At 38.3% G+C, this 72089-nt stretch overlaps 1 protein-coding gene across 2 annotated transcripts; it reads left to right on the top strand.

Moving 5' to 3' along the window:
• Positions 1 to 18109: 18109 nt before the first annotated feature.
• Positions 18110 to 45211, top strand: FAM199X (family with sequence similarity 199, X-linked). 2 transcript variants are annotated; one of them, XM_032846171.1, is made up of 6 exons: positions 18110 to 18608; positions 27686 to 27905; positions 37512 to 37661; positions 37909 to 38070; positions 40938 to 41075; positions 42505 to 45211. In XM_032846171.1, the coding sequence occupies exons 1-6, from the start codon at positions 18412 to 18414 to the stop codon at positions 42673 to 42675; spliced, it is 1038 nt and encodes a 345-aa protein (XP_032702062.1). In that variant the 5' UTR covers positions 18110 to 18411; the 3' UTR covers positions 42676 to 45211. The 2 variants fall into 2 exon arrangements, with proteins under 2 accessions (XP_032702062.1, XP_032702061.1); XM_032846170.1 differs by having other exon boundaries at positions 40938 to 41204.
• Positions 45212 to 72089: the final 26878 nt, after the last annotated feature.

Raw genomic sequence — 72089 nt, 5'->3', positions numbered from 1 at the left:
AGATTATCCCAGATTAAAAGAATAAAACTCCTATACATGTCACTGGAAACAATATTGTGTTTTCATCTGACATCATACAATGAGATAGAGAAGAGCAAGTGTCCCTTACTAAGTACTATTACCAAGGAAGACTGAAGAGTTAACAGTCTTCACAGACAGTTTCAACATCAACGCCATCAAACTGTCTTACCTAAATACCACAGAGTCTACTGAGGCAAACCTTCATATAACTACAGTTAAGTTGAAATTATTACTATTATTATTATTATTATTATTATTGTATTTTATGTATTTATTTGAAAGAGTGTGTAGAGAGAGAATGAGCAGGGGGAGGGGCAGAGGGAGAGGTAGATTCCTTGCTGAGCAGGGATCCCGATGCAGGGCTCAATCCCGGGACCCTGGGATCATGACCTGAGCCAAAGGCAAATGCTTAATCAACTGAGCCCCCAAAATGATTTTTATAAATAACACATGACTGACTGAAAATGATTAGTGGGATTTGCTCAAAGGATTGTTACCATAAGCAACCATAATATTAAATTTTGTTATTCATCGAGTAGTTTGCTAGTGTTAATATTATTCCTTTTTTCCTTAGGGGAAAAACCCATACACACTTTGTTAATTTTAGTCAAAATTTACAGCTAAATAAGTAGTTCAATATCCTTTTTAAAATTTTTTTAAATTTATTTTTTAAATTAACATATAATGTATTATTAGCCCCAGGGGTACAGGTCTGTGGATAGCCAGGTTTACACACTTCACAGCACTCACCATAGCACATACCCACCCCAATGTCCATAACCCCACCACCCTTTCCCTCCCCCCCCCCAGGCAACCCTGTTTGTTTTGTGAGATTAAGAGTCTCCTATAGTTTGTCTCCCTCCCAATCCCATCTTACTTAGTTTATTCTTTTCCTACCCCCAAACCCCCCATGTTGCATCTCCACTTCCTCATATCAGGGAGATCATATGATAGTTGTCTTTCTCTGGTTGACTTATTTTGCTAAACGTAATACCCTCTAGTTCCAGCCACATCGTCGCAAATGGCAAGATTTCATTTCTTTTGATGGCTGCATAGTATTCCTATATATATATATATAGGCCCCTTCAGATCACTACATTTGTATCTTTAGGGTAAATACCCAGTAGTGCAAGTAGTTCAATATCTTATTTAAAGGGATGCCTAGGTGGCTCAGTTGGTTAAGCATCTGCCTTCTACTCAGGTCATCATCCCAGGTGGGATCGAGTCCCACAATGGGCTCCCTGCTCAGTGGGGAGCCTGCTTCTCCCTCTGGCTGCCCCTTCCCCTGTTTGTGCTGTCTCCCTCTGACAAACAAACAAACAAACAAACAAATAAAACTTTGAAAAAAAGATCTTATTTTAAAGGAAGGTGCAAATTATCTGCGGAAGTTTCTTTTAGCATACTAGATAACTTCTCATTCCCTGCTTCCTTCTGTCCACTTCTGTCCACTCCAGGGTCTCTGGGACCAAGGAGCCCAGCAGCAGCAGCAAAACTAAATGCTTTGTCACCATCCTGTGTTCCCTCTACCAACTACCTTCTTTGTTCCGTTTACTCCATCCCTTTTGTTTTAACCAAATTTTCTACCTCTGATTGGATTACTATTGCTTTGTGATCAACCAATCCAAAACAGTGGCATTAAAACAATCATTTTATTCTGCTCTCTGATTCTGTGGTTCAGGAACTCAGAGTATGGCAGGGATAGCTTGATTCTGTTCCATGATGTTCGGGGCCTCAGAGGGAGACTCAATGGCTGGGAGCTTTAATCATCTAGGGGTATCATTATTCACAGGTCTCCTGGTGAATGTTGGCTATTAGGTGGAACCTCAGCTGGGACTGCTGACTGGAGGACCTATAGGTAGCTGCAACATGGACCTGGACTTCCTTAAAGTATGGCAGCCTCAGGGTAGTCAGACTTCTTACAATGCAGCTCAGGACTCTACAGGTCATTGTCCTTTCAAATAAGGCAGAAGCTGCACTGCCTCTTATGGCCTCGCCTCAGAAGTCATAGGTCTCATTTCTCCCTATTCTATTGGTCAGTATGATCAAGTCTGTCAGATTCAAAGGAGAGGGTACATCAACCATAATTCTCAATGGGAGGGTGGCAAGAACACATTGTAGAAGAATGTGAAATGGGAGATACTGTTGTGGTCATCTTTGAAAAATTCTTCTACATTCTCCCATCTATTTCCCTTGTTTTGTTTGTTTAAGGAAAAACAACCTCAGGAGACTACTATCACTGTGGCTTTAAATTCTACTAGAGGGTAACCAGATCCTTTCATTCACACCTACATCCACTACCTAATCTCTCCTCTTCAGCACATCTAACCATTTGTCTGCTATATCTTGCTCCTGGTAGAAAGGGAATTTGGTTCCCTACAGGCTGCTGGACCAAGCACTGCTCACTCTGAGGAGAAAAGCAGCCATTGACATACAGCTGCTGGCCTAGCCCTCACAGCCAGGTCTTGGTGTTCTTGGTGCCAGACAATTTCATGGGTCATCAATAGCAGAGAAGGCTACTATGTCATCACTGTGACCAAGACAAAAGCAAGACCACTGAATAATCAGGTCTGAAAAGAGGCAGAACATGAAATTTGACCAAACCACAAAATGACCAAACATCCTTCTATCCTGGCTAATGGCCGCCACTACTACCAGTTAGCCTCCTTCTAGTCTATCCTCCCTCTAGGTAAGACTAACAAAGATGCCTAATTATAGTGTTACCCCTATATTCTGCAACTTCCTAACAGAATCCAATCCAGAGCAAAGTCTCACTGCTTTAAAGCCTCCCGCAAAATTACCTAACACAAGTCCAAAACCTATAATAATAAATCCTTCCTAACAGCCTCTGAGACACCCTTCAAGTTCCCAATGATGGGCACTCTCCCTTGATGCAGTGAGTAATCAATCTGACTTGTTCAACCACAGGTATGTTCTTGGTAGTCTTTAGCTAGAGGACACTGACAACTCCTCTGAAGAGCTTGAAAATAAAGAACATATTTCTGGCAAGGTCACTTCTGATCTGCTGAACTCTAGCTTTCAGTCAGACTTTGGATTTGGCTCTTTTACAATGCAGTTTTGGAAGACATTGATATGCATTCTTCAGACCTCCAAAGGCTATTAAAATGACTCCATAGTTAAAAATTATAAGAGATTAAGTCATCCAGGTTTCCTCATAACCTTATCAAGTGCAGAAAAGCAAGCAAAGCTGCTCTGTCCCCATGATAGTCACAGGACCTAAGGACAACCTGGCTGCAGGCACACAGGTGCTTAAGTCTCGGCTTCTGCTGTGGGTAAAGCTAAGCAGGTATGCACCTGCTAACTGGATTTTCAGTTTCAGATACAGATCCTAGAATATATTTCTGCCTACTTCTCCTCCTTCTAGTGAGTTATTCATTTTTCCCTAACTAATTTTATAGTTCTCACTCACTTTATGTAGGGACTTATCCTTAGAAAGGCAATTCCAAATGACCTCCATAGCCTTGTGGTTAAGTGCCTGACCTGAAACCCCACTCTAACCCAGGTTACAGACACTTACTGATTTAAAGTTGTTTAGAGAATCAGCAGCAGCAACCAGTAAATTTTAGTTGGAAGCAGTGCCGTCTGAATTTGAATTGCAGAGTAATCATTTGTTTATTACATGACCCAAATTCCCTTCCATCTGTCCACCCTCAGAGTTTGTAAGATATTGAGTGCTCAAGCAACAAAATTAAATCATCTCTACCTAGGAATCACTTAGGACACAGTGATGCATAGTTCAAACTAACATAGGTTTCCTTCTTTCCTTTTCTTTCTTTATCTTTCTTTCTTTCTTTCTTTCTTTCGAGAGGAGCACACGTGTGAGTGAGAGGCGAGAGGTAGAGGGAGAGGTAGAGAGAGAATCTTAAGCAGGCTCCATGCCCAATGCTGAGATCATGACCTGAGCCAAAATCAAGAATTGGATGTTTAACTGACTGAGCCACCCAGGTGCCCCTTCCTTTCATAGAAAATTATACTCTCTATAAGATTAGGTGATTAGGTAGAGATGAGAACTGGTGTGGAGAAGAGAAAGCAGTACACAAATATATTGAGTGAGAGTCTCACTGACCATCTGCAAAATTTGATTAATATTCAAGAGTCATGTGTCTGAGTGTTGAGGGGGCTCAGGACATGCTATTCCAAAATATGGCACCTTGGCATATTGAACACTTTAAGTTAAAGGATTTGGAAAAAAATAGCAGAAGCAGAAAGCTCATTTTAACCTCCTGTCTTCTGAAACAGGTCATTAAAACCCCATGTGAGAGGTGGCCTCTCTATAGCATGAACGAAAGAGTTATCTTTATCTTCAAAGACAAAGAGATGTTGAGAGAAATCCTAACAAACAGGACTTTGCTAAGTCTCCCCCAGTTTACTACACTTGCTTCATACTCATTATCATATTCCTCCATGACTGTCCATGCTTCATCAACCCTAGCATAAAATACTTAGGTCTGTTTCTTAGGATCTTCATTTCCTTACAAAGGCTCTTGCATCATGTAAAACTTAATGCTTTTGTATAATTCTCTCCTGTTGGTTTTTAACACTCAATCAGGAACCCTAAGAGGGTTGAGGAAAACTTTTTCCTCCCATACAGTGTCCTGCTGACTCCCTTGGGATGTGGATATGACAGATCCTTATATTCTGAAACATTCAGAGTACTGATCATCCTAGAATCTTGCTAGTCCCTACAAAGACTCATAATAGACTCAGGCCAGTGTGTTTGGACTTTTTTTTAAATGTTTTATGTGTGCATCTTTGATTTTGCAGTTTTGTTTCATAACTGGCTTGGGGAGAGATTTGGGATCCAAAATTGATAGGGGTTTAGAATGATTACTGTCATTCCTAAAAATGTGTCTTGGTCTTTTTTTTAAGACTTATGGGAGCGGTTTGGAGATTAGGTAGAAATGTGGACTGTTTCTCTCCATGAGACTAAGCCATTCCCTAAAGAAAGGTTTCAAATTAAGCTTTAGCACACTAAGATTTTTGGTTCCATCTGTGCTCTACAGTGAATAAACTGATTGTTTCTTCTGAGAATGGTGAGGTTTCACTAGGGAAAAAAAACTATTCACCACACCTCAATTCTAGCTCCTTATACTAATCTCTGTTGATTAGATTGTCACAATTTTTAACTTTTAAACTCAAACATAATTTACTACAAGAAATTGAGAAAACCTCAGGTTTTTTTTGGTGATGACACAAGTTGGGGTGTGAGTTCCATTATAAATACCTAGTTACCTGGATATAACTGAGCAAGGCATCTGAAATGAAAATAGCTGCTTTGTTTTTTAAACAATTTATGATACAAGGAAATCTGATACTTATTTGGGAAGAAAAGAACTGGTACAAACCTTGCTTTGTTTAGTTCTGGAAGATACATCTTTTTTCCTCCATTCGAAGCATACAAATGAACAACAAAAATAAATCCATTTCGTATCTACTGAGAATTAACTCAGACATGTCTAACCTTTGGTTGTGTGTCTGGTTTTCCCTAGAGATGTCCTTCACAGTTTAATGTCAGTTCTGTTTAGACCAGTAATTCTCCAAGTGTGGTCTCAGAACCAGTAGCATCAGCATCTCCTGGAATTTGTTAGAAATGTAAATTGGAAGGCCCAACCCAAGACGCACTGAATCAGAAACTCTGTGGGTAGGACCCAGCAATCTTTGTTTTAACAAGCCCTCCAGCTGATACGGATACCCAAGAAAGTTTGAGAACCACTGACTTCGATTTCTGCTACACTTTTGTTTCTCTGGTAAACAAAGCAGCAGGTTTAATGATTTGAAAGTCTTAAAACATAGCTTAGGATTCCAGATGGATGCACAATTCTGTGAACTGAATTTGCTGGAAAAATAAAGAACTGGCACAGAGATGTTTCAAATGCTTAGGGCAGACAGGCCTTGTGTCCTGCACTGTAGTTCTACCCAGAACTTGAAGGCTACATGTGCAAAGGTAGGCCTTGTTCTCAGGTAAGACTGACTCTCCAACAGGGGCCCTGGAAGTGCCATTGTGAAGGACAACTGCTCTCACCAAGAATGAACCAGTTTGGGCCTTACCTGCTCCTCAGTTCTCCACGTAGCTGCTGCTCCTGAATTAAACAGGCCTTGAAAATTTTATAGCTTGGCCCTACTTATAGTATCTTCAAAGTATATGTCAAATCACATCAAAGATTGTCCCAGATTGCACCCTCAGGTGAGTTTGGTGGCCCCATGTTTTCAAAAACACTTGATGTATATATCTGTCTTCTTATATTGTAATTGACTATCTCCAAATGTATATCGTAACTAGCAGGCTTTAAATGTCGAAAATAATGGCTAACTCCTTTTCTCATCCACAGCCTTTAGTACAGTCTATGTACTTGGTAATTTGTTAAGGGAATCAACCCATCAAAAGTAAAATCTGAAGCCAGGGATCCATTAATATCATTCCATAAAATCATCCCGTATAGGTACGACTCATAGATGCTGGTGCCCAGCTTTTACCCTCCATTTATTTATTCGCCGCCTCCCCCATCTCCAAGTAACCAGAATATTCACCCGTCTCAACAACAGCATACACACAACACATTACACTCCCCTATCCAACAAGGACGCAATCAAATCTCGCCGCTGGTCCGTCAGTCTGTCCATTCCCCTACTCTCCATTACTTCTCACTTCCGTTCCCCTCTCCCTGCGCGGCTGGAGGCAGGATGTGCCTACGCCTTCAGCCCAAAAGAAGTGCTCACAAACCTCCGCCTCATCCGCTCTCCAGGCAGCGGCCAAAGGCCCCTGCCTTGCCCCGGAGAGCAACTGCGGCGGCAGTGACTAGACCCCCCTTGCCGCAGCCTTCACTGAGAGTCGGACATAATAGAAAGGTACACAGAATATTTCCCAGGCACCCACGGGGCGACGTAAAACGGGTTCCCACAATCCTCTTCGCCTTCATTTTCCCCCATCCATACCACCCCCGCCCCCGCGCGCGCAAAAATGGCGGGGGGGGGGTTGAAAAGGAGGCATTAACCCTTTCGTGTCTGAGCTCATTGTCTCATCGTTGCCTTCTTGTGCGCGGATTGCTTTGTTGGGAGAGACAGGCAACTTCTCTGGTAAAAGAAATAGAAGACCAGAACTGCCCTTTTAGTCATAGTCATCTGTTGAACGTTTTCTCAATTTTCTTTTAAGTTGACCTGTTAAGTTTACCAATCATTTTTTTAAAGATTTTATTTATCCACTTGACACACACACAGACACAGACACACACACAGAAAGAGAGATCACAAGTAGGCAGAGAGGGAGGCAGAGAGAGAGAGAGAGAGAGAGGAGGAGGAGGAGGAGGAGGAAGCAGGCTCCCCACTGAGCAGAGAACCCAATGGGGGGCCAGAGATCATGACCTGAGCCAAAGGCAGAGGCTTAACCCAGGCGCCAATCATTTTTAAATATGAGCTTAATTTACTTGTTCACAACCTGAATAGTTCATAATAATGCCTTCAAGCTTCTGGACCAACCCAAACTCTAACTTTGCAGTTTATGATTTTTCACCTTGATTGCCCTTTCTATCCTATGTTCCCCATCTCCTTTTGGTTTGACTCTTTAACTGCTTACCTCAATGATTAAGAGCGGGCACTTTGTAAACCTGGCTTTCTGGGTTTGAATCTCCGCACTCTACCACTATACAATCGCGGAATCTTGGGCAAGTGATTTAAGCATGCATTCTTTGGCTTCGGCATCTGTAGAAATGATATAACAGTAGTACCTACCTCTAGAGCTGTAGTGAGAATTTTATAAGTTCACATGTGAGCAGCGCCTAGAATATTGCCAGGCACAGAGTTAAGCAGTATATTGAAATTGAAATGTTAATTATGGACTTTGAAGGTGAGGTCTTCTCAGCTAAGGCCTTCTAGCTAATTAAATACTGAATGATAATAATGTGGACACCTATGGACCAAGTACTGTATTAATTACTTTAAACCCATTTTGTTGGTTTTGTTTGTTTGTTTAATCCTCACAATTATTGGTGGTAGTTACAAATATTACCCTTCCCTTTCCTTCTCTTTGTTTTTCTAAAGCAGCTAAGAAAAATTCCGATCAGCGAGACAGTGGATAACTAACTTTCCCGTGGTCATAGAGTCAGTAACAAATAGAGCCAAGACTTAAACTCAGATAAACTCAAATATATCTTGGTCCCACTCAAATATCACTGAGAAAATGGCAATAAATTATTTTTGAGTGCTCTTTTTTCCCCTAAGAATTGCCTCAATATCTGTGTAGGTGAGGAAGTTTAGGTTCTCTTCAGAGTAGAAGGGCAGCAGGCAATAAAGCAAGGGTCTCTCTTGAAGGCTGGCAGCAAAGGAGATGTGCAAAATAGCAATAGTCATAACCAGCTCACTTGTTGTATCCACTGTGCTACACAGACCGCATTACTGCTTAAGACCACCAGAGATAAAGATGCAGGATCCCCACCTCACCTGACCATCCTGTAAAGCTTGGATATTTTCAAAGATTATGCTTGTTTTAGGACAGCACCAAGAGACTCTAATATACTATTCTGACTCCAGGCCAAGTGATTTCCACATTTGCAGTTCATAGAATCAGGTATTTCTACCTCAGCTCAAGAGCACAGGGAAATCTTCCTCCACTCCCAGATTAAAACAAAAAAGGAATTCCCTCCTTTCTTTCAGAGCCTATAGTACCCAGGGTCTTGTTATTCTTGCCTCACACCCACCTACTACTGCTTCCCAACTTATTCTCAGGCAGTTTATAATGGTTTTTCCAGCAGAAGGACTGGTGATGGTAAAGAGACTGGGGAAGGAGAAGGTAAATGCCAGATTTTGTTGAAGGTAAACCAAGTACTGCCTCGTTCCCACCCTCTACCACTTCTGTGGATCCCTGACCTTCTTCACTTCCTCTTGGCACTTCAGAACCCATTATTCTGGACACCCAGGAAACCTCTGGGCTTGAATTTTAGAAGAATCAACTTCTTGTCTTTTCCACCCATGATGCTCATAATAGCATACCTGACTGGGCTTGGTCTTCTAATTAAAGAGGCTAAATTTTAAAAGAAAAAGAAGAGAGATAGCAGGGGAAGGCATTTTACTTAATCTTCTTCATTATTTCTAGCTATCAAACTATTAGAAAATGTCAGCATAGGGGTAAAACTGCAAGAAGTTCAGTTCCAGAGGCTAGGAAAGATAGAAATCTTGGCCAAAATGTTGACAGAAGACAGACAAGCAGACAAGGGTGTGTCTAGGGCCAGTAGAAATAAAGGAAGCGGGGTGGGGGATGTCGGGGTGCATATCTCAGACACAGACAAGAGACCCTGCCTTTATAGTTCCTTTTACCTTAAATTCCATATCACCATTCCAGAGACTTCAGATGCATTAAATCCTAACTAACCCGGTGCTTTCACTGCTGGGCATCTTGCTCTGATCACTGAAGCCACCACCAGCTGTGACTGCTTAGCAAAGCGAATAGGTGAGGAGGGGAAGATATTCTTACACCCAGTGCTAGAAAGGAAGATGTGTTCCCAGCATCCCTAGTTGTTCTCATAACACCATCGTACATAGTTTAAGTGTGCAAGTTCAGCAATGCTTTCTGTAGTATGTTTCAGTTACATGTTTCTTAAGGGCTGATCTGGGGTCATAACACGCAAATGACAGTGTTTCTGTACTGTAGTCTTTGTACACTGCTGGTGACTAGTTCAGGCCACCTTTATAGGGCAGATGGACCCATCCCCGACAACTCTGGGTTTTAGCTGCTGACTCCAGCTGCTTCCTTCTCTAGAGAATTGCACTCTGCAAAATAAGAGCTTCAGTACTCTGCAACACCTCCTCTCCGTATACACCCCTGCAACCTGCAGTCAATGACTGAATGACGATGAGGGTACATAATGCCAGCCACTTTGCCTCAAAGTAAACCTATTCTGTGGGGCAAATACTACTCCAGTGTTCCTTATCGGATCAGGCTAAAGCTAGTCTCCATTTAGCTTAGTTGTTTTCCCCCTTACCCTGTCCTGCATCCTTCATTTCCCTTTACCTGAGAGCGCTTCCTCCATAAATGCACTTGCATAAGAACCACCTCCTCTCAGGCTGTGCTTCAAACAACACTACCTAAGAGTCCTTCTTATTTTAGGTTTATCAGAGGACTAAGTAAAGAAGGCCCTCTGTAGTCCTCCCTTTCTTCCCCCTTTGTTGGCATCCATCTCTGGGGAAGCCAGTGATGAGTTAAGACCCAGGGCCCCTCAAATCGAACTTGGACCCATGACCTACTTCAGATGAAAATGAGGCCCAGCCTATTTCTAACATATTTTTAAAAAATATTTTATTTATTTGAGAGAGAGAATGAGAGTGGGGAGAGGCAGAGGGAGAGGTATAAGCAGACTCCCCGCTGAGCAGGGAGCACCACACAGGGCTGGATCCAAGGACCAGGAGATCATGACCTGAGCTAAAATCAAGAGTTGTATGTTTAACCAACTGAGCCACCCAGGCGCCCCCGTAATATCTTTTGTCTTGCTGACGTGAACAGACTACATTCTATCAAATCAGAAATAAAGATACATTCGTTCATGCTTCATTGTAATTCTTTCTCACTACAGAATATTAAAAATTCTTATTATTATTAGAGCTATGTAGCATTTCTTAAAGATTTGGTTAGATTTTAATTTTCTTGTGATAGGTATTCTTGCTGTAATAGCGTGAATCTTAAATTTATTTATCAGCTGTTGACTGTTTTATTTCTGTTAACTATAAACTGTTATTGAAGATGGCCAAAGAATGAGCCCAGGTTTGGATACCTGATCAAGAAGTGCTGATTAATCTAGAAGTGTTAAAAAACAGACCAGATTACCAATTTTCAAATAATAAAAATATGTTTTAATTTTTTTATAATTTTTTAAGATTTTATTTATTTATTCGACAGACAGAGACCACAAGTAGGCAGAGAGGCAGGCAGAGAGAGAGAGGAAGGGAAGCAGGCGCCCTGCTGAGCAGAGAGCCCAATGCGGGGCTCGATCCCAGGACTCTGGGATCATGACCTGAGCCGAAGGCAATGGCTTTAACCCACTGAGCCACCCAGGCGCCCCAATATGTTTTAATTTAATAATTCTGCTATGATTCAGAAGACATACCAGGGTTATCATTATAAACCTCAAAATTGTAAAAGTGTACAGCTATTAGTTAAGAGTAATGTTCAGATTGAAAATGACCAGATTTTTAAAATTTACATATGCAGAAATGCAAATTCTATAACATGTAGCATCTCGTTCAGTTTTTTCCATATATATGTATATACATATACACATATGTATATATATATATGTATATACATATACATATATATGCGTGTATCCTATTATATATCCCTTGTATAGCCACCAATACCAATCTCATTTGACTAAATCCACTCTACTGGCTTACAACAAAAGTCTCAAGACAATAATTTTCACTGGGATTATCTTCTCAATTAACTTCCACCTAAATTAGGACCCAAATGTAACTGAAAACCTATTTCTGTGTACATTTGAATACATTCCTTTTGGTGTGACTTCTCATAATTGTTCCCTTTTTATTTATTTACATATCTATATATAATTATTTTAATTCTTTTTCATTTGTTATTTAACAAAATACATTGATCATCTCTTCCCTCTAAACATTTTAAATTATGGAGGTCTTTTAAATGGTTTCTTTTGATTTGCTAACTGAAATAAACATTCTCTATTTCATAAGAAGAAAATATGATTAATTTAAAATTTCTGCTGATCTGAGAAATGTTTGTTTTTTCTGAAAAGCACTTTCTGCATTAGTCAAATAAATCTCAATATTTATAGATCTTATATAATATTTTAGTTGTGTGCAAGATTTGCAATATAGCATAGGAAGGAGTGCTATTCTTACTTGCTTAAAACAGACATGTACCGAAGAGGAGATATGACTTTCCTAACTTATCTGTAACAGTGGTTAAGTGAAGGTTTGGTAAGAGCAATTGAAGAATGGAGAATTATCCACTCATTAAACTTTTAAAGTACTTGAACATTAAGATGGAAAGAATTATACAGGAGAAGATTATATCTTATTTCCTTTTCAAAAGTAAGAAGAAAATTATATGAGGGCAACTATGTAAATTTATTATAATCGTTCCCTTTGTTGGTATTTCTCAAAATATTTCTGACCATCAGCCCTTAGGGGTTTCCATGATTTTATATGATTAATATTACATCATCCATTTCTTTTTTAAAAAGATTTATTAATTTATTTGAGTGAGAGCAAGTGCTTGGGGGTTGGGAAGAAGGAGAGAATCTCAAGCAGACTCCTCACTGAGCGCAGAGCCTGATCTGGGGCTTAATCTCACAACCCTGAGATCATGACCTGAGCTGAAACCAAGAGTCAGATACTCAACCAACTGAGCCACCTAGGTGCCCCTCACATCATCCACTTTTAATCAAAAGTGTTTTCTAAATCTATGATCTGTCTTTCAAAATTAAGCAGTTTCACCACAGAAATGATACTGAATTTCATTGTCACACTGTTTTATCTAAAATGCCCACCTTGGGATGCCTGGGTGGCTTAGTCGGTTAAGCGTCCAACTCTTGATTTCAGCTCAGGTCGTGATCTCAGGTTCGTGGGATCAAGCCCCATGTCGGGCTCTGTGCTCAGCACAGATTCTACCTGAGATTCTCTCTCTCTCCCTCTCCCCTTCCCCCTGCTTGCAGACTCTCTCCCTCTGAATGAATAAATAAACAAATAAAATCTTTTTTTTTTTTAAGTAAAATGCCCATCTTTCATAGCCTAACAGATAGCTACTCATATTCTAAAAGCCCAGGCCAAAAGTTATTCCCTCTGGAAAGCCCTTCCCAATTTCCTTTCTCCCAGACAGAATTCATTCTTTCCTTAAATGTGCACTCATAGGTCTTTATAGATACAGACCTTGCATCCCAAGGTATTATACATTGCATCAGTTAGGAATTATGTTCGGCTGTCATTAAGAAACCCATGATTTTTCTATTTCATAAAAGAAATACAGAGGTAGGCAGTTCATTATTGTTATGGTGGTTGCTTTCATCTTTCTGCTCTATTTTCCAAGCTCAAGCTTTCCCTTCATAGCTTGAGGTTTCCTCAGTGTAACAAAATGGTTGATGAAGTTCCAGGCATCACATCCGTGTCCTAGGGAAGGATGAATAAGAAAGTAATACAAAATGGCCTCTTATGAGGCCTTAGCAGCCTCATAAGCACCATCTTTCTATCTCCCTCACCCCAGTGCATGCACACACACACACACACACACCCCCAAGGACAAAATTATGAATCTTTCCAGAAAGCCCCAACCAGCATCTTCAACCTCCATACTATTTGCCTATGTATAGTCACATGGGCACCCCTGTCTGAAAGGGAGGCTGAGAAATTACATTTTTCCCCATTTGAATACATAGCTACCCCCAACAAAACCAGGTTTTGTCACTTAGAATGAGGAGATAGGTTGTGTGATAGACAACTTGCAATCTCTGGCACATTTTCCCACTTTTTTTTTCTTTATCTGTATCTTTACCTAGATTGTAAAATCTTGGAAGGTTTAGAGTATGTCACATTCATTTTGTATTTCTAGAGCCTAGCACAGTACAAGACACTCAGTGGTTTACTGTTTATTTCCTTCACTACAATATGAAGGTTTATTCTGTGTAATCTGCCTGGATAGAGAAGAGTCCATGTTTTACCAGAATAATTTTTTGTGCTTTATGTAGACTTTATTATGTCCTCAATTATTTAAGAAAACAAATCTTTCTTATTTATTTAAGGGCCAAGATTCTTGACAATCACATTACCTTCCATATTTATCTTTAAATGTCTTATTGTTCCCTTCAAATGAATAGCCAAATATTGTTTCTTAGCACCAACTATCCTATTTTTTAAAAGATTACTTATTTATTTATTTGACAGACAGAGATCACAAGTAGGCAGAGAGGCAGGCAGAGAGAGAGGAAGGGAAGCAGGCTCCCTGCCAAGCAGAGAGCCCAATGTAGGGCTCAATCCTAGGACTCTGGGATCATGACCCAAGCCGAAGCCAGATACTTTACCAACTGAGCCACCTAGGCACCCCTCAAGGCCAGTGGTTCTAATTGAGGATGCACATCAGACTTAATGGAGTTCCATTAAAATACGGATTTTTGTACCTGTTCCAGACTTACTAAATCTCTTTATTTGATATTGTTCATATTCCATCAATATGTATTCTCCTGTATGTTTGGTATATTCATAGTATAGAATGTACATTATATCTCTATTATTATATGTTATATCTTAAGTTTTTTTCTTTTTTAAAAAATTTATTTATTTTAATGAGAGAGAGACAGAGGGAGAGGGAGAGAGAATCTGAAGCAGACTCCATGATGCATGTGGACCCCAGTTCAGGGGCTCAGTCCCACAACCCTGAGATTACAACCTGAGCTGAAACCAAGAATCAGATGCTTAACCAACTGTGCCACCCAAGAGCCTCAAGATTTTTCCTTTATTAAAGTTATTTTCATTAATTTTTTGTAAAGAGGTAATATTCACCATCTTTATTGAAAATAGGCTCAGCAAAAAAAAAAAAAGGAAAGAAAATAGGTTCAGTAATTATCCTTATAGATATTTCATCTAAAACTTTGGGAATTGGCTTTATTATTGGGATTGTCTCTGATATCAAATATTTGGGCCCATTGGTTTGTCCTGTAGGAAAAAGGATCAGCAGATAATTTAATTCAAGAAAGAAAAAGAAGTTAGGGGTCTCTGATTTGAGAACTGAAACCCTAACTACTTTAGAGGAATTCTGTATTTCTTTTTTCCTCTCCTCAGCCCTCTTGATTTCATGTTTTATAAGAGGTCCAGAAAGTGGAGCAAGTCCTACATGCTGTGGTTCAGAGCATAGCAAGCAGTTTAGACAATACCACTACAATGGCTGAATGGTAGTCCCTAATGATATTTCCACTTCTTCATCCCTGAAACATGTGACTATTACTTAATACATCAAAAGAGTGAATGTTACTATATATGGCAAACAAAAATGTGAATAAATTAAGGATTTTGAGAGAAGGACCTTATCCTGGATTATCTGGGTGGGCCCTAAGTCCAAAGACAAATGTCCTTATAAATCAGAGACTGGGTAATTGGGAGAACAACCTCATACCTGGCTTGACAGACTCTTTGGATTGGGACTGAGATCTATTCCCTTGGTTTAATATGGGCACTTGGCTCCTGGCTGAGAAGTGAATCCCAAGTGTGGTAAGTAATACACTCAAGCTTTGTTTTATCAGTAGGTTGTGTTGGTGATCTTTGGGGAGCTAATTTATACATATTTATATATATTTATACATTTATATATAAAATTTCATATATCTATATATATTTATACATTTTATACATTTATATATTTATATATATTTATATATTTATACATTATATATATAATTTCATATATATTTATACATTATATATATTTATACATTATATGTTATATATATTTATACATTTAATATATAAATATATATATTTATATATTTTATATATAAAATTTCATATATCTAGATGTAGATATAGATAGGTACAGATATGGATACATACACACACATATACATACATACACATCAATCACATGAAACAGTTTACAGGGGTATTAGAGCCTAGAAATAATATATTTCTTTTTTTTTTTTTAATCCAATAGTAACCCAAATGATAAAGACTGGTTGGCAGTTCTCAATCTTGTTCAGTCTCCACAACCCTTTCACAGTCCATCAGCTCTCTGGGAGGTAAATTATGTTTCTGAAGAAGGCAGGTCACCCCAGGGTTTCTTTCCAGCCCCAGACCCTCAGAGAAGGTAGGGAACTACTATATTCATGTTTTCAGAGAAATAGAAATTAGGAAAGATCTTGGTGGAGAATGAAGGGAGGGATGAGTTGGGTAAATGCATTCAAACTAGGTACACCCAAGAGACAAACCAAACAAATTAAAGTGGGGCAAGGAGGAAGGATGCACAACAGTCATCAACTCCTAGTGGCTAAGAGCTTGGTAAGATGTATTAGTACATCATTACCTTATATTTAAGTAAACGTTATACACACAGTGTACATACCCTGTTTATTGCTCTCAGTATCTAATTAGTGTTTCTCAATTGAGAAATATATTGGACGGACCTCTTCAAGGAAAAAACATTCTCTTAGACTCAAGCATTTATGGAAATTCTTTTCATAATATTTCTTAAATGTAAACAAACATAAAACTAAATAGAAACTCTGCTGTTCATAAAGCTCTTATACAAATTTAACGTCAAAGTAAATTTACAAATTGTGCACAAATTTAAAATGTTAATTTAATGTGGTACATGATGTTTGCTGAGAGAAAACTGCTCTTAGACAACTAAACAAACTACTGACTGGCCAGCATGTGTCCTTGGCTTTCCACATGCCTGTATGTGAGTCTTTTGAGGACCCTGCTACCCCATCAATTTCCTTTTTCCAAACTACCAATCTTCATCTGTATAGTAAGCCATGAAGTAGGAGGTACACCTAATTTATTTTCTTACTAGCTCATGACAAAGTAGTATTGGTGCCAGCTTGTCAAAAACATGTCCTAACTATGTGGCAGCTGTTAGTTACCATTGTCACCCAGATACTCCAGGATATGCTTAAAATTAAATGTAAAAGTAAAACATACTTGTAAAAAACTCACAGACTCTTAGTACCTACATTATTATGCAGCACTTGACTATTGTTAAAGGGGACTAAGCCACTGCCCATTCAGGCTCCCTGGGAATGGTGCATTGGGGACCAAAAGTCAAACCATCTACACCCTCACATCGATGATTTTTAAATTAAATGAAAGACAGGCACACTCAACAGTCAGGTAACCAAATAACTGAAGCAAAACCATATATACATTTTAAAGAAGGGGCTGAGTTGTTTTCATTATACGTTAAATTGTAGAACATGGCACAGGGATTAAGACTGTTTGGGGCTTCTGTGTGACGCCTCCCCATTTCTCCAGCCTCCTTTCTCCTTCCCTCCACCTGAGTCTTTTCACCTTTCTTCTTTTTTGCACCTAGTTTAGTTTTAGGTTTCCCTCAAAGTTCAATGTAATGAATTTTTCCATAAAGCTAAATATATTTAGTGTTTTTATTAAGAGACTATGCCCTTATTATTTTATATGAAAATGTGCTTCCTTTTATAAAGTAGTAGCAGTTTAAAAAAATGGCCTTCATTTGGCAAAATAAGAAATTGGGAATCTTGTATTTTCCTCCAAATATTAAAAAAAAAAATTTTACAATTCCAAGATCTGCAACCACTTGTCTGGAAAGCAGAGAAAAGAGAGACAGGAGGATAGAATGGTATGTGACACCTACTAAGCTGACTTAAGTTGAACAAGCTAAGCGCCATAATATTCTTTCTACTGAAGCAATGGCAGGAATATGTAAGACTCATCTGGGAGTCAGGGAAGGCTTCACAGAGGAGGTAACCTTAGATCTGGGGCTTTAAGGATTAGCAGGGGAGAACCGGCAGGGCATTCCAAGCAGAATGCATAATGGGAGCTAGAGCACAGAGCACAAAAGAGCACTACGTGTCCAGCAGCTCCGAATAGCTTGGTGGCTGTTATGTAGAATTCTCAGGGTTAGAAGATCAAGGGTGAAGCAGGGACTATCTTTTTTCTTACTTGGCCGATTTCCCCTACAGCTCATTGCACAGTGCTGGGCACACACGGCAGGGGCTCAATATAAATACTCACTGAATTGGGACAGGTGGTCGAGTATGCTGGGAACCAGGGCATCTGGATTCTTTCTCACGCACTCTCAGTGTGACCTTGGCCAAGTCCCTTTTTCTTAGGGCTGCCGCTTGCTGCTTATTAATCAGTCGTGGGTAAAAAAAAAACAGAGGTGGTTGGCCTGAAGCGCAGGGCCTTTCCAGCGCGAAGAACCCCAGATTCGACCTTTGGAGGGCGGGCGGGCGGCGGTTCAATTCCTCCTCCGCTCCAGCAGGGGGCACAGGGAGCGGCTTCCCACCGCCTTTCTTCTCCAAGCGGGCGCCGGCGGATTGCAGCAGTGGCGAGCGGCGAGCGCGGTGGGCGGGGCGGGCCGGGCGGCGGCGGCGGCGGCGCTGCGCTGCGCTGCGCTGACTGGGCTGGGCCGGGCAGCGGCCGCGACGGAGAGGGTTGCCGAGGCCACTGAGCTGCTAACGGGGTGGCCAGTCCGTTGCTGTGCCCTCTAGCAGCCTCTTAGCGCGGCCGGCATTCCCTGGGCGGCATCTGGCCGCGGCGCTCAGCCTGTTAGCAAGCTCCGGTGGGCACACCCCGGCTTGGCGGCGGCGGCGGACAGGTTAGAGTGGGGGAAGGGGCAGGCGCGGGAGCAGCCCTGGGCCACAGAGGGAGCCCAAAGCCAGGCCGTCTCCAGCCATGTCCGACGAGACGTCGGCCACCACTTCATACGAGAAGTTTCTAACCCCCGAGGAGCCCTTCCCGCTTCTGGGACCCCCTCGCGGAGTGGGCACCTGCCCGAGCGAGGAGCCAGGCTGCCTGGACATCAGCGACTTCGGCTGCCAGCTTTCCTCTTGTCATCGCACGGATCCACTCCACCGCTTCCACACCAACAGGTATGAACCGTCGCTGAGGGCAGGGGCGAAGTGCCCACACCCCTGCCTCAAAAGGGAGAACGCTGGGTCCCTCCCAAACCTGGCGCTCCGCCTCGGGTCTGCGCTTCCGTTCGTCCCCTCCCCCACCTTCCTCCGACCAGCGCTCCTTCCCTGGCTCCTTCCCTGTCCTCCTCCCTATTTTCACTCCTGCCCTCCGATTTTCCTTTTGGCCGGCATTTTACTTGCTCCCTTTCCCCCATTCATCTTTTGACCATAACGACGCCTCCCTTTCCCCTCCTGCCTCATCTGTGCAGGGAGAATCCCAAATCCGCACCTTCAGTTTTAAGATGCATCCGTGTTTCCATCCACCCGAGAAAGTTTAACCCTTTCCATTTTCCATATGCTCTAGAGATTTCGGATGACTCAAAACCATCTATGGTTCTTTTGAAAGATGGCACTTTGAAAGCTAGAATCTTAAGTTTCCTAATTTTTAAAAAAGATTTTATTTGACAGACAGAGATCACAAGTAGGCAGAGAGGCAGGCAGAGAGAGAGGAGGAAGCAGGCTCCCTGCCGAGCAGAGAGCCCGATGTGGGGCTCTATCCCAGGACCCTGGGATCATGACCTGAGCCAAAGGCAGAGGCTTTAACCCGCTGAGCCACCCAGGCGCCCCCAGTTTCCTGATTTATAATCTTCCTCACAGCCCAATTTCCACTCCAACCCCAATTTTTTTTTTTTTTGTGAAGCTCCAGGAAACCAGACAGTCCTTTTTTTTCTCCTCCTTATGAACTCTTTGCTTTATCGCTTTAGGCCATGCCAAAATCTGTAAGCTTAGATCTGGAAGGTTCCTTCATGTAGCTTATCCCTTGGTTTGCTCCCCCAGTGGAGGGATGGAGCTAAGCTTAGGATGGGCTTGCTTATACAAATTTACTCAGAGGGTGCATCTCCTAACTGATTTTATTGGAAACTAGAGTGTTCTGGAGAATTCTCTCATGTAAGCATTTGAGTGTTATACCAAATGTGGGGGATGTGAAGATGTTGTACATATAGCCCCAACCTAGAATATAGGTGGATATTGGAGAGATATATACCAAGGCCTGGGAGGGTGTGTGGAGAACAAGGGAAGAGATGGGTTCAGCTATGGAAAATGATGGCATCGAATTAAGGAGTCTAGTTCTGACTTCTGATCTACAATATGAGCATGAACAAGTCCTTCCACATTTTAATGTCTTTTGCATGCCCTCCCCCACCTCTTAAATCAGCCTACAGATTTACTGAGCTTCTACCAGGTACAGGCGGTGTGTAAGATAAGATTCTTACCTAAAAGAAAGTTAGAGTCTGTAAACCAGGTGTTATAGTTAAATAGACAGAACAGCAGTATAACACATTTGAAAAGGAAGTGGTAGTAAATTCGTTACGACTCTTCCAAATCTTCATTGCAAAAATGAGGAAACTGAGGCCCAGAGAGGAAAGACTAAGTTCAAGGTCATAAAACTGAGTTAGGCAAAGCCAAGATTACTTCTTTGCAGCCAGTGATGAAACTTGGAACAGAACTAATGGCTCAGATGTTATAAATGGTTGTTATAGTTTCTAAGACTGACTCACAGAAGCTTACTTAACCCATGATGTGTAATGAGTGTAATGTATTTATGAAATCACGTGTGCTTAGGATTGTTTGCATTGGAAAACAGTATAAAATTATACTTTTGCAACTGTTATTTAAGTTTTGCAGCATTGGAGCAAGTCCTATACACAGGGAAGTGAAATGATTCCAGAATTAGCCTGCTCCTATGATGAAGGCAAGGGAGTGGGGAAAGAGGCTAAGGATAAGCACTGCCAAAATTGGTGGGGTGATGAAGAGTGAAGCAAGAAGAAGAATATATTTCTTACAGCTTGTTCTGGCCTTTTTCTCCTTCCCATTTTTTTCTCTTGTGTTTTTCTATTCCTTTTCTAAGACCAAGGTAAGGCCAAGGTTGTTTTCCAGAATGGGGCAGTTAAGATGGAGGAGGTTCGTGTTCAACTCCAGTTTTCCCAAGTCAAACATTTTGTCTGCTTTTTAAAAACCTCCATCTCTTACCCTACTTTTCTGAAGGCTTGGAATGGCACTATAAGGTTTAATGTATTTTGCTTTGTACCCTTTTCAACAGAGATTAGGGGAAGCAGAAGTAGCAATATTTACATCAGATGATGTTTTTGCCCTAGGTTACCTTGCTTTTTAAATCTTTTCTCATTCTGGAATGTTTTTTCCTATCCCTCCTCAAGATGGCATTTGAGAGGACAGTATACTACCAGTCAGTTCTTTTCAGGAAGAAGCAAACAGCTAAGTCATGTATGTACGCAAAGTTTAGTTTACAGAATTCTTTTATTTTGGATTTGCATGTGTCATATCTTTTCTTCACATCACCAGTTCAAGCAGCAATTCAAAAACCAGATCTCTATAGTTGAGTATTGATGTTCTGCTTAGGGTTTAGTCATTATAAAACACATTTTATTGGAAATAAAAACCTTATTAGTTGGTAGATACTTGGTTTACCTTTATCTTGCTTCTTCCTTGTTACCTGATAAGAAAACTGTGGAGCTTATTTAATGCCGTTGATAAGAGCCTTATGATGATGGCAGTTTTGTGCCTGCTCGTTTACTGGACTCTGGGCTATATTTTAAATCTTTGTTAACCAAGGAATTCAGGGCACTCCTAATTTATGAGCCCTAAGTTTGAATGTTTATAATGTTCATATCAGAGTCACCTGTGACTTAGGATGACATATCATTACTCTAGGTTCTGTGGAAAATTACATGAACACAGCCACCTTCCTAAGAATTCCTAGGAGTATCTTTTAGGATTTTATGACCCAGTTGGGTGTGTCTGGAAGTTTGGTAGAACAACATAAATTTTGATAAACCAAGAAACTTATTTTTTAAAGATGTATTTATTTTGAGAAGGAATGTGCACATGCCAGAGTGGGGAAGGAGCAGAAGGAGAGAAGAGAGAAGCTCAAGCAGTCTCTGTGCTGAACCCGATGCAGGACTTGATCTCAACCTGAGATCATGACCTGAGCCAAAACCAAGAGTTGGGACACCTAACCAACTGAGCCACCCAGACGCCCCAATTATTTTTTAATTTAAATGTTAATATGGAATATATGTGGTATGTAAGACATTTTTGTTTGGTTTTGGGACAGGATGTTTCTGATGTAATTAGGGTTTTCTTTTAGCATCTGTCGATGGCAACCTCCACCATTATCAAAAAAGGAAGTCATTTACTAAATTGAAAAAATTATGATCTTGGTAAGTGCTGTAATTAAATTGTGAGGTGAAGGAGTTAATATGAGCTACCAGATGTGTTATTCTCTTCATCTTTTAGTAATACATCAGTACTTTCACATTGAATAATTGTGAAAAGTGAGGGGACAGTGTCTCACTTTTTCTTATTTTATTAAAGATTTTATTTATTTATTTGAGAGAGCGAGAATGAGAGAGAGCAAGCATGAGAAGGGGCAGGGTCCGAGGGAGAAGCAGACTCCCTGCCAAGCAGAGAGTCTGATGTGGGGACTCAGTCCTGGGACTCCAGGATCATGACCTGAGCCAAAGGCAGTTGCTTAACCAATTGAGCCACCCAGGCACCTAGTGTCTCACTTTTGTGCACCCTATTGGCAGGATAGGTTTCGTTGTTGTTGTTTGCCTTGTTTAGTTTTCTCTTTTCCAAGGATAGAGATTTTTAGCTCCTTAGAAGCAGCCCACAGGAAAGGGAGAAATTGAAAATATGAGAGTGTGAGATGACAGGAGATGGCTGGGATGAACTCAGAACATGAATGGAATATTTATTCTTAGAAATTACATGGAATGTTTTTTACTTCCAAGACTATAGAGAGGGTAAGAGGGATGGATAATAATACCAAGACAATTGAGATCACTAGGAGGAGAGGTGAGAATTTGAGTATAGTGAAGGGATTGTGTCATCTGCTCTGACTTGGGGCCTTGATGGCCTATTGTGCTCCAAAGTTGTAGCAGAGGTTGGGGGTGGCTATATGGGGATTTTGGCAGATAAGATTTGCAGATAAATGTTCTTGGCTTTACTTTTTTTTTTTTAAACTAAAATTTGGGCAGCAAACCTAGTTATTGCATTAAACTCCCATTTCAATAGGATTCTTTTCAACGTTTTTCTTTTTTTTTCTTTTTTTTTATTTATTTTATTTGACAGACAGAGATTACAAGTAGGCAGAGAGGCAGGCAGAGAGAGAGAAGAGGAAGCAGGCTCCCTGCTGAGCAGAGAGTCCGATGTGGGGCTCGATCCCAGGACCCTGGGATCATGACCTGAGCCGAAGGCAGAGGCTTTAACCCATTGAGCCACCCAGGTGCCCCAACGTTTTTCTTTTTTAAAGTAGAAAGTCTTTGCGAATAGTTTTATGGTTATAGCTAGGATCTTAGCATCAGGTAGCTTTCTCCTACTGGAAAAAGATATAAGGGCTTTGCAGATTTGAATAGTTCCGTGCTGAGCACATGCACACAGTGGTCATTTATGACATATTTGAAACCAACAAAACAGTTTAAAAGAATCACTCTTAAATTTTTATTACAAAAGCTCACTTTAGAAAATTGGCGTATGCAAGGGCGTGTGGGTGGCTCAGTTATTAAGTGTCTGCCTTCAGCTCAAGTCATGATCCCAAGTTTGGAATCAAGCCCCACATCGGGCTCCCTGCTCAGCAGGGAGTCCTTCTCCCTCTCCCACTACCCCTGCATATATTCCCTTTCTCACTATCTCTCTCTCCCTGTCAAATAAATAAGATCTTGAAAAAAAAGAAAATTGGCATATACAAAACTGCAAAGATCACTCATAACCCCTTTCAGTAAAGATAACAACTATCAACATTTTGATGTTACTTCTAATGTTCTTTTTATGTTTATATATAATTTTTAAAAATCAGGATCAGGTTATATATAATTTGTGACCAGGTTTTTACATTTATATTTTAAGTGTTTTTCTTTCCAAAAAATAGTCTGAAAATACAATTTTAATTTAAAATTTAAAAAAAAAATTTTAAGGATTTTGGGGTGCCTGGGTGGCTCAGTCGTTAAGCATCTGCCTTTGGCTCAGGTCATGATCCCAGGGTCCTGGCATCAAGCCCTGTATCAGGCTCCCTGCTCAGTGGGAAGCCTGCTTCTTCCTCTCCCACTCCCCCTGCTTGTGTTCCCTCTCTGGCTGTTTCTGTCAAATAAATAAAATCCTTAATTTTTTTTTATTTGAGTCAGAGAACATGAGTTGGGGGCAAGAGGCCTCAATCCCAGGACTCTGGAATCCTGACCTGAGCCAAAGGCAGATGCTTAACTGACTGAGCCACCCAGGTGCCCTTGAAAATATAATTAAAAAAAAAAAAGATTTTATTTATTCTAGAGAGTGCAAGAGAACGTGTGAGTGGGGGGAGAGGCAGAGGGAGAGAGAGAATCTCAAGCAATCTCCGCAGAGAGTGAGTGCACCAAACCCCACGGGGTGGGGGGGGCATCGTCTATCTCACAACCCTGAGATCATAGCCTGAGCCGAGATCAAGAGTCAAGCACCCAATTGACTGAGCCACCCAGGTGCCCCCTGAAAATATAATTTTTAATGATTAAAAAACACCATTATTTAGATATGTTATTTAATTTCCCCATATTTGGGGGGGGCATTTCTTTTCCTTTGTTGGCTGCTATAAATGATATTATTTAGATATGTTTGGGCATAACATTTTTTCCCCAATTTCTATCTGGGGAAGTGATAGATTCCTGAAATGGCAATTACTGAGTCCAAAGGATGAACTTTTTTGAAGCTCTTGATATATATATATATCTACATATATATATATATATACACATATATATGTATATATATACACACACACACACACACACACACACACACACACACAGAGTACCAAATAATCTCACCGGCAGTGGATAAAAGTACTACCTGCTTTGTTTTTGTTCACATTGCCTTAAAGTCATAATAACAATATTTGAAAATTAAAATAGAATTTTAAAAAATCTCTAGTAGTAAATATATTGTTTTTCTATTTTGTAAATGATTGGTTTGAATGATGGTATGAACCCAGTGTTCTTACCACTGTTAATTTAAAAAAAGGAAAAAGAAAAAGAAACAAAAGCTTCTAAGAATATCCAGAATCCTGTTAAATCTGTTATAAAGTCATGGACCTAGAAAACTGAGAAACATACTGATTTTCCTCTATATTAAGAGGACAAAACCAAGCAAATTCCTGTCTTGTCAGTGATCTAGTCTTTTGAAAAGGAAAGTCATTATTAGTCATGGAGGGAAGCACATTTCTACTGAATTTTTGCAAGCTCAGAAAAAAATTTTCATAAAAAAAATTACCTAACAGCTTTTCCTACCACATAACACAGTACTTGGCCCATGAGACACTAAATGTTTGTTGTGTGGGTGAATGAATAAAGATTGAAAAAGCTCACATGCAATTTGAAGACACAAAAGAAAAAAAAATTTGCACGGAATACAACATAGATGATGGTTTACTAGGTCTAGAAGAGTGATTATCATTTTTTAGCTTTTATATTCCCTTATTGTACATCCTGAAAAATTTGGTTAATTCTACTAGATTTGTTGATTTTTTTAAAAATATGAGGATACTGCCTGCCTAGGAAGCATGTGATGAAACTAGGTAATATTACAAGGTATTCTAAGATGTTAGGTGAATTTTAGATTTTGCCTATTTAACAAAGCATATTGACATCTGTACTGATAGTTACTGAACCTGAACTGAACTTGCTAATAGTTTAGCAAGTGTGTTTCTGTGTGTGTTTTGATCCTTTAAAATATTCTACATTTAGCTCAAAGGAAAAAGTGCCATAAAAATGTCAAATTGCCTAAATTTTGTAAATCAAGAACTTTGAAGTTAAGATTAATAGTACAAAATAAAGGGGGGGGAGTTAAAAAATGAAAAACATGGTTCAAAAAAAATGGATTTAATGAGGATGAGAAACAACCTAGTAATAGGTAAGTAACAGGATTTTCTTCAGGAAGTCATTATTTCAGTATCTTATTAGTATCAGATATACTAAGTAATTATCTTAAGGATTAATTCCCTAGACTGCTGCCTAAGCAATGAAGATTATCCTGTTAATAGTATGAAGCTAGTGGAAATTCACAAAAGAAAACAGATTTGTAGATTTCAAGACAAAAGTAAGCCAGCAACAAATACCACAAGCAAAGTGTTAATATTCTTAATGCATCAAGAACTCATAGAATCAGTGAAGAAAACATTAACACATAGAAAAACAATAGGACAAAATAGCTGATAAACATTTTAAAATTTGAACTTGCCAGTAATTGAAGAAATAAAAGTTGATATAAATTTTTTTTTTCCAGGACGCCTGGGTGGCTCAGTCAGTTAGGCGTCTGCCTTCTGCTCAGGTCATGATCCAGGGTCCTGGGATTGAGTCCTGTGTTGGGCTCCTTGCTCAGTAGGAAGCCTGCTTCTCCCCCTGCCCGTTCTCACTCACTCTCTAACAAATAAATAAATAGGATCTTTTTAAAAAATGTTTTCTCCCCCTGTCAGATAGGTCAAACTTTAAAAATTAAAATTCTACTGCTGTTAAGATTGTGGTGAAATGAGCATGTTTTATATACTGCTTCAGGGAGTGTAGTTGGTGCAGTGTTTCAGAAGGGCATTTAATGAAGTATGATAAGACCTTTAGAAGTGGTCATATCCTTTGACTCAGTACTTTCAAGTAATCTATCCTGAAAGATTATATGTATTTTGATAAATAATTAGAAACAAAAAAGTTCATCTTGGTATTATATGTAATACCAAAAAAAATGGAAACAGCCTAAATATTATTGAAGGAATAAGATTAAGTAAATCATGAGACTTTTTAATTAGTAGAATGTTATATAGGCATCAAAATGTTTTTAAGTAATAGTCATAGGGAAATGTTTAATATATAATATTAAGTGAAGAAAGCAGGATACTGAAATATGTATATATGTGTGTGTGTTTGTGCATGCATGTGTGCAGAATGCGGATTCTATAAAAGATATATATACATGTACCAAAATACTATGGATTAGTTATTGTTGGGTAATGGAATTGCTGGTTTATCACTCCTTTCTTATTCTAATGTCTTTGCAATGATCTTGTATAGCATTGATACATAAAAGTTATTTAAACATGCTTTGAACTTCTGTATACTTTTTGCTTTTCTATTGCTCTGCTGTGGCTACCTTCTTCCTTTAGTAATAATAATAATATAATAATAATATAACAACAACAACAACTAACGTGTATTGAGCACTTTTTATTCTAAGACTTCTGTATGCATTCCTGTGTAATCTTCATAATAACTCTTGAAGATGAGAACTCAGGCTTGAAGACACTATGTTTTGCTTAAGATCAAGCAGCAGTCAAACGACAGCAAAAATTTGAAGTCAGTCTGACTTTAGAGTGTATTCATAATCACTATGCTATATGTGTTGTTTATAGATGAAGGTGTTTTACTTTATTCTTAATTTAGACGCAATTTTCTTTTTTTAAAGATTTTATGTATTTGTCAGAGAGAGAGAGAGAGTGCGCACAAGCAGGGGGAGACGCGGGCAGAGGGAGAAGCAGACTCCATGGAGCCAGGAGGCCTATGCGGGACTCCATCCTAGGACCCTGGGATCATGACCTGAGCTGAAGGCACAATGCTTAACCAGCTGAGCCACCCAGGCAGCCCTAGATACAATTTTCTTTTAAAATACTTTATTACACAAATTTTTAGACAAATACAAGAGTAAAGGGAATAGTGTAATGAACCTCATATCTATCACCCAGCTTAACAGTTATTCACATATGGCAATATGTTTTATAGCACTCTTCATTCCTTATTCCTCTTATTATTTTGTGAAAAATCCCAAATATATTTCATTCATAAATTTTTTAGTATACATCTTTACAAGATAAGGGCTCCTTTGAAAATAATCACAATATCATTGTCATACCTAAAAAATATATTTACATTCTTCATAAATGTCTTGAATGTATCTCCTATTAATATCTTAAAATTGTGTGGATTCTGGAGTTCCTGTTGTGATTTCTTTTGTGTTGTGTTTTTAAGGTGGAATTTAACTTCTTGTGGAACAAGTGTTGCCAGCTCAGAGTGCAGTGAAGAGCTATTTTCATCAGTTTCTGTTGGAGATCAAGATGATTGCTATTCTCTGTTAGATGATCAAGACTTCACTTCTTTTGATTTATTCCCTGAGGGGAGTGTCTGCAGTGATGTCTCTTCTTCTATTAGCACATACTGGGATTGGTCAGATAGTGAGTTTGAATGGCAGGTAGGTTTGTTTTTTTACCCCCTTGTATTACCATTATTACTCCATAAATAGAATAATGAATTTGTATTTTGATATTTTCATCCCTGGCAACATTAAGAATTAGATGGAATATGTATCCTTTTTTTTTTTTTGCTAATGTACAATTTAGGCTTCTGATGCTACAGATACCCTTTTGTGGATTTTCATGTGATTTAATACTTGTATAATGTTCCCATTAGTATATATCATCTACTTTTCTACACATGCATCCAAGCAACTGTGTTCTTCCTGCATTTATAGTAAATAGCCTTTGTGTCCTTATGGACACAATATCTTTGCATCAGGGTTATGTTCTATATATCTAAGATCACAAACCACTGTTATCATAAAAACATAAGCTTTGGTTCTGTTGTCAGAAATATAATTTCTCATTTTGTAATCTCTTCATAGTAGAGCTGTTTTTTGCCCTACAGTGTTTTGTGTGTGTAGCATATATGCCGTGTAAAACGGCTTTGTGGCAAATTGTTTGTAAATTCTGCCTTATAATGAGTGCAGTCTATCAGAAAATGGAAATCATGTTATTGCAACATCCATTTTCTGATTGTAAAAGACAGTAACATTTGAGGAAGCTTTCCTTGCGTATAGCTAATGTTAATATTCAACAGATACTTGAATGCCTCCTATGTTTGAAAGCCATTCAAATCTTGGAAGTTGAATTCCAAAGGAGGAACCAAATATTATTTTATTTCAAACATTTTCTTATTAAAATAGGAAGACAGACTGGCATGAAGTTAAAAACAGTTCTCCAAGTCCCACTCTGCTCTGGTTACCACTGTTAAGAGCTTGTGCAGATACAAGTATGTTTGCACAGTGTTAAAAACACACAAATGGAATCCTATTTCAGCCAGTTTGGCCCTTTGCTTTTTTGCAACTAACATCTCATTCTTTTCAATAGCTATATCACAATTTATTTAATCTATTCTCTAATAATGAATATTTAGATTGGTTTCAGTTTTTTCTTGTTATAAAAATGCAACACTGAAAATTAAGCATTTTTAAAGAGGAAAACAAATCTAAAACACCTCTTTTTATATTTTATATTATTTCAGATGTTTCTATTTTATGTACAGTTGTAAATATGATTTGCATAAAAAATTAAAATATTTTTAGCTTTTAAAAAATTGAGATAAAATTTGCCATTTTGATAATTTTAAAGTGTATAATTCAGTGATTTTTAATATATTCACAGTGTTGTACAGCCATCACAACTATCTAATTCAGGTACATTTCCGTCACTCTAAAATCCATACCTGTTAGCAGATACTACCAATTCCCCCCTGCCTTCATCACCTCCATCACCTGGCATCCACTAATCTACTTTGTCTTTGGGTGTGCATTTTTACATATCATATAAATGTACTCATATAATATGTGTCTCTGGCTTCTTTGACTTGGCATGTTTTCAAGGTTCATCCATGTTGTAGTGTGTCACAGTACTTCATTTCTGTCTTAGCTTAACTGCTATAACAAATACCATAGACTGGGTGGCTTAAACAACAAACATTTATTTCTCACAGCTCTAGAGGCTAAAAGTCCAAGGTCAGAATACCATAATGGTCAGATTCTGGTGAGGATCCTTTTCCTGGTTTGCATATGGCTGCTTTTTGTTTTATCTTCACATGGAGAGGGGAGAGAGAGCAAGCTGTGCTCTCTTCATCCTCTTATAATTATGGTCACCAATCCCATCATGGGGGGTCTACCCTCATGTAAATGTAATTATCACCCAAAGCCCTACCCCAGATCCTCCAAACTGAGGATTAGGGCTTCAAGATAGGGATTTGGTGGTGGTGGTGGTGTAGGGAGGGTGCACACATTCAGTCCACACTAATTCTTTTTCATTGCTTAATAGATATGGACACATCACATTTTGTTTATCCATTTATCTGCTAATGGTTGGTTTCCAGTTTGCAGCTATTATGAATATACTGCTGTAAACATTCAGATATAAGTTTTTATATGGATGTATCTTTTTTATTATTGAAGTATAGTTGACATACTGTGGATGTATATTTCTAATTCTCTTGTACATACACTTAGGAGTGGAATTGCTGAGTCATGTGATAACTTTATGTTTAACTTTTTGAGGAACTTCCAAAGTGTCTTCCAAAGTGGCTGTACCATTTTACATTTCCACCAGCAATGTATGAAACTTCTAATTGCTCCATGTCCTTGCCAAAACTTAGTATTGTGTGTCTTTTTGATGACAACCATGCTACTGTATATAAAGGGGTATTTCATTTTGGTTTTAATTTGCATTTCCCTAATAAGTAATGATGTTGAGCATCTTTTCATGTACTTATTTTTCATATGCTTGCTGGTGATTGGTGTTCTTTTTTGGAAAAATGTCTATTCAAATCCTTAGCCCATTTTTAATTTGTGTTGTCTTTTATTGTTGAATTGAAAGAGTTCTTATATGTTATGGCTACTAGACCCTTATACATGATTCACAAAAGATCTTTCCTTTACTGTGGGTTGTCTTTTTACTTGATACTGTCCTTTGACACACAAAAGGTTTTAATTTTAGTAATGTTCAGTTTATTTCTTCTTTCAGTTCTGTGCTTATGATGTCATATTTTAAAGAACCATTGCTTAATCCAAGGTCATACAGATTTTCACCTGTTTCCTTCTTAGAGTTTTATAGTTTTAGTTTTTACACCTAGTCTTTGAACCATTTTGAGTTATTTTTTGTATATGGGAGAAGATGGGGGTACAAATTCATTCTTTTGCATGTAGATATTCAGTTGTCCCAACATGATTTGTTGAAAAGACTATATTCATTGCTTATTGAATGGTCTTGGTACCCTTGTGGAAATGAATTGGTCATAGATGAGTAGGTTTATTTCTGGACTGTCGATTCTGTCCCATTAATATGTATGTCTCTCCTTATGCCAGTTACTGTACTGTTTTAATTGCTCAAGCTTTATAGTAAAGTTTGAAATCAGGAAGCATGAGGTTCTTTGTTCTTTATTAAGATTGTTTTGGCTATTGGGGATCGCTTTTACAATTCCACATGAGTTTTAGAATCAGGCTGTCCATTTCTGCAAAAAGGGCAGTTAGAATTTTGGTAGGGATTGCATCAAATCTGTTATTTTTAGTGTCCACGCCTTGTACTTCCTTGGTTCAATTTATTCCTACATATTTTATTCCTTTGATGCTGTAGAAAACGGAATTGTTTTCTTAATTTCATTTTTGCATTGTTCATTGCTAGTGTGTAGAAATAAAACTGATTTTTGTATATTGATTTTTTTTATCCTACCACTTTGCTGAACTCATTTGTTAGCTTAAATGATTATTTTTCTCTGTGTGGATTCTTTAGAGTTTCTGTGTTTTAAATCTTGTCATTTGTGAATAGAGATAGGCTTTCTTCTTCCTTTCTAGTCTGGGTAGCTCTTTCTTTCCTTGCTTAGTTCCCCTGGCTAGATGGCCAGTGCAGTGTTGAATAGAAGTTGCAGAAATGGGCATCCTTGTCTTTTCTGATCTTAAGAGAGAGGCATTCAGTTTTTCACCATTGAGCATAATGGTAGCTGTAGGTTTTTCATAAATGCCTTTCATCATATTAAGGAATTTCCCTTCTACTCCTAGTTTGTTCGTTATTTTTATCTGAAAGAACTATTTAGATTTTGTCAAAATGCTTTTTCTGCATTTATTGAGACGATCATGATGTACTACATTGACTTTTGTATGTTGACCCACCCTTATGTTCCTGGAATAAATCTGAATTGGTCATGTTTTATGTTCTTTTTAATATGCTGCTGCATTTCATTTGTTAGTATTTTGTTGAGAATTTTTGCATCTGCATTCATAAGGGATATTGGTCTGTAGTTTTCTTGTGATGTCTTTGTCTTGCTTTGGCCTCATAGAATGGGTTAGGAAGTATTCCTTTCTCTTCTGGATAATGTACTGTAATACAGTTTTCTCATTTAACATATAAACTTTTTCATGACCTTCATAATAACTCTTTTAGTGACTGTATAATATTCCTGGTACTATTCCTGGCACTGTACTATTCCTGGTGCCAGAAATTGTGAGACCATTCCCCTTTTACATCTGTTTCAAAATTTTTTCTCCTACTGGTAACACAGCAGTAAACATCTTTGTGTGGTTACCTTTTTATTCTCTGCCTCATTTTTTAAGTGCACACTTTGTATTTAAAATCAGATTGTGCTGAGTGAAATAAGTCAAGCAGAGAGAGTCAATTATCATATGGTTTCGCTTATTTGTGAAGCATAAGGAATAACACGGAGGACATTGGGAGATGGAGAGGAGAAGGGAGTTGGGGGAAATTGGAGGGGGGGATGAACCATGAGAGACTGTGAACTCTGAAAAACAATCTGAGGGTTTTGGAGGGGTGGGGAGTGGGAGGTTGGGTGAGCCTGGTGGTGGGTATTATGGAGGGCGCATACTGCATGGAGCACTGGGTGTGGTGCATAAACAATGAATTCTGGAACACTGAAAAAAAATTAAAAAAATAAAAATTAAAATAAAACCAGACTACTACAAAGATTCTTTTTTTTTTTTTTTTTAGTCCAAGATTATCCACACATGCAAGTTGTAATTAGGAATCAGATAATCGACCCTGGTGGTTGCAATTTTTTTTATAAACATATAATGTATTTTTATCCCCAGGGGTACAGGTCTGTGAATCGCCAGGTTTACACACTTCACAGCACTCACCATAGCACATACCCTCCCCAATGTCCATAACCCCACCTCCCTCTCCCTCCCCCTCCCCTCAGCAACCCTCAGTTTGTTTTGTGAGATTTAGAGTCACTTATGGTTTGTCTCCCTCCGGATCCCATCTTGTTTCATTTATTCACAAAGATTCTTAATAAAGATAATTGGATGGAGTTCTGATAATTTTGAGAATTATTTTTTCTGATTATTTTCTTTGATTTAGAGTTCTTATCCATAATGTTACAAAGTGGCAGATTTTTTAAATTTTAATTGCTGATTTCTTTACTCATTTCATGCATAGAGTGGAAAACTATCCCCAACCACTCACTATTAATGCACATGACTGACTAGAACATTGGAATAAAAACGAGGCCTGCCTTAGTAATGTGTTTCCCCACTTCTGAAAGTGGAGTGTGGGTACTCTGTTACCATGGATATTTGCTATTTAAATATTCTGAAAGGTTTAAAATGATCTCTTGTCTTTGTGGGACCTTGTAATGATGTGCAGTAAATTATCCAAGAAGATAATTACAAATTATGTGTTAGGATTAATATAGATTAAAATTGTTAACTATAACTTAAAAATTCCTAGTACCTCTGTTGTAATTAAAAACTACATTTAAATCTTTTTAACAGATGTTTCAATTACTACTAAAGTAAATATAAAGGATTCATGGATTCTCTGGGAAGAGAAATACTAACTACTTGATAAGGCAGGATTTTAACCTTACAGTGAAGTAGCATCAAAGCATTTTGCTTTTTTAATAGTCTTCTTTGCTTGCAGTCCTTTTATTATTAAAGCTCTATTTGACTAGTGTTAGAGCTTGAGAAATTATTTTACTGTTGAGCAGGGAACCATAGAAAATTCAAAGAGTGAGTAATTCAGCTGTCACACTTGAAACCTAAAGGTGCAATTTGAAACTACACATCAGTTGTTACAGAAATGAGCTTACTCATAAAATTTTGCTGCGTACTGCAGAAGATATGGCAGAGGTTTGATTTAATTTTCCCTACTTGTCACAATTACTGATTATAATATATACTAAATATTATTGTCCATGAAAAATATGGAATAAGAATTATTAAACATTTTTAGCTTGAGATATAAAATGGAAAGTTGCTTGTCTAATAAATATACAGGAGCTCATACAGTTAATTCTGATGTACATCTGCAGCTCTGATCCCATATCTCCAGTTGACTACTTGACATTTTCACTTGGATGACCTTATTATTTAATGTACCTATTATCTGGTGCCAAATCCTTGATCAGTAATGTAACTTCCAATTACAGTGTTTCCATGGAAAAAAATAGACTCCACTTTGTGATATGTCTTACAGTGTAGTGAAAAATGAGTGTTGTCATTTTGAAGGACATTTGCACTTGATTCTTTCATTATCACTACAAACTTTCCATATTCAATCGTGTTCTTCTCTCATTCCAAACTACCTGCAAGGCAAGACATCCCAGCATAGTTGAAAGCACCAGGCTTATGTTCCACTTTGGATACTGGCACTAGTCAGAATAACCCTCCATAGACATCATTTTTCCTTATTCGTAGAATGAGGGTGTTGGACTAGAAGATCTATAATATTGCCTCAGGTCTCTTGCTCTAAAAAATTGAGGTCTTTTAAGTGCATTACCCTGTATGAGTTGTATGACTGAAATGTGGCCAGTTCTTCTGGTTTCAACAAATGGTCATCTATCATCCATTCAGTTATCAAACAGTCTTGTCTGGGCATCTGGCTATCTCAGTCAGAAGAGCATTGTGACTCTTGATCTCAAGGTTGTGAGTTTGAGCACCATGTTGTGTGTTGAAATAACTTAAAAATAAAATCTTATAAAAAAGCCTTGTAAATCATTTTTCATTTGAAATTCTCCCTATTTATTCTCATTTTTCTTCACATTTTTTGTTTATTTTAGTCTAAGTCTAGATCAAATAAGAACTTCCTGTCTGATTTCTAGTCTTTCCTTATTCTATTTTGTCCCTATACTGCTTTTTAACTTATCTTCCTCAAGACTAATTTCATCAAGTTACTTCTACTTAGAAAATGTTACTGGCCTACTTCTGCATATCATGTAACAGCTTGTTCATCCATTGAGCTTTCAGTCCCCTAGCACTGATTTTCTGTTTTAATTATATTAGTCTCCTTATCCTCAACCTACTTTTTAAAAAAAAATTATGGTTTTACCAAGTTATTCTCCTTACTTGAATGCCTTCTCCTTTTGCACATTCTGTGATTCTGAGAGTACCTTGTGAAATTTCAGCCACTTTAGCAATATGTGGCATTCTCTAATGGCTTATGCTACCTTTTATCAGGGTACAAAACAATAGAAAGAGATGGGAAAAGGAAGACATCTGTTTATTGACTGTTGCCTTGTGCCAGGCCTATCACCTCATTTAAATTTCTCAGCAATCCTTTGAGATGGGTGACATTAACCATAACTCTGGGGCTCAAAGAAGCAAACTAACCTCCACAGGATCACATGGCTAGTGAGCAGCAGAACTGGGATTTGAACTCTGGCATCTTTTCACTTCTCCCTAAAAAAAAAAAAATAGCCAAAGAACCACTAGTTGCCCTCTTTACCCCACCCCCACACCCAACATACACATAAACAGAACCAAAGGCACAAATATAAGTACTTAACATATACTCTGTTAACTAGCAGATGTTCACTAAAGATTCAGGTGGAAATTGTTCTTAAATTTTGAGAGTATACATATTTTGATAGTGCCATTACCTAATATATCAAAGGAGCTTGAAGTAGGGGAGGACTTTCATCTGATACGAACGGTTTCATTTTGTTTTAGGAACCCCAGGGAGCTCTTTAATGTAGTAGTGTTGTGATTTCTTTCAAAAGGAAAATAGCAAAATATTTTCTTTTTTGACATTAAAGACTGAAAGATGGCCTTCATCTGTGCATTCAGCAATCATGCTTTCATGACACTGACTAGATAGAATAGATTACATCAAGGCTAAGAGTGAATGAACAATTAAAGCAGTGTTAGTTAATGAGATTTTTAATGGAAGTCATACAAATTGTTGGTAGTCATTTATATACTTGGACTCATCAGTGATTGTTAAAATGAAAATGTGGTTTTTAACAGTAGTAGCTTAGACAATTTCATTCTAAGCATTATGGTCACCTTGCATGGTGATCAGCCCCATTTTTGCATCTTTGTTTGTTAGTCCCTTCTGTATAATTGACTCCCCATTGCCTGGTCCCCTTGTAGCTCTTCTAAGCTTTAATCCTGCAGCTTTAACTCACAGCTAGATATTTCTCTTGATGATCTGTCATTTCAAACTGGGCATTTGTCATTTGCTATTTTGTATAATTGTATGTTTGTGTTATAATATTATCTTCCCCAGTGGAGTATAAAGTTTTTGTATAAGGACCATGACTTAAAATCCTTTGACTCCCCTGTACCTATTAATGAGTGCTCCAGGGAGAGTAGGAGACCAGATGTGTGTGATTGCAATAATCTTCATGGCTAAAGTAGCTTTTCTCTTTTGGTAACTTCAAAAGCCTAGTAATCACCTGGAGTTCAGATGCAATTGCACAGGACAACAACAACAAGTAGTATATTTTACCTTGTAAAAATGAAAGAATTATCTTTGAAAATTATGTACTCCTTGTAGAAGGAATTATGTTTCTGATGAATGACTTAAACTTACTTATTTTTAAAAGTTTATTTAAGTATCTCTCTATACCCAGTGTGGGGCTGAAACTCACCACCCTGAGATCAAGTGTTGCATGTTTCTCCAACCGAGCCAGCCAGGTGTCCCTAAACACATTTATTTAAAATTAAACCCATTCTGACTTTTGGATATGACTTTTGGATATGTTTATAGATATGTTTTTTATCCTGATTGTGGTGATGGTTTTATGGTTGTATGCATATGTCCAAAGTTCTCAAATTATATATATTAGATATGTACTCTTCTTTGTATCACAACTCAAGATAGCTGTTAAAAAATGGAATCCATTCTAACTGTTTTTTTTAAGGGAATTTTTTTTTAATTTAACAGACAGAGATCACAAGTAGGCAGAGAGGCAGGCAGAGAGAGAGGAGGAAGCAGGCTCCCCACTGAGCAGAGAGCCCGATGCAGGGCTCAATCCCAGGATCCTGGGACCCCGGGACCATGACCTGAGCTGAAGGCAGAGGCCTCAACCCACTAAGCCACCCAGGCACCCCATTCTAACTGGTTTTTATTAGGCAGTGTAAAATTTTAGCACATTTATTTGGTGTTCATCTCACTTTAAATAGATTTTCTGTGTATCAGACTTGCTTGCTTTTCTCCTTGGTCTACATGTTGTCTCAGCATTTTTCTAATTTTTCTTAAAGTTTTTCTAATTTTTCAAATAATTCTGATCTTTAAAGTGGTTTGCTCTGTATTAACAGCATATTTTAAATTATTTTAATTGCCTTGTTGTTGATACTGAGTTAAGCACAAGGGCCATGGTTTATTTGTCTTTATATTGACAGTGTCTCCAGCATAGTGTTGGGCAAAGAGCCAGGTCATGGCAGATCACTCTCATCTCCTGAGATGGAGACCAGGGTTCCTCATTCATCATGCTGTGTGAGCCCTAGCCTACATTCACACCATGAATTAAAAACCCTAAGGGTGATTGACTCTTAAGTTAGCATTTTATTAACAAGTCTTGATTATATGATTTTCAGCTTTTGGAAAATATCTCATTGAATAAATGACTGTATACAAAGACTATGTTGATATTGCTGCTTTGTCTAAAATAGCGAATCAGAATTAATGTCTTCTCTTTCTGTATTTGTCATTAAAAAGTCATTTTAATCAATGTGAAATATGTTGTGGGATTTAAAATGTATTTTTGAAAAATTTTGCTTTTCCTACCCCTTCTTATTTTTATAAAGTTACCAGGCAGTGACATTGCCAGTGGGAGTGATGTACTTTCTGATGTCATACCCAGTATTCCGAGTTCACCTTGCCTGCTTCCTAAAAAGAAAAATAAGCATCGGAATTTAGATGAACTTCCTTGGAGTGCAATGACAAACGATGAGCAGGTAGGGATCTTGATGTTCTTAATTGAAAGCATATATGTGGAGACTCTGGAAAGCTCAGTGTATTGCCTATATAAAGCTACTGGGTAAATGTGGATTGCTTTGTACAATCTGAGTGGGGGCTTTAACTGTTTTGTAGGGAATGAATATCACGTTAAGTGCTTTTGATATTTGAAACATTATAAATGACACACTAAAATATTAGAGGTTTTGGCACTGATCTTGTTTATTATAATTTTTTATCACATAGGTGGAATATATTGAGTATCTGAGTCGTAAAGTCAGTACAGAGATGGGTCTTCGGGAGCAACTTGATATTATAAAAATAATTGATCCTTCTGCTCAAATTTCCCCTACAGACAGTGAGTTTATTATTGAACTTAACTGTCTCACAGATGAAAAACTTAAGCAGGTATGTAAAGAAAATACAAATTTTACAGCTGTTAAGAAAATCATTATTTTATAGTATGTAGACTTGAATAATATTTTAAAATACACAAATAATTAAGGTCCAAATCACTGCTATGAAATGTAATATGGGAAAAAATGGTGGCAGTAATTCAGAGTACATGGTTGTAAGGTTTTAGGTGCATCTCACCTGGCAGTGCCTTTCTGGGATCATGTGGATCTAGAACCTTCTTTTTAGTTGTGTAGGCTTTGTAACTTAATTTTACCACATAAGGGGTGGTTATGCTATTTATTTTTTCTAATTCACCTTAAAAAAGAGTGATTGACAGAATCAGAATACTGATTATTGAGGGCTATCTATACTTGAGTGAACATCTGAATTTGGGGATTTGAGTTGTCTTATGGAGTAATTGAGGCTGGCTAGGGTAAAATGTAATTTTCCTTTTGCTATGCTGAAATATACATTTCTGGTGTCTTCTAAACAGTCTGTACTGCTCTAGTTTTTTTTTTGGTACATAGTTGAATGAATACTTATGTTCTCATTTTTTAAAAGTTTTGCATTTATCATCATTTATAAAAATTTTATTTCAGTATTTCTCTCAACAGGCATCTATAATTTTCTACATTCCAGCTCATTTTTCAATAGTATTGAAATTGGACCTTCCATTTGAAGACAGTTACCATGGGCCCCTAGCTAAGATTTAGGAAACACCCTAATCTTAGATATAATCGGCAACTTACTTAAATCATATTGAAACCTTTAAAAAAATGCCAAATCTGATTTGTTTTAAGGTAATTTTTCTGAGCATTTTCTTTTTTTTTTTTTTTTAAGATTTATTTATTTATTTGAGAGCGAGCGAGCGAGCAGCAGCTGGGGCAGTGGGAGGAGAAAGAAACCAGCAGAGGGCATGCTCAGTGTAGAGCCTAACTGAAGACTTGATATCATGACCCTGAGATCATGACCTGAGCTAAAACCAAGAATTGGACACTTAACCTACTGCCACCCAGGCGCCCCCGAGTGATTTCTTATAATCCTAAATTCTGGAGGCCTATAGCCTTCCATTTGCTGATTATATTTTATATGTTTTAAAATAAAGCTCTATAATATATATTCTAGAATTCTGAACACTGTCAATTTTTCTGGTACTTGTTTCTACATTTAGAGATTTCTCTCATCCTTTATAGTCTACTTATGTATCTCTCTAGCACTGTTTTATTTGATTTATTTATTTAACAATATTAAGTATCTATTAAATATTAGGATACAAAACAGTTTAAAAATGATCCTTGTCTTCACAGAGCCTACAACTCAAGAAAAAGCCAAACAGATCAACCTAGTTTATAGTCCAGGTTCACAAGTGTGTATTCAATAAATGTTATTTTTATTTCTTTATAATTAGTCTTTTATTGTCACTTTTATTTAAGCATCTATTACAATCCAAGTTCTTTTTTTGGTACATTCATCAAAAGCAAGAAATTAACATAGACACAGTACTATTAAATAATCTACAGACTGTATTTAGGTTACACCAGTTTTTCAGCTAATGTCTTTTTTTTAAAGATTTTATTTATTTGACAGAGCTCACAAGCAGGCAGAGAGGCAGGCAGAGAGAGAGGAAGGAAAGCAGGCTCCCACTGAGCAGAGAGCCCGATGCGGGGCTCAATCCCAGGACCCTGGGATCATGACCCGAACTGGAGGCAGAAGCTTTAACCCACTGAGCCACCCAGGCGCCCCTAAGCTAATGTCTTGTTTTATCCCAGGATCCAGTCCAACATTTTTTTTTACAGTTTTTATTTAAATCCCAGTTAGTTAACATACAGTGTAATACTAGTTTCAGGTGTACAGTTGAGTGATTCAACACCTACATACAATACCCTGTGCTCCTCATAAGTGCCCTCCTTAATTCCCATCACCTATTTAACTCATCCCCTCACCCTCCTCCCCTCTGGTAACCATGTGTATTCTCTATAGTTAAGAGTCTGTTTCTTGGTTTTCCTCTCTCACTTATCTTGTTTCTTAAGTTCCATGTATGAGTGAAACCATATGGTATTTGTCTTCCTCTGACTTATTTCACTTAGCATAATACTCTCTAGCTCCATCCATGTCATTGCAAATGGCAAGATTTCATTCTTTTTGATGGCTGAGCAATACTCTATTATATATATACATACTTCATCTTCTTTATCCATTCATTGGTTGATGGACATTTAGGCTCTTTCCATAATTTGGCTGCTGTTGATAATGCTGGTTTAAACATGGTGGGGGAGCATGTATCCCTCAAATTAGTATTTTTGTATTCTTTGGGTAAATACCTGGTAGCGCAATTGCTAGATCGTGGGGTAGCCCTATTTTTAGCTTTTGGTGGCACCTCCATACTGTTTTCCAGAATGGCTGCATCAGTTTGCGTTCCCACCAACAGTGCAGGAGGGTTCCCCTTTCTCCACATCCTTGCCAACACTTGATGTTTCTTGTGTTGATTTTAGCCATTCTAACAGGTGTGAGGTGCTACCTCTTTGTAGGTTTTTTGTAAGAGTTTTTTTTATTTATTTGAGGGAGAGAGTGAGCAAAGGAGAGAGAGAGAAAACACAGCAAGGGGGAGGAGCAGAGGGAGAAGTAGACTCCCGACTGAGCAGGGAGCCCAGATCAGTGCTTGATCCCAAGACTCCAGGATAATGACCTGAGCCAAAGGCACACCATTAACTGACTTAGCCACCCAAATGCTATTCAATGTAGTTTTGATTTGCATTTCCCTGATGAGTACATCTGTAGCACTTCTGATAATGTCTTATATTATGTACAATATTCTTTTTGCCAGTATTTTGAGGGAGAATGTTGAGGAATGACACTGACCAGTTTTTGTGTGTTCCAAGGTCAGAAACTATATCAAGGAGCATAGCCCTCGCCAACGGCCTGCAAGAGAGGCCTGGAAGAGAAGCAACTTTAGTTGTGCAAGCACCAGTGGAGTGAGCGGGGCCAGTGCCAGTGCCAGCAGCAGCAGTGCCAGCATGGTCAGTTCTGCAAGCAGCAGTGGGTCCAGTGTTGGAAACTCTGCTTCAAACTCCAGTGCCAACATGAGTCGAGCACACAGTGACAGCAACTTGTCTGCAAGTGCAGCAGAGCGGATTCGGGATTCAAAAGTAAAATGTCTAATCAATACAAAACTTTACCTTTCAATATTAACATTAGTACTCCTTCGTATAAATTTCTTGAAGAGTTAAAATTATCTTGCTCTCTGAATGCCTGTGGGTTTTGGCTTTAATTGAACAAGCAGGATAGTCTGCTACTGAGTAAAGCCCTTCTGGCTGAGTGCTTTGAAATACTGTTTTGACCCACAGCGGTATCACATACAATTTTACCTGATTTTTGTGTCTGTTTTAAGTAAGATAAATTGATGGAAATAGTGAGTGAGTCTCAAGATTGCAGTACTGGCTGCAACTCACTACTGAGCGGATCTCACTATGTTGCTGATGTTGCTGTCTATTAGCTCCTAAGAATGTTCTGCATGTCGCCCACGCGCGCGCATGTGTGTGTGTATTAAATGTTTTCTTAGAGTTTTAATCTCGAATGTTTGTTCTTAGATCTTTTAAAAATATAATAACACCTCTAATTTCTGTCTATTTACAGTTGAAGAATTCTTTTAATACTTTTGGGCACATAAAAAAATAGGGAGGTTTAATAAGTGTCTTTAGAATGGTTTTGTGATGCTTAGGTAAGTTCGGTTCCTTGCAGTGGTGACAGTTTGGAGCCAACTTAAGGATAAAAAAGGTATCTCTGTAACTCTTAATGGAACCCAGTGGGTGACTAGGAGATACACATTCCTTCCTTCCCTGGCTCTTACCAAAGTTGCAGAAACATAGCCAGCTTTGTTGGTTGCCAGGGGATTCCTCTGGATATGTGGTCATTTCTTTTTTCCATCAGTTTACCACTGACAAGGAATGGAGTACCCACTGGGTTTCTAATGGGCTTTTAAGATGGTATTTGCCTAATGTGGAAAAGACATGATTCTTTCCCAGCCATTGTAAAATTGCTAGTGCTTTTGGATGAAAAACACCTTAAAAGTGTAAGCATTAGAGATATTGGCAATGGTCTCTACATTGGTATTCAGTATTGTTTATTATGTGTTCACTCTGCAGTTACACCAATGTACCTTAATTTTGAAAAAAAAAAACTTTGAAATGACTGATTATCCATAACTAGGCAAAATGATCAGGTTTCAGTTCTTCCTAAGATTCACGGGTCAAATAGTATAAAAATAGAATCTTGAAGAATCATTTTCTAGTCTAAGCCAATGGCTCACTTACTGGAACCAGGATCATCCTGCAGAGGAATTTGGACATCTCCAGAGATCCTGAAAATACAGAATTTGATCCATAAAATATTCTGGGGTGGATATGCCAGAACTGAATCTTACTGATTTAGAAATTTTTATTTTGACAGAAGCGATCCAAGCAGCGGAAGTTACAGCAGAAGGCTTTACGCAAGAGGCAGCTGAAAGAGCAGAGGCAGGCTCGGAAGGAGAGGCTCAGTGGGCTCTTCCTTAATGAAGAAGTGCTGTCCTTGAAAGTGACTGAGGAAGACCACGAAGCAGATGTAGATGTTTTGATGTAATAAGGGTGAATTTATCAGCGGTCTTTCTAAGTATTTAAGTATTCTACCCTTTTATTTGTTTACATGCATCTTGACCAAACTTTTGGTTAGGGCTGTGCTGATGTACTATTAATAATTTAGGCCAGTGGTTCTCAGCAGGTGGTCCCCGGACCAGCAGCTTCAGCATCACCTGAGAAGTTGTTAGAAATGCATACTGCCAGGCCCCATTTCAGATGCAGTGAATCAGAAACCATGGGGGAGGGGCGCCCAGCATTGTGTTTTAACAAGCACCAGGTTATTCTGCTGCACCCAGCTCTCATTTAAAGAACCACTAGTTTAGTAAATGTCTTGACTATTTAGACTTTAGGGTGGTTTAAGTGGGCTTTTTCAAGAACTAGTACTTTTACAGTTAAGGAAATTTCAAGGTACTGCTGGCAAGTAGTTTATTTTGTCAGTATAGGTACATACATAGTGATCATAATTCAGTTTCCTTTTTAATGTTACACTTCCTTTGTTTGCTTTTTCTAAAGGGCCATAGTATAATTCTCAATTCCTAGTGAAAATCTTTTTTTGAGGTTGTGGGGATCGGGTGTGGATTGCTGTTTACAATAGTGCCTTCATTAGGTTTAGTTCTGTTTTCATTTGTTATTAACTTAAAGGTTTAATAACAGGCCCTAATGTCTTTTCTGTTAGGTTTGTTTGTTTTTCACTTAATGTAAATTTAGAATCTTATTGTAAGTGATGACTACTGAGGAAATAATGTTACTAGTAGTTGAACTTTAGACTTGATGCTATATTGATTAATATCCAAATGGAGAAAGCAAATAAACAAAACCTATTCTGCTTTTCTGCTGCTTTTTGAAATTTTAGGCTGTGAAGCTGTCTCAAAGGCAGAAACTATGTCTTTTCTTTTTGTAGGTCATTTTTTCCCCAGCACAGCTCTAATTTTTAAATATTTGGTATAACAGCTTCTGGCATGTGAACAGGTTAATGTTCAAAGTTAACTAAAGAAAACCCTTACAGTTCTCCTGAACTTCTCTATAAATCATTTAGAAATACACAGAGCAGTGAGGTATAGAAAAGAAACTAGCTTGTTGGTTATTAATAGAAGTCTAATTTTAGGTGTGAAATCATGGAGTTTCTTTAAATGTTTTCATGGAGACTTTGTTATCATGAATATTAGAAGTAGTGTGATTCCTTTTCTTCTGCCACATGTTAAATGTCTTTAAACATTCACATGGGTTAAAGAAGATGGAAACTGATACTACTGACAATCAAGCTGCTTTTTGACTTCCATGATTTTCTTTTTATTGTGGATAGCTTGGGAGGTAATCATGAGTCTGTAGCAGGAGTTGTAATCAATATTTTTTTAAACTCTAGAGTCAAAGGTTGATAGGATTTTTACTTTTTTTAACTTTATCATATCAAGTGACTCATTTAAGAAAGAGGTGGATTTAAATTCTTAATTCTCAGTTGATATAAAGGCTTAAGCTTTGCTTACAGTCATGTGTTTTGAAAACTTGATTTTACTTTAGTTCTTGAAGGTTAAAGAATTGAAACTGAGGATGAAAACTGATGAATTGCAGCTTTGCTGAGGTCTGTGGTATGGTAGATTTTGAAGAGTACTAAACTCATACTTAAAAATTTTACTAAAATGAAATTATGTGTATATGGTTATCAGTTGGAGTACTCCCTCTGAATTTCGACTTACCCCTTCTTTGATGCTCCTAACCAGCCTTAGAGGGCCCAAAGGGAGCTTGAGGTCAGACCCCAGAATACTTCGAGGAAGGTGGAAAAGGGTCAACCTCGTGTTTTTCCCTTCCAAGTATAGGAGGAGTAAAAGAGAAGAGCAAATATAGCTGAATTTTCTGTCTGCTCTTAGCAAAAGCAGAATCCCAGAGAATGACTTGTCTGTTCTCTTTACTTACTCTTCCAGGAAAACGGGCCACTTTTGGAGACCATAGAGCAGCATTTATCTGTTAAATACTTGGAAACAATTGGCAGTAACCAGTAAAAGAAAATCCTAACAGGGTCATGATATAATAAGACCAATTTTTCCACTCCCAACAATCACATAGTCTTATTACCTTAGATTTAACTTGTCACTATTAAACAAGTTTACCAAAGCACCACAAAGCCAATTTTAAAAGTTTACAAAGATTTGAGTGTTTATAGTAAAGTATGCCATGAAATTTTATGTAAATCTGGATACACTGTCTTTACAGTACTATAAATTAGAGATTGCCCATAAAGTTGGTTTAGAGGAGGTTGAAAGTAATTCCTCTGATTAAAAGAAAAAAAAAATAAAAACAACTTCGGTTTATTGTGATGTGGAAGAGGAAGATTACAAAGTCTTTTGCCATCTTTTTCCCCATTAAAAAAAACAGCAGTAAAAGACAAAGTTCTCTTGTTCTTGTTAATGTGCTATACTGTGTTTTTTCTGTTTTAATATCTCATGTAGATAATTCAAGTTGGAATTCTTTCTTTCTTGGAATAAGTAATAATTTATTCACTCTGGTATATCTCTGAGTTTAAGACCGATCCAACTCAGTATTTTTTTCTTTTTAAATATAAATTTAAACTAATCAATTAATAAAAATGTGAGCCTTATTTGCTCCAGTGTCAGTTGTTATCTGTAGAGAACTGACACTGGAGCAAATAAGTTTCTCCACCCCTTTAAACATAGCCTTTATTAACTTAGGGCATGATAAAGTTCCCTCAAACTTTTCAAACAACATTTTATTAGAGATCTTTTTTTTTTTTTAAGATTTTGTTTATTTGCTTAACAGAGAAAGACACAGGGAGAGAGGGAACACAAGCAGGGGGAGTGGGAGAGGAAGAAGCAGGCTTCCTGCCAAGCAGGGAGCCTAATGCGAGGCTCAATCCCAGGACCCTGGCATGATGACCTGAGCCAAAGGCAGCCGCTTAACTACTGAGCCACCCAGGTGTCCCTATTAGAGATCTTATATGTAAATTTAATTATATCTCAGTAAAACTAGAAAAAAGGAGCTCTTTTAGAAGTCAGTGCCTACCACAAGTATGAACTTTGAGTTAAACAAAATGGCATGTCTTTTTCTACAGTTTTACAACTGAATTAAAGTAAGGCAGTGTAGTATAATGTTTAGTAGACTATAAAGGGCTAAATCATTCTGCCCTAACAAGAATGTAGAAAAGAATAACACTTTTTTTTTTTTTCATGAGAGAGACTTGTTTCATTTTTTCTTAGGCTGGGGCAGTTTTGTCCATTTCCTTAGCCCTTTGGGTTAACTATAGATAGATATTGCTGAATTAATCCCAGAAACTGACTTGTAATTTAATGACTTTATCAATTGGATGGACATCTCCTTTTAATTAGCTCTTAAAAGTCCTAATTCCCTCTTAAAGGAGAAATTCCTAGAAACTACTGTATAAAGGTATCCAGATTCTGATGAGCTTTAAAAATTGTGAAATTTATCAGATATCTTCATATTTAAGCCAAAAATGTTAGTACATGACAAATATAGAAGTCTTATTTCCAGATTCTCTAGCAGAGATTTTTGTTCATGGCTTACTTTATAGCCTCTTGTGCCTTAAAGGTGAACTCTGTACTTTTTCTCAATATCAGGCTTTTCAAACTCAAAAATGATCTTAATATTATAATTTGTTTTATAAAATCCCCATGCTGTTGGATATCAGTAAGCAAAAACAGTAAATTGAACCAATCAGTAGTAATAGTGCATAACAAAACAGTGACCTTTCTGATCTTAAATTTCATTACATAACTTTATTTTTGGCCCAGCTAGTTCATTAAAGAATACTGAAAGTTATCTAAAGTAGAGCTTAAGGTATTTTCTCATTTTTCCCCCGAAAATGGTCATAAGTCAGAATACTTTTTTAAAGCTAGGTAATTCTTAGTATCTGGAAAGATAATTTTCAAGGCAAAAGTACTTCAAGAACAGATGATATAGCAGCTTGATTTTCTTGTTATAACTTTAGGGATTCTTTGCATTCTTTTGTATAATAGCTGGATCACTCCCCTCTCCTTTAACAAATTACCTTTTAGCTCTTTTATCTTCAAGAAATGTTCACCTTGATTCAGGAGGGGATTATTTAAAGTCAGTTTATAGTTTGATACAGTTGATAGGAAAATCCCAGTTGTATTCAAATATGGTATTGATATTGAGCACACTGACATTCAACATGTCTAAACTTAAAGGTAAATCTAATCCTTAAAAGGACTATTAGAAAATAATATTTGTATACACATGTATTGTGGTAACTTTGGATTCATTTTAAGTCTGACAAAGTAAGATATATTCTATCTTTACAATGAAATTATGCTAAGTGGGTAAGAAACATCTGAGAGATATTTATACCTAGGCATCACTGTCAGCATAGTATCTTGGAACATAGCTCCTTAGAATTCTAGCTTAATTCTCTTTTCTTTGGAAAATAATTTACTTATTCCAAAGGCTTAGAAGGAACTCTGAAAATTACTCTAATTTACTGGCTATTAATAGAGTGCAGAAGTTGCATGCTATAGCTGCAGATCTGAGTTGACTCACTGAAATCTTATTTTCATATTTTTTCTAATACTAAAATTATTTATTTTAAGCCCCCTCACAATTTTATTTTAAATTGAAGTTACTAATGTTTTACCATAGACCACGTGATGGTAAGTTAATTTTTAATTTGACATTCATACTGAACTCGGAAAAACTGGTTTAGTCTTCTCTGATTTCAGTATATAGTATTTTTTCTTTATTGTCAAGTTTGTTACATTTGTGTGGTCAGTGGAGCCTGTGGAAATCTGTGTTCTTTTTTTGTGGTGAGGGCTAGGGGTAGAAAAGAGGAGAGTTGCTCTAATTATACATATGCATTTTGACTATATAAAGGTAGTTGTAGAATTAATACGTATAAATGACAAGTTAACACTTACTCTGACTTGTTCTAAGGAACAGTGGCCTGATGCCACGGCTTGTTTTCTGGAGCTGCTTGCTCTTCAATAGTAGCTGACCAGTTGGATTTAAGTTTGGACTTTGGGGTTAGGTTGTCTAGCTGAGGCATTTTTTTTTAAGATTTTATTTATTTATTTGACAGAGATCACAAGTTTGCAGAGAGGCAGGCAGAGAGAGAAGGGGAAGCAGGCTCCCCGCAGAGCAGAGAGCCTGATGCGGGGCTCAATTCCAGGACTCTGGGATCATGACCTGAGCTGAAGGCAGAGGCTTTAACCCACTGAGCCACCCAGGTGCCCCAGTCTAGCTTGAGGCTTTTAGGAACAGACTATGTCTGTTCCTGTAGTGGATCAATTTAATTTCCTCTTTGAGTACTCTAATTTAGGTATAGTTATTATCTATTCTAAATCTTTGTGTTGGGAGTTTAAAAGGACTAGGAATATTGTCAAAAGCTATTAAAAAACACAAGTAAATGTAAAACACTTCATTTCATGGCTGGTTAAAAATTTCACTTTGTTTTGTTTCAGAGGTTAGTTATGTAGCATCAGTATCATAACCAAAGCAAGTAGGAAGTTGACTGGTTTGGAGAATCTTCAAGTAGTCTTAAATACTGTAATGTATCAGATTGCTAACCAGGATTTTTTTCCTGTATTTCTGCTAAATGTATTACTATATTAATGCACTTTTGTATATATAACTGTCTTCTGTACATTCTGTACTTACTATAGTGTATATAAAAGCTGTTTTTCCTGAAAGCTGTAAGGGAAAGACAATAGCTGTAACACAAGTCATTTCTATTTTGAGTTCCTTCTTGTACTTGAAAGTAGTAGTTCTGTAGTTAAATCTAAATGTGTATGGATGGTTGTAATTAAAACTGGCAATGTGGCAGAGCTGTCTTTTGAAGCTGAATATCAGACTGGACAGTGTTGTTTTGGGTATTAAAATCTCTTGTAATATTTTAATTGTTTTCGTTTGATGTATGGTGAGTTTTTACAAACGCCACTGCTGCTTACTACTTTATACTTAAGAATTCACTCCTTTACACGTTCCATCCCAGAACATTTATCAACAGAGAAGAATTAGGTATCCTCTCTTTTGCTCACAGTTTGGAAGAGGCTTCATAAACTTTTGTTGAGAGCCACCATTTCCCAAATGTCATTGGCAGATCATTTTTTCTGTAGAGATCAGATTTCTAGAGAGATTAGCATTCATAGCAAGTGAAAATTAGGTGTAACTTTTGTTTACAAAAAAATCATACTTATTTTCCTTATATATTAATCTAGAGTCTTTTTAGGTTATAATTATATAAAAGAAATGTCTGTGAGCAGTTTTAGTTTCAGAAGCAACTCAACTTTGAACAACTTTTATCTCTTGCCACTAGAGGGAGGTCTGTGGTTGCTCTCCTTCTGAAAATGTCTGCTGCTTTTGTTTTTAATTTCAGAGGTTGAAATGAACCTCATTTTCAAAATTCCTTTTGTGATATTAAATACTTTCATTGATTAGTGGAAGGTAAGTTAATTGAGCTTGTTTAATAAAGCAGATCTTATTCATGCTTTTCTGTAATCTTCAATTTTTAATAAATGTGAGTTAGCTATTAAGTGAAACGTGTGTGTTTTTCTTCTCTTTGGTACTTTAGAACTGTACTGTCCCCTGTGGTCGCTGCTAGTCACATGTGGCTGTTTAAATGAATTAAATAAAATTTAAAATTTAGTTCCTTGGTCCCGTTAACAATACTTCAAGTGCCCAGTAGCCACGTAGGGCAAGAGGCTTCTATATTGGAAACCTCGGGATACAGAAAACCTCCACCATCACAGGAAATTCTACTGGACAGTATGATCCAGAGATTTAATGGTTTATGTAGAGACCATCGTCATCATCTTACCAGTGAACAGTAATCCGTGATTCAAAACTTCTGCCCACAGTTAACTGTTGTAGGTGATTGGTGTGAGGGGGGAAGCAAGGTGAGTTTCATTTTTTAATTTAATTAAAGCCACTACCAAAGTTGGGACTTGGGTGGTTTAATACAGAAATTTCTCAGATACTGATTATTTCACTTGACTATGAATAAGATTTCTTAAAGACTCCATTTTTCAGAACTTAGAGTGTTTCTTTATTCTTGTGATGTGACAGCCTTAATAGGGTCACTGTTACTTGGGACTGACAATCCTCTGCCTTCTCCCAATCAATTTGAATCTCATGGTTAAGTGGTATTTTTATATTACATTATCTCTGTTTCTTAGTAATAGGTTGATAGATACTAGATTTAGGAACAATAATATTTCCCATTGTAAGGGTAAATAATATTTTTAACATTCCAGTTTATTCATTTGGTTGCCAGGATCTCATTATATGTTTTTTTGTTTTAAAAACAGCAGATAACTGAATTTATATATTTTAAGATTTGTCTTATAAAGATTGTCAAGTAACACAGTAAAATGAATCCCCACATACCCATATCTACTTCCACTCTTGTGGCCAGACTTCTTTGGTTTAACCTCCACCCCCAGACACCTTACCTGAACTACCAGTGATACTCAGGCTAACCCCAGGTAATATTTCAGTTTTAAATGTTTCAGTATCAGATTTTTAAAAGAAGGACACTCATATTTTATATATAAATATGACCATATACTGTCACAAAAATAATTCCTTAATATCAAATATCGGGTTTACTTGCTTGAAATAAAAACCATAACCATTAGTCTTTTTAATTTCAAAATCATTCTGCATTATACTAAGGTATAAGAATTTTTATTATCGCTTGGGTAAGTCCCAATAGTGTGTCTTGAGTACATTTTTATTGAATGTGAGATATCTATTGCTTTTAGATAAAAACAAAACCCAGCTGTTTTCCTTACTATTTTGTTAAGCCATGAAATAATTTGGGTAGCAGGAAGGGAGGGAAATAACTGTTAAAGATGAGTTGAACAATTATTTTGTCTCACCTACCTTTGGGTTCAAGAATGCTCTTTGTGGGGTACTTGGGTGGCTCAGTCATTAAGCGTCTGCCTTCTGCTCAGGTTATGATCCCAGGGTCCTGGGATCAAGCCCCACATTGGACTCCCTGCTCGAAGGGAGGCCTGCTTCTCCCTCTCCCACTCACCCTGCTTGTGTCCCCTCTCTTGCTTTGTCTCTCTCTGTCAAATAAATAAATATTTTTTAAAAGTATACTCTTTGTTAGCCAAAATTGGCATACATGGTAAGGATCTGAATACCTACTCTTCTTTTTTTAATTTGCTTTCAGTGTAACAGAATTCATTGTTTATGCACCACACCCAGTGCCCCATGGAACACGTGCCTTCCATAATACCCACCACCTGGCTCCCTCAACCTCCCACCCGCCACCCCTTCGAAACCCTCAGATTGTTTTTCAGAGTCCATAGTCTCTCATGGTTCATCTCCCCTTCCAATTTCCCTCAACTCCCTTCTCTCCATCTCCCCATGTCCTCCATGTTATTTGTTATGCTCCACAAATAAGTGAAACCATATGATAATTGACTCTCTCTGCTTGACTTATTTCACTCGGCATAATCTCTTCCAGTCCCATCCATGTTGATAACAAAAGTTTGGTATTCATCCTTTCAGATGGAGGCATAATACTCCATAGTGTATATGGACCACATCTTCCTTATCCTGAATACCTACTCTTAATTTTTATTTTTTAATTTTTTAAAAAATTAATAGATTTTATTTTTATTTAAATTCAGTTAACCAACATATAGTACCTTATTAGTTTCAGATGTAGAGAACAGAAATTCATCAATTGCAATATAACACCCAGTGCTCATCACATCACATGCCCTCCTTAATGACATCACCCAGTTACTCGATACCCCACACCCACCTCCCCTCCTGCAACCCTCAGTTTCTTTCCCATAGTTAAGAGTCGTGGTTTGGCTCCCTCTCTGATTTCTCCCTGAATGGTTTTCCTTCCCTTCCCCCGCCATGATCCTCTCCACTGATCCCTGTATTCTGCATATGAGTTAAAGCATATAATTGCCTTTCTCTGATTGACTTATATCTGTTCAGCGTAATACCCTGCAGTAACATCCATGTCTATGTAAATGGTAAGTATTCATTTTTTCTGATGGCTGAGGAATATTCCTATATATATATCTATATATATATATATATATATAGATATATATATATCACATTATTTTATTTTTTTATTTTTTAAAAATTTTATTTATTGAAGGGAGAAAGAGAGAGAGGGCATGAGAAGGAGGAGTGTCAGAGGGAGAAGCAGACTCCCCGCTGAGCAGGGAGCCTGATGTGGGACTCGATCCCAGGACCCTAGGATCATGACCTGAACCGAAGGCAGACACTTAACCAACTGAGCCACCCAAGCACCCATACCACAACTGTATCTATTCATCTGTCAATAGACATCTTGGCTCTTTGATAGTTTGGCTATCGTGGACATTTTTGCTACAAACATTGGGGTGCCTGTGCCCCTTTGTATCACTACATTTGTATCTGGGATAAATACCTAGTAGTGCAATTGCTGGGTTGCAGGGTAGCTCTATTTTTAACTTCTTGAGGATCCTCCATACTGTTTTCTAGAGTAGCTGCACCGGCTTGCCTTCCCACCAATAGTAATAAGAGGGTTCCCTTTTCTCCACATCCCTGCCAGTATTTGTTATTTCCCGACTTGTTAATTTTAGCCATTCTGACTGGAGTGATGTGGTATCTTACTGTGGTTTTGATTTGTATTTTCATGATGAAAAGTGGTATTAAGCATTTTTAATGGGTCTGTTGGCTATTTGTATGTCTTCTTTGGAGAAATGTCTGTTCATGTCTCCTGCCCATTTCTTGAATGGATTATTTGTTTTTTGGGTGTTGAGTTTGATAAGTTCTTTATATATCTTGAGTACTAGCCCTTTATGTGATATGTCATTTGCAAATATCTTCTCATATTCCACAGGTTGCCTTTTAGTTTTGTTGACTATTTCCCCCTTTGCTCTGCAGAAGCTTTTTATCTTGATGAAATAGTCCATTTTTGCTTTCATTGCCCTTGCCTTTAGAGACATGTTTAGCACGAAGTTGCTGTAGCCAAGGTTAAAGAGGTTGCTGCCTGTTTCTTTAGGATTTTGATGGATTCCTATCTCACATTTTGGTATTTCCTCTATTTTGAATTTATTTTTGTGTATGGTGTAAACAAATGGTCCAGTTTCATTCTTCTATATGTAGCTGTCCAATTTTCCCAACGCCATTTGTTGAAGAGACTCTTTTTTCCATTGGATCTTCTTTCCTGCTATGTGGAATATCAGTTGACCATAGAGTTGAGGATCCATATCTGGGTTCTCTATTCTGTCCCATTGATCTATGTGTCTGTTTTTGTGCCAGTACCATATTGTCTTGATGGTGACAGCTTTGTAATACAGCTTGAAGTCTGTAATTGTGATGCCCCAGCTTTGGTTTTGTTTTTCAACATTCCTCTGGCTATTCGGGGTCTTTTCTGGTTCCATAACAAAGTTTAGGATTATTTGCTCCAGCTCCATGAAAAATGTCGATGGTATTTTGATAGAAATTGCATTGAATGTGTAGATTGCTCTGGGTAGCATAGACATTTTAACAATATTTATTCTCCAATCCATGAGCATGCAATGTTTTTCCATTTCTTTGTGTCTTCCTCAATTTTTTTTGTAAGTGTTCTGTAGTTTTTAGAGTACAGATCCTTTACCTCTTTGTTTAGGTTTATTCCTAGGTATCTTCTTGTTTTTTTGTGCAATTGTAAAAGGGATCAATTCCTTAATTTCTCTTTCTTCTGTCTCATTGTTAGTGTACAGAAATGCAACTGATTTCTGTGCATTGATTTTATAACCTGCCACGTGGCTGAATTCTTGTATGAGTTCTGGCAATTTTAGGGTGGAGTCTTTTGGGTTTTTCACATAGAGTATCATGTCATCTGTGAAGAGTGAGAGTTTGACTTCTTCTTTGCCAATTTGAATGCCTTTTATTTATTTTTGTTGTCTGATTGCTGAGGCTAGGCCTTCTAGTACTATGTTGAACAACAGTGGTGAGAGTGGACATTCTGTTGTATTTCTGACCTTAGGGGGAAAATTCTCAGTTTTTCCCCATTGAGAATGATATTTGCTGTGGGCTTTTCATATGTGGCTTTTATGATATTGAGGTATGTTCCCTCTATCCCTACACTGCAGAGAGTTTAAATCAAGAAAGGATGCTGTACTCGGTCAATGCTTTCTCTTCCTCAGTTGAGAGGATCATATGGTTCTTGTCCTTTGTTTTGTTAATGTGATGTATCACATTGATTTGTGGATGTTGAACCATCTTTGCAGCCCAGGAATAAATCCCACCTGGTCGTGGTGAATAACCTTTCAGTGTACTGTTGGGTTATATTGGCTAGTATCTTGGTGAGAATTTTGGCATTCATGTTCATCAGGAGTATTGGTCTATAGTTCTCCTTTTTGGTGGGGTCTTTGGTTTTGGGATCAAGGTAATGGTGGCCTCTAGAATGAGTTTGGAAGTTTTCCTTCCCTTTCAATTTTTTGAAACAGCTTCAGAAGAATAGGTATTATCTCTTCTTTAAATGTTTGGTAGAAGGCTCCTAGGAAGCCATCCATCCCTGGACTCTCATTTGTTGGGAGATAGATTTTTGACTGCTGCTTCAATTTCCTTGCTGGTTATTGGTCTGTTCAGATTTTCTATTTCTCCCTATTTAAGTTTTGCTAGGTTCTAGGAATGCATCCATTTCTTCCAGGTTGCTTAATTTGTTGGCAAATAGTTGCTCATAATATGTTCATAAAATTGTATTTCTTTGGTGTCAGTCATAATCTCTTTCATTCATGATTTTATTAATATGGGTCCTTTCTCTTTTTGATAATCGTGGCTAGGGGTTTATCGATCTTATTCTTTCAAAGAACCAGCTTCTAGTTTCATTGATCTGTTCTACTGTTCTTTTGGTTTCCATTTCATTGATTTCTGCCCTAATCTTTATTATTTCTCATCTGTTTGGTTTAGGCTCTATTTGCTCTGCTTTCTCCAGCTCCTTTAGGTGTAAGGTTAGCTTGTGTATTTGAGACTTCCAGTTTCTTGAGAAAAGCTTGTATTTCTATGTTCTTCCCTGTTAGGACCACCTTCACTGCATCCCAAGTGTTTTGAACAGTTGTGTTTTCATTTTCATTTGTTTCCATTAATTTTTTTTATTCTTTAATTTCATGGTTGACCCATTCATTCTTTAGTAGGATGCTCTTTAGCCTCCAAGTATTTGAATTCCTTTCAAATTTCCTCTTGTGATTGAGTTCCAGTTGCAAAGCATTGTGGTCTGAAAAGTCTTTTGGTACTGGTTAAGCCCTGATTTGTGACCCAGTAAGTGATCTGTTCTGAATATGTTCCATGTGCACTCAAGAAGTATGTGTAGTCTGTTGTTTTTGATGGCATACTCTGTATATATCTGTGAAGTCCATCTGGTCCAGTGTGTCATTGAAAGCCCTTGTTTTCTTGTTGATCCTCTGCTTAGATGATCTGTCCATTGATGTGAGTGGGGTATTAGAGTCCCCTACTATTATTGTATTATTATCAATGTGTCTCTTTAAGTTTGTTATTTTGTTAATGTTATTGTTATTTATGCTTCCAAGTTAGGAGCATAAATATTTACAATTGTTAGATCTTCTTGTTGGATAAACCCTTTAAGTATGATATAGTGTTCCTCTTCATCTCTTACTAGAGTCCTTGGTTTAAAATCTAATTTGTCTGATATAAGGATTGCTACCCCAGCTTTCTTTTGATGTCCATTAGCATGATACATGGTTCTCCACCCCTCACTTTAAAGTTGGAGGTGTCTTTGGGTCTAAAATGAGTCTCTTGTATATAGCATATGAATGGGTCTTGCTTTTTTATCCAGTCTGATATCCTGTGTCTATTAATTGGAGCATTTAGCCCATTTACATTCAGAGTAACTATTGAAAGATATGAATTTAGTGCCATTGTATTACCTGTAATGTCCCTGTTTCTGTATATTGTCTCTGTTCCTTTCTGGTCTATGTTACTTTTGGGCTCTCTCTTAGCTTACAGGATCCCCTTTAATATTTTTTGCAGGACTGGTTTAGTGATCACAAATTCCTCAAGTTTCTGTTTGTCCTTGAATCTCTTTATCTCTCCTTCCATTCTGAAAGACAGCCTTGCTGGATAAAATATTCTTGGCTGCATGTTTTTCTCAGTTAGCACCCTGAATATATCATGTCAGCCCTTTCTGGCCTGTCAGGTTTCTGTGGATAGGTCTGCTGCCAGTCTAATGTTTCTACCCTTTTAGGTTAAGGACTTCTTGAGCTGCTTTCAGGATTTTCTCTTTATCTCAGAATTTGCAAGCTTCACTATTATATGTCGGGGTGTTGATCTATTTTTGTTGATTTTTCATTCCCTGAAGACTTTCTGCACCACATTAGAGGATGAAAGTAAAAATGGTGCCATCCCCATCTCCAGCCCCAGAGCTGAAAGAATGCGGCCCCCTCTCTTCAGTAAACCCTCAGGGAAAAGCAGTCTTCGCTTGTGTCTGAGCCAAACTCTGCAGACTCCTGATGTGTGCACCTGAGGGACCCCTCCCACGGGAGGGAGGAAGGTCGTCAGGGGTCTTCTGCTTGCAGGACCCCCACACAGAGAGTGGTCACCCAGTTGTGGGCTTGCCTGAACATGGGTGCACCTGCGCTGCCCCTCCCGGGGGAAGGTGGAGGGTTGCAGTCTTTCTGCCCTTTGAAGGGCCCCCACACAGAAAGCAGTCACCTATTGTGCCAGGATTCGTGGTTTATGGCAAACAGAGCTGAGACCCCACTCCTGGCTTGCTGACTGTAGTTGGTTCCCCCTTTCCAATGCCTGGGAAATCTGTCAGCTCAGGTACCCCCATTCTTTCTGTGACCCTGGGGATCCTGAGACCACACTGTTCCAAGATTCTGCCTGCTTTGCCACCTGAGCACCTTTCAGGCATGGACGTCTCTTACTGGACCATATTTCTAAAAGTTCCAATTTTGCCCTCACTTTCTGCTAGCCAACTTAGGCAGGCTCCCCACTCCCCCCTGCTTTATCTTCCAGTATATACCCTTAGATTCACTTCTCCACACCTCCTACTTTGCAAAAAGTGGCCACTTTTCTATTGGTAGAATTCTAGTAATTCTTTTCTTACATCTCCGGTTGGAATCACAGCCATTGAGAATGATTTGATAAATACCTAGCTAAATTCAAAGGACCAGATGAAACTAAGTCCCCTACTCTTCCACTATCTCCCCCCACACACATACACTATTTATTTATAAAGAGTTTTGCAATGATGTTCTGGGGAGCGTAAGGAAAAATAGAGATTCTTATTTTACCCCTTAGAAATTAATTTCAGGAAGTCTTTTTTAATACCTATGATTCAGGCTATTGGTTCTGGTTTTCCATTTTAATTTACTGAAATTTAGGCTTTCCAAATTGTAGAATTTCAGAGCTTGAAGGGACTTTGGAGATCATTTAGCTTGGTGGCTCTTAAACTTGAGTGTGCATCCGAATCCCATGGAGGGCTTGTTAAAACACAGATTGCCAGGCCCCATTCCCAAAGTTTCTGATTCAATAAGTCTCAAGTGAGGCCTGAGAATTTGCATTTTTAATGAGTTCCTAGGTGATGCTGATGCTGCTGGTCCAGTGAACACACGGAGAAGCATTGATGTAGTTCAATCCCTTTTTCTCTTGCCTCTATTTTTGCAAATGAGGAAATTTACACTAAATGGAAAGTGACTTCTTTGCCCAAAACCGGTTAATGACAGCCAAATCAGAATCCAAATCTTGAGATGCCTTATTCACACTGGAAAAGTCCAGTGCTTTTCCTATTGTGCTTTGTTTGCTTCATAGTAGTTGCCTCCAAATGCTTCCTTCCAAGTCTTTTCTGAATATGTGGGTTCTCTTGATACTGGTAAATCTTTATCTCCCTATATCAAGAGTTTCTCAGTTGGTGTCAGGATTAAAATTGCTGGCAATTCTTTTTTACATGCCAATGTATTTTTTGAGGAGGGCTCCATATCTTTTATCAAGTTCTCAAATGAGTTTTCTTCCCCTTAATGGCTAAGATTCTGTCCTTCTAAGGCAATTTTGGTTTTTGGAAATAACCAAGGGTCATTTGGGAGGTTTATGTGTGTGAGAAACCTAGAAATTGCTACATTTGGTCAATGAGGTATGATTTTAAAAGTAAGGACTGGTTTTTCTCATGTGGCTTAAAAACTAGGGCTTTGATGTATATTAAAGAAAAGAGTCCTAGAAATATTTTGGGCAATGACAACATCATTGGATTAGGTGTATGTTGATGACATGGAATGGGGTTGGTATTAACTTGGATGTATTAGCTCTGGCTTATTGATTAAAATAGTCATTTTCTCATAATCATAACTTGCATTCTAGAGAAAAATCTTCCACTAATGTTTTAGAAATATCAGGTTAGATTTCACAGACTTGTTCATCAAATCTGAGATAACAGAACTAGATGGTAATCTGAAAACTTGAAAGAGGTGTAGACTTTTTGATATAATGGTCATTAAGCCAGTCTCTTTATTTTGCAAGTGAGAAGCTTGAGGCCAAGAGAAGTGAAGTGATTCATTCAGGTCTTATAGCTGAATGATGACACATTAAGGACTAGAATCCAAGTCTCTTGAGCTGTATAGACTAGTGCTTTTTCCACTCTATCACACTGCTTTATCAAAGCTCCTACTTTTCACAGTGTTTCATGAAAAACACCTTGAGATTTTGGTATAGAGCAATGGGATAAAGTGTAGACCCCACACCAGCAAAATCAGCATCACCTGAGAACTTGTAAGAGGTGCAAATTCTCAGGCTCCACGCCAGTACATGAGGAACTGAATTCTGCCAGCAGTTGTAAATGAGCTGGGAAATGGTTCCTTCCCAGTAGAGCCTTGAGATGACTGAAGTCTTAGGATAGATCCAAGGCTGAGCTCAAGCATCCAGCTAAGCCATGTCCATATTCCTGCCCACAGTAATTGGGAGATAATAAATGTGCTGTTTTTAGCTAATAAATTTTGGGGTAATTTGTTAAGCAGCAATAGATAACTAATATATTACTTACTTAATGTGCAGTGAAATGACTTCCTGTTGCATCCTTCTCAGCCTCAGATGCTCCTTCCTCATTCATTTATTCAAAAATATTTGCTGGATGCCTACTATATGCTAGATACTGTGTTAAGCACTAGGGGATAATTGATAAATAAGCAGGCACAGTCTCTGCCCTTACATCATGTGCATTCTTCTGCATTGATTTTCAAATTCTCATAGAAGAGGAAACCAAGGGATGCCTGGGTGTCTCAGTCAGTAAAACATCTGCCTTTGGCTCAGGTCATGATCTCAGGGTCCTGGGATCCAGTCCCGTGTAAGTTCCTTGCTCAACAGGGATACTGCTTCTTCCTCTCCCTCTGCCCCTCTGCAACTCATGCTTTCGCTTTCTCTCCCCTGCCTCAAATAAATACATAAAATCTTTTTTATGAGACCAAGATGCATTTTATTAAAGGAAAGCTATTTTTTTTAATGTAGGTGCCAGGCCCAGCAAGGAACTTAACACAGGGTTTGGACCATGACCTTGAGATCAAGACGTGAGCTGAGATCGAGAGCCAGCCACCTAACTGACTAAGTCACCCAGGTACCCTAAAGGAAAGCTATTTTTAATGCCAAGAATATAGGAACGAAATAATCTAAAGAACCGTTTCTACATTGTCATTTTTGTCATTTTGCTATAGACCAATTAAAACTTCATTATAAACTAGTATAGGTCACGTTCAGGCATTTCTGAAGTCCAAGTTCTAGTGCATTTTATGTCAACCCGAATTCCTCTCAAATAGGGTGTATTACTCTTTCTAAGCACTACTAAAATGCTTATTGTACCTTTATTTTGCTTGTATGCTATTCTGCCTTACAATTAGGGAGGTTTATTTGTTTTCCCCACTGGTTCTCATTTTCATTTTGCAACGCCAAGGTTTTGTGCACATGTACGAAGAATTTTGCTAATTTAATATTAGTAATAGCTGTGTTAATCTGAGATTAATGGAGATTTCATTCAAACTGAGTTATTTTAAAAGTCTAATAAGCCCCATTATTATTCATTTTCTCTTGTTTTAAAAGAGTATTTATTGAAAGATCAAATACTGTTTGTTTCTTTGTAAATCCCTGTTCCTTTCAAAATGATTTAGATTGTGATAATGCTACTTATTAAAGTTACAACTTCTAGTCATTGTAAAATAAAGCAAGGCCACTTACAGGCTGATGAAATGAAAATGATTCATGACTAGTTCTCTTGGTATTATATTAACCAAAATTTACCTGTAGTTGATTTCATTTTATATATTTGTACAATACCCTGAGTGGGAAAAAAAATGCCAAAATATAAGGTAGTCATTGTTTTAGATGATATCACACAACTTTCTGAATACTCAGATGCTTGTGTCTGCTTATAGCCAGAATAAAATCATTAACTTAAAAATTTAGAGCTTCTAACTGCCTTGCAAGGGCAAAATAGTCACTCAGAGAACCTAGTAACATTGATTTGTCATTAATCATTTTACTTGATGACTCATCTATGATCACAGTACAAGAAAAATGTCATGTTTACTTAGTGGTATTAACTCCATTTATCTCATGTACATTCAGAATATTGCCTTGTCATCAGTGCACTATGAGTATATCTAAGTAAGACTGTTATTAAAAAGATTTATCTCCACAGGGAGTATGACCAGTTAAAAACCTATCAAAATAATTCAAACTGAGTAAATACATTATTATAAAATTTAAAACATCATCGTTTGTAGCAAAGGAGTTTGACACCTAACTTTTCCCAAATTTTTGGAAGAAATATGTTTTTCAGTTAAAAATTTCAAATTCTTGGGGATGGCATTGGGCTCTCTGCTCAGCAGGGAACCTGCTTCTCCCTCTCCTTCTCAGCTTCCCCTGCTTGTGCTTTCTCTCTCTCTCTCAGTCAAATAGATAAATAAAATCTTTAAAAAAAGGAATTCAGAGACAGAATCTTTTTGTCTCTTTTTTCATTGTTTGCTTTGTTTCTTAAATTCTACATATGAGTGAAATCATATGGTATTTATCTTTCTCTGACTTAAGCATTATCCTCTCTAGGTCCATCCATGTTGTTGCAAATGACAAGATCTCATTCTTTTTTATGACGGAATAATATTCCATTCCACTATATGTTTGTGTGTGTGCGTGTGTGTGTGTGTGTGTGTGTGTGTGTATATATATACCAATTCTTCTTTATCCATTCATCTATCAGTGGATGCTTGGGTCACTTCGATATCTTGGTTATTGTAAATAATACTGCAATAAACATAGGGCTGCATATATCTTTTGAAATTAGTGCATTTGTTTTCTTTGGGTAAATACCCAGTAGCGGAATTACTGGGTCATATGGTAATTCTATTTTTAATTTTTTGAGGAACTGCCGTACTATTTTCCACAGTGACTATACCATTTGCATTCCTACCAACAGTGCATAAGAGTTCCTTTTTCTCCGGCACCTGGGTGGCTCAGTGGGTTAAGCTGCGGCCTTCGGCTCGGGTTGTGATCTCAGGGTCCTGGGATCAAGTCCTGCTCGGGCTCTCTGCTTGGCGGGGAGCCTGCTTCCCTCTCACTCTCTGCCTGCCTCTCTGCCTACTTGTGATCTCTGTTAAATAAATAAATAAAATCTTAAAAAAAAAAAGAGTTCCTTTTTCTCAACACCCTTGCCAGCACCTATTATTTCTTGTTTTTGATTTTAGCCATTTTGACAGGTGTTAAGGTGATTATTTCATTGTGGTTTTGATTTGCATTTCCTTGATGGTTACTGATGTTGAGCATCTTTCATGTGTCTCTAGGCCATCTGTTATGTCTTCTTTCGAGAAACATCTATTCAGGTTTTCTGCCCATTTCTAATTAGATTAATTTTTTGGTGTTAAATTGTATAAATTCTTTATATATTTTGGGTACTAACCCCTTATTGGAGATATCATTTGCAAATATCTTCTGCCATTCAGTAGTTTCCTTTTTGTTTTGTTGATGGTTTCCTTCAATGTGCAAAAGATTTTGGGGAGGTGGGCAGGGGATGGGGCAGGCGAAATAGATAAAGGGGATCAAGAGTACACTTAACTTGATGAACACTGAGTAATGTATAGAATTGTTAAATCATTATATTGTATACCTGAAACTAATGTACATTTATTTTACTTCAATAAAAAAGAGAAAAAGACAAAAAAATAATTCAGAGCCACAACAACAAAATAAAACAAGACCACAGACTGCAAAGAATAATAAAAATAGTAGAAATGGATGAACTAGAAAACAAAGCTATACTAGATAGAATCATCTATGACATCATCCCTGAAACTTTTTCTTTAACTCACAACTTAAACTCAATCTATCTGTGGACCTTGTTGCCTCTACCTGCAAAATTTGTCCAGACAAATCTGACCACTTCTCACCACCACCATTGCTACTACTGAGGTCCATGCTGCTGTTACATCACTTGTCTAAACTAGGAGGCAGGTCTGGCACCTGTGAAAGCAAAGAAGGAAGGAAGGGGGATTGTGGAAGAAGGGTCTCAGATTGCAGTGCAGCTTTGACATAATCTTGGCCAGCTGAATATGGAGTTCTGCAAAGATTATCTTGTGCTGGTCATATCATGCTCCATCATAGGCTGAAACCTGCCTGGGAAGCATGTGGCCTCAATTCAAAAACAGCAGGCTCTACAGGAGCCTGTAACTGGGACCTTTCAGATAATGACACTTCTTGGGACAGATTCTCTCTGAATGGGAGAACTGAGTAGTGTGCTTTCATGTCTATCACAGTACTATTTCTCTTAGATGGTATCAGGATGAGACTTAGGACACAGTACAGGGCTTAGCAAACCAGGACCTATAGGCCAAATTGAGTCTGCCACCTGCTTTTGTAAATAAAGTTTTATTGGAACTTAACCACACACATTTATTTCTTGTTCATGGCTGCTTTTACACTACAATGGCAGAGATGAGTAATTATGATAAGACTATATTGCCTATAAATCCTAACAAATCGCCCCTTACAGAAAGTATTTGCAGACCCCTAATTTGGTATATGTTTAACAATATGCAAGGCACAATGGAGTCTTTGAAGTTTTATAAGTTGGCCATCTTTCAGGAAGAGTAAGACATATGCACAAATACTTTTGCTAGGGATGTCTTACAATTTCTATTCTTCATACTACATGTAAACGCTTTAGGTGTGTAGAAGAAGGAGGGATTTAAGAAGGGCAGTTCTGTGTTGTTATTTAGGCTTTTAAAGGTTTATTCTGGCTGCTCTATGCAGACTGTATTATTGAAACATAAAGATAAAAGCAGGGATACCTGCCAGGAAGCAACTGTTGTAGTCTAGGCAAGAAATTATGGTAGTTTGGGCTAGGATGATAGTGGTAGAAAGAGAAGGATGACATTTTCTGAGATGAAAACTAGGGAGGGATCAAGTAGTGTTTACAATAAAAAGTTTTGCTTTTGGGGCACCTGTGTGGCTCAGTTAGTTAAGGGTCTGCCTTTGGCTTAAGTCATGATCCCAGGGTCCTGGGATAGAGCCCTGTGTCTCCCTGCTCAACAGGGAGCCTGCTTCTCTCTCTCCCTCTGCTGTTCCCCCTGCTTGTCTTCTCTCTCTGTGTCAAATAAATAAATAAAACCTTAAAAAATTATCAAGTGTCTATTTTTTTAAAAAATAGTTTTGCTTCTGACATGTTGAATTTGAGGTATCTAAACGGAAATATCAAATAAAATGTTGGATAAGTGAAGCTAAAGTTCAGAGATGGTCTGGTTGATGATGAGAATTTGGGAAATGGTATTTAGGTAGTATTCCAAGCTAGGACTGGATGGAATCATATAGGGAGAGGGTATATGTATAGAGCTGTTTCTTACAACCAAGCTTGAGACACCAACATTTAGATGTTGGAGAGAGGAAGATAAGTCAGGAGAGGAGTCTAGTATAGTGTTTCTATAAATAGGCAGTGGATGACCATGTGGAATGCTGCTGAGACCAAGATGAAGTAGGAAAATGGACAATGGACTTTGGAAACATAGAGATCACTGGTGACCTAAAAAGTAGGTAGGATTTTTTTTAATGCACAGGAGCTGAAGCTAGAACAAAATGGGTATAAGAGAGAATAGGAAGTAAGGAAATAAAGATAGCCAATGTAAACAACTGTTTTGTCCCTTTACTGTGAAAGGGAGCGGAGAAATGGGAGTTAGTTGGAGGAGATGTGGGGTCCAAGGAAATACTAGGGCCTGCTTGAAGGTTTTTAAGCAGGGTGGTGACCCCTTTGTGGTTTAGGAAGACTAATCATCCTTATCTTCTGCTGCAGAGTAGACCTCACAGGGAGAGATCCAGATAGGCAACAATTACAGTCTCAACTAAGGTAATGGTAATGAGGAAGGAAAGGGGTGTGAGAAATGGGTAATGGTAATGAGAAAGGAAAGGTCTCTATGGTGTAGAATTGTTATCTTGACTTATTTCTTCAGAGATTTATATATATTAGCCACACTTATCTTGATGCATTTCTTTCTCAGATATATAAGTCACTTAGAGAGATTTGTGTCTTTTCCTATGATACTTGAATTAGCACTAAATGTTTAGAGATGGAATGAAACAAATAAAACTAGTCAGTTCTAATCATGCACCATGCAGGCTGCTACATTGCCCTTTGTTTTGTTATTTATACCCTGGAATCAGAGAGACTGGGTTACTATTGTTGTCCCTCCTACTTTTAGCTATGTGATCCCGAGAAAATCATCTGGATTATTGTGGGGACTATTTGAGGTAATATTTTGTTTTTAAAGTTTTAAGCAGGATTTTCATTCTGGCAATGATGAACTAGAACAATCCTCCTGTTGAGGAAAATCATTAAAAGTGTGTGTGTGTGTGTGTGTGTGTGTGTAAAATATTCTTGTTTCAAAGCAATGAAGAGTTTTAGAAGTCAAGATCTAAAGGTGCTAGAAAACGCAATAAGTCAGAGAGGTAAGTCTGGCATTTGGGGGCAATTTTTCCTATAAGGCTTCTGTTCATTCCAGAAAATACTGCCAAATGACTGAGAAGCCAGGCAGTGCTTAAATAGTTTCAAGGGACAAGGGGGTACAAAAGCTGCATTCCAGGGCTCATCAAGGAGAAGACGGCCTGGCAACTCCACCCAAAGCTCTTAGTTGGCACTTCAAAAGGCTACATCCTAAGAATAACAGAAAACTAGATATAGACCAACCTTTGCAAGATTTGAAGCCTAGCTTCCAATAATCTCAGTCCCTGAAACTGGATTAGGATAATACTAGATGGCAAGAGACTAGCCACTTGCAAGAAGGCTCTCTTCTTGCAGGGCAACTTCATTCTAGGTTTCAAATTATCTTTTGTAATTGTTCATATGATGTTTACCATTCATTCAAAAGTAACCTTGTATAAGAGAAAACAAAATATTGTGAACAAAAACCAAGAAAAGCAACAGACAATAGAAACAGGCTCATAGACACTTCATATAATGGAATTACCAGGCACAGACTTTAAAATAACTATCCTTGGGGCACCTGGCTGGCTCAGTTGATGAAGCATGTGGCTCTTGATCTCAGGGTTGTAAGTTCAAACCCCACTTGGGGTGTAGAGATTACTTAAAAGTAAAATCTTTAAAAAGAATAACTATCCTTAATATGTTACTGGAGATAAGTGACAAAATTCAGAATTTAGGAAAAAGACTAGAAATTGAGCAAGAGACTTGAACAGGTGCTTCACAAGGCCAATGAGCATATGAAAAGGTGCTCTACCTCATCTGTAATCAGGAAAATGTAAATTAAAATGATGAGACTACTATGTACTCTTCCAAATAGGTAAAATTAAATAACTGACAAAACCAAGTGTTGGTGAAGGATGTGGAGAAATAGGAACTCCCATGCACTGCTTGTGAAAGGGTATTTTCATGCAACCATTTTATTTTTATTTTTTATTTTTTAAAAATTTATTTGACACAGAGAGAGAGAGAGAGAGAGAGCACATAAGCAGGGGGAGGGGCAGAGAGAGAAGCAGACTCCCCCACTGAGCAGGGAAAAAAAAATTTTTTTAGTTTATTGATTTTCATTTTTATTTATTTATTTATTTATTTAAGCTTTATTTTATTTTTTCAGTGTTCCAAGATTCATTGTTTATGCATCACACCCAGTGCTCTATGCAATACATGCCCTCCTTAATACCCACCACCAGGCTCACCCAACCCCTCACCCCCTCCCTTCCAAAAAACCCTCAGTTTGTTTCTCAGAGTCCACAGTCTCTCATGGTTCATCTCCCCCTCCAATTTCCCCCAACTCACTTCTCCTCTCCTTCTCCCAATGTCCTCCGTGTTATTCCTTATGAGGAGGGAAAAATTAGAAATGTGTTATCTTTGGATAATAGTATACTATACCATGTTGTGTGCATATAACTACATGGATCAATCTCACATTTACAATGTAGAACAAAATAATTAGATACAAAAAGAACACCTATTGTATGGTTCTGTTTACATGAAGGTCAGAAACAAGCAAAGTAATCTGCAGTTAAAAGTGAAGGTGATGGGGGCCGCCTGGGTGTTTCAGTCAGTTAAGCATCTGCCTTCAGCTCAGGTCAGGCTCCTAAGGTGAGGATCCAGCCCCTGTGGGCTCTCTGCTCAGTGGGGAGCCTGCTTCTCCCTCTGCCTCCTGCTCCCCTTGCTTGTGTGCACTCTCTCTCTGTCAAATAAATAAATAAAATCTTCTTTAAAAAACTGAAGGTGATGGTAGTCTTTGGAGAAAGAGGGAGTAGTGTAATAGGGAAAGGGCATGGAGCAGCATCTGGCTGCTGATGAGGTGCTAGTATTTATACATTTATAGTTACTGTGAAAATATGTTGAGCTGTACATTTACTTCCTGTGCACCTTGCTGTATGTGTTATACTTTATAATAAAAAGTTAAATCTCTATACAACATTTTCCATTTCTAATCTTTCACTCATTGTTCATTTTGACGCTTTAGAACATATCCTGTTCAGCTCTCACAAGTTGCTCATCTCCTCTATGAAGCCTTTCCTAACTCTTCTACACGGAATTATAGACTCCTTTCTTTGGGTCCTTACTGTAATGTAATACTTGTAATAATATATTAATCTTATGTGTTTGTTATCTCCTATTACAAAGTTGTAAACCCCTTCAGGGCAAAGATTATTCATTTTTTAATGTCCAAACTGAGTGGAATACCTAGTACCATGGGCATTTAATACATATTTGTTGAAGGGAGCCTGTGTAGTGCAGTAGGTTAAGCCCTCAACTATTGGTTTCAGCTCAGGTCATGATCTCATGGGTCATGAGATCATGGGGCTCTGTGCTTAGTGCAGAGTCAGCTCGAGTTTCTCTCTCCCTCTCCCTCTGCTCCTCACCGCACCCTCCCAAGCTCATATGCTTGCTAGATCTCTTTCTCTGAAATAAATAAATAAAAATCTTAAAAAAATAAATACATATTTGTTGGAAGAATGAGTTGCAAATATTACCAGTCCCATTACACATATGGAAACCAGTACTCAGAAAGGTAAATTATCCTGCCCAAAGTCACACAGCTAGCTTTGCACCCAGATCTATCTTTTTCTAAAGCTGGTGCTTTTCTTCTCTGCAGTGGCAGGTTACATTTGTTAGCTTACTTAATCTTTTTTTTTTTAAGATTTTATTTATTTATGACAGAGAGAGACAGCAAGAGAGGGAACACAAGCATGGGGGAACTGGAGAGGGAGAAGCAGGCTCCCTGCGGATGTGGTGTCCGATCCCAGGATGCCAGGATCATGACCTGAGCTAAAGACAGATGCCTAATGACTGAGCCACCCAGGTGCCCCAGCTTACTTAATCTTTACTACATCTTCATGACCTCAGTACTAGTACCATCCTCATTTTATAAATGAAGGAACTGAAGCTCAGAGGAGTGCAGTAATCTCTTCAAGATCATACCCCTGGGAAGTAGTCAAGCTGTGATTCAAATTTAGGTGTCCCCAATTCTTAAAGCCCTTGCTTTTAATATTACATCATAAGACACTTGTGATGTACCTCATAACACATTTAGAGTACACAGTATTTCATAATCATTTAGATTGCTTCCTGTCAGAGTACAAATATAGCATTGCCATTTCAAGATTTGGTGTCCACAAAGCTCCTATTCTATCATTTTCCTTTTTTAAAGGTGGTATCTTTTCCCAATAAGTATACAAACGGAATTTTTTATCTTTGAAATCTCCATGTTACAGATGGTGTTTAATAGAACTCTGGACCAGATCCAGGTTTGAATTTGGGCTAATTATGTAATCTCCTCTCTAAAACTCTATTTCTTCATCTCTAAAATGGTGTTAATAATAGTACTTACCTCATAAGGCTGTTGTACGGATTAGTGTCTGACAATAGAATTATTATTATATTATTATTGATGACGTTGCTTAAGTTCCTAATTTATAAAAAGGGAAAGAGAAGCATGAGAAGGGTAAGATATTTATCTGTTCTAGGTTGTGTTCTCCAACAAGATTTTACTTGAAGAAAAAGTGCACTTGTGAACATGACTTGATTTTGTTCTAGTTTGTTCTTTTAGGATAAACTGTTGAACACTATTTTCATCATTTCTTCCTACTCAGTAACCAAACATTTTTTTTCTCACTGCTTTTTGGATCACATACATTCTCATCCTAGCACCTGTGGCTTTGCAGCCTACCCACTATTTCATATTCCCTCCAAAGCTTCTCATTCTTCCAATGATAGCACTCATTGTTCCCCTACCTGGTCCCTGAGCTATGAGCTGTCTGCTCCCCTCCAGCCACCAGTCAACTCCGGCCACTGATCCTTCTACTCTAGTTTCCTTACCTGGAAAACTGGTTTCCTTTCTTATCTATGGCCATGCCCTTTAAGACCTGGCCAAAGATTCCTATCTTCCAGGTGTCTCACTCATTTATTCAACAAATATGATCTAAGTGGCTACTTACTGGGGTTATTGAAATAAAAGAGACAGCCAAGACCTGCTTTCTTTCCTGGAGCTTACATTCTAGGGGATGAGGGAGAAAGGGAGGGAGTAGGGAGGGAAGGAGGGAGAGAGGGAGAGAAACAGAGGGAGAAAGGAAATAGGATCATTTCAGGTACCCAGAAGCACCATGAAGAAGATAAAATCAGGCAATGTGATGGACAGTGATCAGTGAATGGGTCACTTAGGACTGGGGAAGAGCAAGGGGGAAAAATTTAAGCTTTCCTGGCAAGGGGACACACTAGGCAAAGAGCACAACACAGTACTGCATACAAAATAGGTGCTTTGCAGGTTCCCGTTGAACACATAAGGATAGTTGCCTATTACCATTGCTTTTTTAGGTTAAAATGTGATGACTTTTTCTTTTTTTAAAAGATCTTATTTATTTATTTGACAGGGGTGGGAGAGCAAGCACAAGCAGGGGAAATGGTAGACAGGGAAGAAGCAGGCTCTGTGCTGAGCAAGGAGCCAGATGTGGAGCTTGATCCCAGGACTCCAGGATCACAATCTGAGCCAAAAGCAGCTGCTTAACCAACTGAGCCACCCTGATGCCCTGATGACTCTTGGTTTAGGCAAAAACAGTTCATGGTTTAAAAAAAAAAAACAAAACCTTTCCATATAAACACCATAACCAATCACAATAGATTTAACTTAATACCCACCAAGACAAGAGAAGGGAGGATTGCTAAGACCCCCAAGTAGGTCTGGCTGGCCACCAGACACTTTTGCTAACCAAGTCTCACAGCTCTGCCAAGGTCCAGCTGGACTCCTAGAGGCATAATCATATGCACAATGCATTTTACAGGGACTCCCATTACCTAGGGATGACATGCTCTTTAGACCAGGGGTTTCAGGTTAAACAAGAACACTACCCAGTGGTACCCAGTGATTTCCTAAGGGGGTTGTTTCTAGGGAGCGACATAGAAAATGAGCCTCTTTTTTGAGTTAGTTGTCAATTTGATGTCAGCAGAATTGCTCCAGTTCTCTTTATCTTCTCTATGTCTCCACCTTTCAGTAGTTCCCTCTCCTTTCTACCAGTCTGCTGCAGGATTGAAATTCAAACATAGGGTCATTCCTGCATTTAAGATTTATTTCCTAGAAACAAACTGAGGGTTGCTGGAGTGGAGGTGGGTGGGAGGGATGGGGTGGCTGGGTTATGGACATTGGGGATGGTATGTGCTATGGTGAGTGCTATGACTTGTGTAAGACTGATGATTCACAGACCTGTACCCCTGAAACAAATAATACATTATATGTTAATAATAAAATAAAATAAAAATAAAAAAAGATTTATTTCCTAGAATCCCTGTTAAAAGAACATATAGTCCTAGGAAGAGGAGCATGGCATTCCATTACTTTCTCTTTTTTTTTTCTTAAAGGTTTTTTATTTATTTATTTGACAGACAGAGATCACAAGTAGGCAGAGGCAGGCAGGCAGTGGGGGGAAGCAGGCTCCTTGCTGAGCAGAGAGACTGACGTGGGGCTCGATCCCAGGACCCTGATATCATCACCTGAGCTGAAGGCAGAGGTTTTAACCCACTGAGCCACCCAGGCACCCCCCATTACTTTCTCTTAATACAGTACTATAACTTGATCAAATTGTCCTCAGATTATACAACTTGGGCATGGGACCAGACTTCCCAGTAAGCTCTGAAATGCAGAGTCAGAGAAACCAGCAACATTTCTGCCACTACTTAAGCTTTGCCCTTCATGACTAAGGGGGAGAAGGAGAGTAGGAAGTAAAAAAGAGTAAGATAAGCAACTGTTTTCTTTGACACTACCACCTTTTTATTCTATAGACTCCTTCATGTTCTCATTACCCTTCCTTCCATCCCAAGAAACGTGCAATTGAGAGTCACTTAGAAAAAGAAAAAAGTCAGATCCCCAGGCTCCTTCCCTGAAGATTATGATCTAGCAGGTCTAGGTGGGAGCTAGGAACCTATATTCTAACACGCCAAGCCACTCCGGTCCTTGTTCCTCAGACCATGCTGAGAACTCCTGATTTAAGGTCATACAAATAACTGGGGGACAGTTAGGCCTGGAGTCTGGATGAACCTTCTCTAACAAAACATACCAAATTGGGTACTCACCGGTCAGAGCAATGATTTCAACAACTTGGCAACCATTTTGAGAAAGGGAGGAAAGTGAGACAAAACAGCTCTCACAAGACAATGGCACATATATAAAAAGGGGAGATGTGGGGTACCTGGGTGGCTCAGTGGGTTAAAGCCTCTGCCTTCGGCTCGGGTCATGATCCCAGGGTCCTGGGATAGAGCCCCGCATCGGGCTCTCTGCTCCGCAGGGAGCCTGCTTCCTCCTCTCTCTCTCTCTGCCTGCCTCTCTGCCTACTTGTGATCTCTGTCTGAAAAATAAATAAATAAACCTTAAAAAAGGGCGGGGGGAGACATGTATGCAAGGATGGTTGTCAGTCTCACAGGGGCTCTTCCTGCCTAGAGTTAAAGGAGCATAGGCACCTACCTGAGCAGGTGCAGATACTAAAGTAGGGCTATGGAGCAGGAAAGACTGGAGGGGTGCTGGGGTTAGAGGGGTGGGATCATGGAGCTAAAAAGGGCAGGACTAGAGTGTGAACCTATGACCCTCTCATCCCAAAATTTCATGCTTTGAATCCCTCACAGTAAGTCACATCTTTGCTGAAACTGTTGCCTCTTTCTGTCATCTCTGCCTGAGGAAATCCTGCCCACTTCAAATGCAACCCCTTCTGTGAAGCCTTCCCTGATTTCATGCCCCTTATCTCTAACAGATATCAGCCCTCCTGTTGCTATGAGATGGGGAATAGGGGAGAACCAGGCCTTGGATGGGTCAGAGGAGTGAATTTAGACTTTCAACCACACAGCCACCGTGTTTGGGAGGAGGGGATTTGAGTGGAGGTGAGAATACCTCCCTGAACAGGAAAGGGCTTTTTGTGCCTAGAGACCAAGGACCATAGGACACTCTCTGAGCATGTGCAGTTGGAAGAGTGTTGTTACATGACACAGGAGCTGGAGAACTGTGTGTCTGGGGACAGGTAGCAAGAATACCAGAAAGGCAAAATCATGTGAGAAACTTGTTATAAAGGTGTACTGGTGATTCGTACTCCCAGATATTGTTGATTGATGCTTCCAGTAGAGCCTGGGAACCTGCCTTTTAAGGAAGGGCCTCAGATATTTCTGATGAAAGTGGTCTATGGAACACTCTGAAAAGGGCTCAAAGTAAGGTGATCTGGGTTACCTTGGCTGCACATCACGTGGGACTTTCAAAGCTAACAATGGCCGAGCCCCAACCAAGACCAATGAAATCAGAATCTCTGGGGATTGGACCCAGGGAACAGATTTTAAAACTCCTCAGGTGATTCAAATATGTAGCCAAGGTTGATAAGCTGTGATCTGAGCGATAGCAGGTCATTTCCCTTGCCACCAGGGAGAAGTGTAGAGAATTTGAAAGGCCAAAAATAAATACATTAAAAAGACAAGTATATCTCACTGTGATT

The sequence above is a fragment of the Lontra canadensis genome, unplaced genomic scaffold (assembly GCF_010015895.1).
Source record: "Lontra canadensis isolate GAN:19392208 unplaced genomic scaffold, GSC_riverotter_1.0 scaffold172, whole genome shotgun sequence".
In the NCBI taxonomy this organism is placed as follows: Eukaryota; Metazoa; Chordata; class Mammalia; order Carnivora; family Mustelidae; genus Lontra; species Lontra canadensis.
This window is presented reverse-complemented; position numbering and strand designations above follow the sequence as displayed.

Coding starts and splice junctions, on each gene's coding strand:
- FAM199X (XM_032846170.1), top strand. CDS start 18,412: ATGTCCGACGAGACGTCGGCCACCACTTCATACGAGAAGTTTCTAACC. Junction 37,662..37,908: donor CAATGACAAACGATGAGCAG/GTAGGGATCTTG, acceptor TTTATCACATAG/GTGGAATATATTGAGTATCT. Junction 41,205..42,504: donor AGCGGATTCGGGATTCAAAA/GTAAAATGTCTA, acceptor TTATTTTGACAG/AAGCGATCCAAGCAGCGGAA.